The following is a 72,089-nucleotide window of genomic DNA, read 5'->3' as shown; positions in this document are numbered from 1 at the left end:
GAGCATGTTTTAGTACTTCATTACTTCATTTCCTTTTTTTACTTTATTTTTTTACTTTATTTTTTTAATTTATTTTTAATTTATTTTTATTGGTGCATTGTAATCATACATCACATTGGAATATAAGACTTGAGAGGATATACATGCACACATCATCCAATTAGCCCTCATCCAGTCCCCATCCCATTCCCTCCCCCTCCCTCGATCCCATGCTTGTTTGGTGATTAACTTTGATACATATGTTTATGTACCTTCTGCTTTTTAAAGAGGCTCCATCCTCCCCTATTCCATACCCTCTGATTGGTCACCTTAATTGCTTCACTATAGGGCCCTTTCTATAGCTCGACCACTTCCTGTTGCTTCTTTCCTCCTAGTTATTGCTGATTGGGGGAGCATCTGGTTTTAATTTTCTGCAATATTTCTCTGTGCATGCCGTGTTGCAAATACCGATCCCACTCTTGATGGCTCCAGTTGTGGCCTGGCTACCCGGTGGACTGATCCAGACCTCGCTGGCTCAAGCAGCAGCCTTGCCTCATGGGAGGGCCCGGTTCTGGCCTCACTGGCCCCAGCACTGGCCTAACCCCTCGGCAGGCTCCGATCCCGGCCTCGGAGGCCTCAATGACGGCCTTGCCTCATGGAAGGCTTCGATGCTGGCCGTTGGCCCCAGCACTGGCCTAACCCCTCGGCAGGCTCCAATTCCGGCCTTGGAGGCCCCAGCACCGGCCTTGCCTCACGGCAGGCTCCGATCACGGCCACGCTGGCCCCGGCACCGGCCTAACCCCTTGGCAGGCTCCGATCCCGGCCTCGGAGACCTCAATAACGGCCTTGCCTCAAGGAAGGCTCCGATTCTGGCCTCACTGGCCCCGGCACAGGCCTAACCCCTCAGCAGGCTCCAATCCCAGCCTTGAAGGCCTCAGAAGCAGCCTTGCCTCAAGGAAGGCTCCGATGCTGACCACTGGCCCCGGCACCGGCCTAACTCCTCTGCTGGCTCCGATCACGGCCTCGGAAGCCCCCTCTCCGGCCTTGCCTCACGGCAGGCTCCAATCCCGTCCTCACTGGCTCCGGCACCAGCCTAACCCCTCGGCAGGCTCCGATCCCGGCCTCGGAGGCCTCAATGACGGCCTTGCCTCACGGAAGGCTCCAATACTGGCCAGTGGCCCTGGCACCTGCCTAACCCCTCAGCAGGCTCCAATCCCGGCCTCGGAGGCCTCAATAGCAGCCTTACCTCATGGAAGGCTCCAATACTGGCCAGTGGCCCCGGCACCGGCCTAACCCCTCAGCAGGCTCTGATCCTGGCCTCGGAGGCCCCAACACCAGCCTTGCCTCGCGGCAGGCTCGGATCCCGGCCTCACTGGCCCCAGCACCAGCCTAACCCCTCGGCAGGCTCTGATCCCGGCCTTGAAGGCCTCAATGACGGCCTTGCCTCACGGAAGGCTCCGATGCTGGCTGTTGGCCCCAGCACCGGCCTAACCCCTTGGCAGGCTCCGATCCCAGCCTCAGAGGCCCCAACACCGGCCTTGCCTCACGGCAGGCTCCGATCCCAGATTTGCTGTGTCTGTCGCCAACCTCAACCCTTGGCAGGCTCTAATCCAAGCACCCTCTTCACCCAACAATTTGTCCCACGTTCTCGAGGGTGTGTGGTGGTGGTAGCATTCTGCCTCTGGGGTCATTACTTCAAAGGTTCCAGGTGTAATGCATCAGATTTCTGCCTCCCCTGAGTACTGGCCACTGCCATTGCCACTGCCTCCACCATTTCTAATCTTTCCCAAGTTCTTTTTCCACTCTGAATGTTGTCCAGTCTTCCTAAGCATGTGCGACGGTAGTGTTCAACCTTTGGTGTAATTTCTCCAAAAAAATTAATAATAAGGTTGGTAGGCTCCGATTTCTGCTCCTCCTGAATACAAGTCTCCACCATCAACATGGAGACCGCTTTCAGCACCGCCTTTCTCCTTGGTCTCTGCTAAAGTCTCTCTCCTTACAGGTGATGTCCAAGATTCTTAACAGTGTAGAGAAGAAACAGTCCTCCTTAGCGGGGAATTTTTCCAATAATTCCAGTTCATTTGGATAAGTTTTGTCTGTGTCTCCAGTATCCTGGCATCCACCACCTCCTTGACCCCTTTCCGATATTTTCCTTTTTTCTTTTTATTTTCCTTTTTTACAGGGTCCTTCCAAGTGGAAAGGGGGTTGCCTAGGGGTGCCCCGCCAGCGCCTGCCCACCCGCCCAGGGTCGGGGCCGGGGTCCTGGACCATGGGGTCCTTCCAGGTGGAGACGGGGGTCGCCTAGGGGGGCCCCGCCAGCGTCTGCCCACCCACCCAGGGTCGGGGCTGGGGCCGGACCACGAGGTCCTTCCGGGTGGAGAGGGGGGTCACCTAGGGGCGCCCCGCCAGCGCCTGCCCACCTGCCCAGGGTCGGGCCCGGGGACCCGGGCCTTCATTTCTTTTTATGATTGAAAAGTGTTCCATTACATGTATAGATCACATTTTGTTTACCCATTGATAAATTCATTGATGACATCTATTGGGTTATCATTTCCACCTCTTGGTTGTTGTGAATAATGAACATGCATAAATGTCATTTCAATCTTGAGTTCTTTTGAATATACACCCATAAATAGCATTCCTAAATCATATGGTAATTCTGTTCTATAATGCTTATGCTACTTCAAAATCTCTCATCAACAGTGCACAAATGTACCAATTTATCCACATCCTCACCAACAGTATACTTTTTTTGAGTAGTAGCCATCCTAATAGGTATGAAGTGATATGGTAGTTCTGATTTGCACTGTCCTGATAACTAGTGATCTTTAGCATCTTTTCACATGTTTATTGGCCATTTGTATATATTCTTTGAGGAAGAAAGCATTTAAGTTATTTGTCTATTTTATCATTTTTAAAATCTCTTAATTTAATATGCTTTTATTGGTGCATTGTAATTAGACACCATAATAATATTTAAAGTGACAGGGACATACATTCATACAGTACTTCGTGAGTTTTCCCCCAGAACCCAACCCACTCTCTTCCATTCATTCATGTTGTTGAGATTGGTATTGATAATTTTGTATGTGTACAAAGCATTATTTAAACTATTTCCATCATGAAGTCTCCTTCCCCCACCTGTTTCCCTCCTGTAGTCCCCTCCAACAATTTTCTCATTTATTTGAAGTCTCTTTTGTTTCTCAATTTCATTTGTTCATTTTTAACAGAATTGTTTGTTTTGCTGTTCAGTTGTAAAAGTTATTTCTATACTCTGGAGATATCAAATACATAGATTGCAAATATTTTCTCTTATTTTGTGGGTTACCTTTTCACTCTGGTGATTGTTTTCTATGGTGTGCTGAAGTTTTCACTTTCAATGCAGTCCTGTTTATCTGTCTGTTCTTTGCTTTCCTGTATTTTTGGAGTCACATCCAAGAAACCATTGCCACATCCAATGTCCAATGTCATGAATATTTTCCTTTATGTTTTATTCTAAGTACTTACATTTAGGTATTTGATCTTTTTTGAGTTAATTTTTATATATGGTATATGGTGAAATTCCAACTTCATTCTTTTGTATATGGATATCCAGCTGTTTCATCATTATTCATTGAAATATCTCAGTTCTTAAAAAGAAAGCTGGGCGTAGTGTTGCATGCTTTTAATCCTAGCACTTGAGAGGCTGAGACAGGAGAATCGCGGTTCGTGGACAGCCTCAGCTACTTAGTGAGACCCTTTGCAATTCAGTAAGACTCTGTTTCAAAAGAAAGAATAAAAATAGGGCTGGGGGTGTAGCTCAGAGGCAGAATGCCCCTGGGATCCACCCCCAATAACACCAAAAAAAAAAAAAAAGAAGAAGAAGAAGCGACAGCCGGACATGGTGATGCATGCTTGTAATCCCAGTACTTGTTAGGCTGAGACAGGAGGATAGGGATTCACGGCCAATCTCAGCTACTTAGTGAGGTCCTGCAACTTAGTAAGACCCTGTTTCAAAATAAAGAATAAAATCGGGCTGCGAATGTAGCTCAGTGGTAGAATGCCCCTGGGTTCCATTCCACAAAAAAAGGTGACAAGGAACAGGATGACAAGGCTTTTTTTTCCTCTTGCTGAGTTGCTCATTCACTTGAAGTCCTTGAGCTTAAATTCATCCATCCATGCATGATATAGTGTTCAAAGCCAGAATCTACAACTTCTATGCAATTTAGGGAGTTAATTCCACAGAATTAAGATGATGGAAGAATACATCTTCGTTTTTTACCAACCTCTAACAGAACTCTAGCATCATGGATAATGAATGCAAACAATCAACCACAGAAATTTAGCAGTGCTTATGACTTTGTCACCAAGAAAAATCCCCGATATTTTCATATCATATTAACTGTAGCAGCAACTCTCTTCAAATATTCTTTACACTTGTCACTACTTCCAAATTATAGTAATTATTAGACCTGTCATTCCATTTCATTATTTGATGCATCAATGAAGAGTCACATATATCTTATGTCATAAATGTGATTTTTAAAAAATATTTTGATAACTGTATTTCAATAAGAATGACTTTCCCTGAACTCTTACCTATTTTATTTGTATATTCAGAAACATTGCTTTGAGAATGTTCCCACAGGCTTTAAGAGACACACAATCAAGAGAAAGATTGAATGACTATGCTGAGTTCTGAGGTAACAGTAGGTGGTCATGATGTACAATCAGTCACCAGCCTTGGAAAGATGCCATCCTCCAGAGGTGGGAGGGCACAGATGTGTAGATACAACACAGTCTAGTGATTTCTATGCTGGGGCACCTGGCACTGTGGGGACCCAGCAGACTATACAACTCCTAATTGATCAGACAGTGCTTAAAGGTTTCTGTCCATTCTTCAGCCCTGAGGCATGGGCCTGCCCTTAGTGTCTAGTTTGCCCTTTTGTGAAGGGTATTGAGTTTCAGAGAAACTAGCTCTGCCCCTTGATAGCAGCAGATCATCTCCCTTCCCCCTCCACTGCTGACAGCAGATATATTCAGCTGTGGGAGCTGAGATGCTCAGTGTGCTCTTGGTAACTATGGAAATCCCAGGGTTTCCCTAGCAACAGCTCCAGATGGGTCTTGTTGCTAGGGAACGCTGGGATTTCCCAGGCTTCCAGATGAGCAAGAGTGCTCTAGCTCCAGGACAGAGACAGGAGCTCAGCTGTGGGTATGAGCCCCAGGGAATGGGTGGTTCTCCTCAGTCCTGACCCTTTTGGGGTACCAAGGGCCATAGCTAATTAAAATGGAGCACAAAAGGAGAAGGTATCTTGAGAGAGGGGTGAGGAAGGAGTGCTTTTTTTCAAACTAATTTGAAAAGTCCAAATGAACCCAATGGATGACGAGAAGTTGAAGACACTAGGCTTTGGAAAGCTCCTCAGTCTCTAAGCCCACTACTTGGCTGTTTTTCAGCCAAGCACTTTCCCAAAGAATACCACAAAACACCTACTCACTTTCAAGAGAAGTCCCAAGACCATAACCAAGGCTGGCCTCATGAGTATGTGTCCTTAGCAGTCACACAGGTCCCCACACTTGAACTCTGCTGCCACTGACATGACAAGCTTAATGATTTTTGAACGAGTAGCCCTGAATTTTGCCTTGGTACTGGGCTCCACAAATTATGTAACCAATTCTAGAGGAACCCCCTTTTTTCAAACAAGAAAGCTGAACTATAGGGAGCAGGTGTAACAAGGCCAAATTAATGTTTCAGAAAGCTTACTCCTGAGGCCACTGAGAATGTCCTTAGCTAATTTAGACCAGCAGCCAGAGGGTTTGATCCAAACAGACCTCCAGTGTGGGTAGGCTCCCATGGGGTCCTCATGGCAGAAAGGAACAGATGGCCCAGTTCCTGATCCCCTCACTTTTGCTAGCAGCTGAAGTCAGAATTAAATTAAACAAGGGTCAGAGTCTCATAGGAGAGATGGATAGCACTAAGAAATTACAATTAAAGCCGGGCATGGTGGTACACGCTTGTAATCCCAGCATTCGGAAGGCTGAGACAGGAGGATCATGGTTTGCAGCCAGCCTCAGCTACTTAGTGAAGCTCTTTGCAGCTCAGTGAGACCCTGTTTCAAAATAAAGGATAAAAAATAGGGTCGGGGGTAAAGTTCAGAGGTATAATGCCCCTGGGTTCCATCCCCAGTACCTCAAAAATTAATTAATTAATTAATTAATTAAATTTAAAAAGAGTAAAATGGGATTGGGGTGTAGCTTGGAAGTAGAATGCCTCTGGGTGTTTCATCCCCAGTTACACACACACACACACACACACACACACACACACACACACACACAAGAAATTACAATTAGCTGTGGATTGGCTCAGTAGTATAGCACTTGCCTAGCATTCACAAGGCCCTGGATTCCATCCACAGCATCACAAAAAGAAAAGACAATTGGAATAAGGGTTGAAGAAGTGGGAGCACTGAGGTCATGGCAGGTGGCAGCAGCATGGGTTTCTCCCATGACTGAACAGCCCTGTATGCTTCCTAGTGACTTAACTCCTTCAAAGTGGATACCTGCCATCTCTCTGTTCCCTAGTCTCTAATTCTATGGAAAAAGGGAAAGCCCCGTGCAACACTATACACACATTTAGTGAGGTCCTGTCCTGCATGTCAGACCCTAGGATGATACCTGTTGGAAACTAAATTGAATATCATTCAAATTCATATGTGGAAGCCCTAATCCTAAATACCTCAGAATGTATCTTATTTAGAGGCAGGGTCCTTTAAGATATAAATAAGGTAAACAGGTCTTTAGGCTGGGTGCTAATTAAATGTAACTGGTATCCTTATGAAAAGAGATTAGGATGCAGACACATACCGGTGTGAATATGTTCAGACACAGGAACAAGGAAGCCATCTCTGAGCCAAGGAGAGAGGTCTCAGAAGAAACCAACCCAGCCCACAACACAATCTCAGATTTTCAACCTCCAGAACTATGAGAAAATATATTTATCTGCTCGAAGTCACTCACTCTGCAGTGCTCTGTTATGGCAGCCAAAGCAGACTAACACAAGGAGAACTTCACTCTTCCCACTCCTAGGAAGGAAGGATGATGACTGTTTCAGCAGAGAAGGGACCTGAGATGTGTAGGGGTGAAGTTTAATGCTCAGTATTAGACAAGCTATTAGGCAGCTATGACAATACTTTAATACAGCCTGCCCTCCATCCCCAGTCTGTGTTTATAATTTGGTCACCCTGGCTGAGGTTGTATTGTATTTCACCCAGTTCAGAGCATCTGCAGCCCTTTCCTGGGACTTCCTGGCCCATCATTTGCACATGTCTCTCTCAGGTTGCACTTGTTCAAAACTTCCCTCTGTTTGGAACTTCTGCCCCAAGTTGAGATGAATAACCTGGCTGGATCTTTGACAGAAGGACTCTGGAGACATATTGACATTTACTGTTTTAAAGACCAAACAAAAGAGTAGCTATTAAAAGCTTTGCAAAAGTATTAGAAATCAAAATGACAGCTATGGAAGGCCCTAAATATTTCTAGGGAGCATCTACCCTTTGGTATTAGTGGCTGTGCCAGGATATCCCAGGTTAGATTGCCTTCTGGAGGAGGAACTGGTCAGCACTCTTTGGCTCTCTTTTCTTACTCAAGGCAGATAAATATCTTCCTAAGCAAAGACCTACTAACCCAGAGAAAACCATGCCAGTCACCTGAAAGACAAGAAGCAACCACAGGCAGTTAAGGAAATTTTTTTCTTTCTGCTTTTTTCTTTTTGGGTTGGGTTAGCTGGCTTTGGTGATAAACACCTGTAATCCTAGTACTTTAGAGGATAAGAAAAGAGAACTGAAGGTTCAAAGCCAGCCTCCAAAATTTAGCAAGACCTTGTTTTAAAACAAAATAAAAAGCCAGGCGTGGTGGTGCACATTTGTAATCCCAGTGCTCAAGAGGCTGAGACAGGATGATAGCACAGGTTCAAAGCCAGCCTCAGCTACTTAGTGAGGCTCTCAGCAACTTAGTGAGACCCTGTTTCCAAATAAAGTATAAAATAGGTCTGGAAGTATAGCCCAGAGGTAAAAAAAAAAAAAGGCCCTGGGTTCCACCCCCAGTACCACAAAAAATAAATAAATAAAAAGTGCTAGGGATGTAGCTCAGAAGTAGAATGTCCCTGAGTTCAAAAATAAAAATTAAGGCCGGGCGTGGTGGCGCACACTTGTAATCCCCATGCTTGGGAGGCTAAGACAGGAGGATCACACGGGTTCCAAGCCAGCCTCAGCTACTTAGCGAGGCTTTCAGCAACTTAACGAGACCCTGTTTCCAAATAAAATATAAAAAAGGTCTGGGAGTATAGCCTGGAGGTAGAAAGCCTCTCCCTAGTACCACCAAAAATAAAAATAAATAAATAAATAAATATTAAAATTAAAAATTAGCCAGGCATGGTGGCGCACACTTATAATCCCCACGCTTGGGAGGCAGAGACAGGAGGATCACACAGGTTCGAAGCCAGACGCGCTGGCATAAGAGACCCTGATTCCAAAATTTAAAAAGTATAAAATAGGTCTGGGAGTATAACCTGGAAGTAGAAGGGCTTCCAGGAACCCCAGCACCACCAAAAAAAAATTAAAAATTAGTTTAATAGTGCTTTACTGAGACATAATATGCATATGATATATTACAGAGATCTTAGGTATCCAGCTTGACGAGAAACCTAACAAATGTATACTCCCATATGATGATCCTCCTGTTCAAGATGGCAGTTGTGTTTTTAAATAGAACCCTTGCCTTCCTGCTACAAGGTATTCATGCAGAGTATGCCAACCCTGGCCATACCATGTATAGGACCTCCAGGATGCAGAGAAAGTGGAAACACAAGTTCAGTGCAGTAGATGACCCTTCTAACACAGCAGGGCATATCTATGGCAGAGAAGACAGGGGATTGGAAATCACAGAAAGGATCAGAAATCCAATCTGTAGGAATTGCAGAAGAGTTCCTTAGAGCACATGACTGCTCAGCTGTGTCTTCTAGAAATAAGAAGGCTTCTGCTGAGGGGCTAGGGAAAATGAGGCTGCACTGTAGACTTGAGGATATGCAAGGACTTAGGGATATCAAAGCCCTCAGGAGAAAGAGTTCAGAGTAAATATAGCAAAGGACAGCTCATGGGGTTCCATTTGGGACCACGAACAAGATATGATTATAGAGAAATAAAATCGAGCTTGTTTTGTGACTTGGAGGCTATTTTTGAGGCCAGAACAGTCAGTGCCTGTCTAATGTCCACATCAGGTTTTATTGTTGTGGTCAAAGGCTATTGCACAATACAAGGAGCAAAGAGAAGGGACTGTATGACTTTTTGGAATAAAATCCAGAATAAATATAGATTTCTGGCAGCAAAGTGACACCATAAAGCAAGCTGCATGACTGGAGGTATCTTTTTTTTATGGTACTGGGTATCCTGGAAACCCTTCTACCTCCGGGCTACACTCCCAGACCTATTTTATCGAACCTGTGCGATCCTCCTGTCTCTGCCTCCCAAGCGTGGGGATTACAAGCATGCATCACCACGCCCGGCTGGAGGTATCTATCTAATAAATCACAGCACTAATTGATCAGGGTATCTAGAATCAGCTCAGCTCTGATGTTTAAAGCAAACAGTATCAAAGAGAGATACATAAAGTTATAACACCTAATACACATTTCACCTCATCATCCCAGTATGTAATTCTCTCCCTCTTTAAGCATTTGTTTTATTCTGTCTCCTAGAACATATTTTTTTTGTATGTGTGTGGTACTAGGGATGGAACCCAAGGGCATTCTACCTCCAAGCTACACCCCGAGCCCTATTTGTTTTAATTCTTTATTTTGAAAGAGGGTTTCACTGAGTTGCAAAGGGCCTCACTAAGTAGTAAGCTGAGGCTGTGCACCAACCATGATCCTCCTGTCTCAGCCTCTCAAATGCAGGGAATTCAAGCATGCACCACAACACCCAGCTTAAACATATCTTTTTAAGTTGTTTTAAACTCTTTTTGAAAAAAGTAGAGTATGCACATACACAAAGATAATCCCCTACATAGATGCATGACTGTATACCTTGTAAACAGCCTACTAGATTGCAAACTAGCCACTATGGAGATCAGTGTGGAGCTTCCTCAGAAGAGTAGGAATGGAACTACCATATGACTCCCACTCCTGGAGATTTTTCCAAAGGAATTAAAGTAGAATAATGTAGTGAGACATGAATATCCATATTTATAGCAGAACAATTCAAAATTGAAAATTATGGAACCAGCCTGAGTGGATAGATTATGGAACTTTGGTATATATATATATATATATATATATATATATATATATATACACAAAATAGAATTTTACTCAGCCATAAAGAACAAAATTATGTCATTTGCAGGATAATGGAAGGATCTAGAGAATATTATGCTAACTGAGATCAGCCAGTCTCATAAATTCAAGGGTCACATATTTTTTTCTCATATTGTGGAAGCTAGAGAGAAAATAAGAAACAAACAAGACTTCAGATAAATTGAAATACCAGTAGAGTAGTGGAGGAGACAAGGAGGGAAGTGGAGAGGGGAAAAAGAAGACTTGATTAAGGAAATAGTTCAAATAATGCTATGTACATATGTCAAATTATCAATATCAGTCTCAATAATATGAAGATGGCGACCGAGAAAAGCGGGGCTTAAGAGCCCCGCTAACAACAAATCTCCATTACCACAAAATCAGCGCCTTTCAAAGCCAGAAAACAACATCACCAGAGAAACAAAAAAAAATCACCAGGCTCCAGAGAGAAAGCGGACTGAGAACAGAGCCACAGAGGAGATCCTCACGCCCGAGGACGCGGCTTCATGCCTGAGGACGCGGCAGCAGCGCCATACTGCCAGCAGCACCGGCGAATTCACAGGACGGCCACAGCAAGCCAAGGGGAGCCGCTGTGGAACAGCTAGGCGGGATTTCTCGGCGCAGAGGGCATCTAAAGCTCCCAGTGGCTGAGCTCAGCACACGCTGCAGGGATTCAGAGTGGAAATCAAAACCAAGAAAAAAACGCCAGCCCCATAGCCGAGGGCGTAGCAGCGAGGGCGTTGCCACCGGCGGCAGCAGCAGCGAATTCAGCGAGGCCAGTACAACTACATCTGCGTACTCAAGAACAGTGAGTCAAATTGCAGGCCACAGAGGAGAAATCCCAGTACTGTACTCCCTGGGACTTGACCCAGTGGGGGAGGGGCGGTGGCAGAGATATCACACCATAGGAGAACGTGCAACCTGGCACCCCCCACAGTCTAAAGCAGCCTCTATCGACTCTCTGGGTCGGAGACTCTGTGATACAACCCAGTAAAGGAGTAGTGGGGTCTGAGATACTACTGACTCGAGTTCCAGAGCACCTTAAGTGAAGTCATAGTGACCCAAGGGAAGAACCCAGGGGAGGCACAAACTTCCGAAATCATGCGAAAGAGGAATAATACTGGAGCAATGAATGCTCACAACCCCACAACATCAGAACCCGATAAAACTGAAAATCAGAGATTTCTAGAAGATCAAATCAGGAAAATAACTGTAGAAATAATAGAGGTGCTTCAAAAAGAACTCAGAGAGAGCCAAAAAGAGATAAAGGATGCAATTAATGAAGTAAAGGCCTCAATTCAAAGCACAAACAACCGATTAGAACACATGGAGAACAGAATCTCGCTCTTAGAAGATGATCATTCCAAAAATGAACGCATAGTTTCTAATCTAGAAAAAAATATCCGACAGCAGGAATCTGATATTGAAGAAATATGGGCCCATTTTAAGAGAGCTAATCTAAGAATAATTGGAATAGAGGAGGGAAAAGAAAGTGAAACCAAAGGGATCAATGATTTCTTCAAGGAAGTAATAGCAGAAAATTTTCCAGACATAGAGCAAGAAGTCGATACGCAGGTCCAGGAAACGTATAGAACTCCCTTTAGACATGATCGGAGAAGAGGATCCCCACGCCACATAATTGTCAAAATGACCAATGTGGAAGCCAAGCAGAGAATCTTAAAGGCAACAAAAACAAAGGGCCAAGTGACATTCAGAGGCAAACCAATTAGAATCACTCCAGACTTCCCAAACCAAGTTATGAGAGCCAGAAGGGCTTGGAGTAACATATTCCCAATTTTGAAAGAAAACAACTTCCAGCCAAAAATTTCCTACCCAGCAAAACTTTCTATCAAATTAGATGGAGAAATAAGAAGCTTCCATGACAAACAGAAACTGAAGGAATTTATGTCTTCAAAACCAGCACTAGAGAAAATACTCAAAGAGATTAACTACAAAGAAGAAATAGGTAACACACATCAGAACTAGAGAAACATGACTTTCCATCCAACAGACAACTAAGATTGGTTATTTGTGGAGATTCATTATTTATGTTAGTCTTTTACCTATCTCTAAAGGGTATTGTTTGCCTTTATTGTTGTTAATTTTTAGGATTTCTAGTTGGAATATTAATATACCTTCAGATATAGCATTTGGAAATATTTTATCCCATTCTATTAGTAACTGTTAACTCTGTTTACATTGTCTTTGGATATACAATATGTTTTTTATTTTTTAGGGAGTTTGTATACTCTTCTGTTGCCTGTGCCATTGAAATCATAACCAAGAAATCACTGCCAATTACAATGTTGTGAGGTTTTATGACCCAGATTTTCTCCTAAAAGTTTATAGTCTTAAGATTTATATTTAGGTCTTTTATCTATTTTGAGTTAATACTTGTATATGGGATTAGGTAAGGGTCCAATTTTATTCTTTTCCATGTAATTATTATTTTTCAACAATATTTAGTTAAAAGATTATTATTCCCACCACCAAATGTTTGTGTAAAACCTTGTCAAAAATAACTTGACAATATAGGGAAGAATTTAGCTCTAGGTTTTTATTTAACTCCAATGGTTTATATATCTGCCTTTAGAATAGTACTACACTGTTTCAATTATTGTAGCTTTATATGGTTTGAAATCAGAAAATATACATCTTCTAGCTTTGTTCTTTTTCAAGATCGTTGTGGGTACCTAGAGTCCATATTCCATATTAGGATAGATTTTTTTTCTGAAAAATAAATATATAAATATATGATAGTTTCACCTAAAAAATAGAAAAAAATATTCTCTGGTAAGAAAGAAAGCAAAAAGAAATATTGAAATGTTATCTTTAAGTCATCAAAAGCTTGGTATCAGACAAATGAAACTGTTATGTGAGATTATCATTTTTAATTTTTGATAAATTGCTATAATACTAGATGTCAACCACTAAGCCAAGCATGGGAGGGAGGGATAGGGAGAGAATGGGGTGGGGATCGGGTGGGGGCTGACTGGGCAATGTGTGCATGTATGTCTAAAAAAGTATGTATCCCACTATGATGTATGAATACAGTGCACCAATTAAAAATTAAAAAAAAAAATAATAATAATAATATGTACCAGGAGGAGGAGGGAGCAGGGTGGGATCTGGAGAGAAACACATCAAGTGCTGTATGTACATATGTTTCTATCACTCTGAATCTCGTTATGCTATATAAATTATAACACACCAATAAACATATATTTAAAAATATTCCCCCATTCCACACCAATTTTTAACATCACCTCTACAACAAGCCAAATTGCTACATACAGATGAGCCTGTTTCAAAACCAGTTTTTCTTGATCATGGTGTCTCTCCCCTACCAGGTTTGAGAGCCTAGTGTGGTGGCGCACACTTGTAATCCCAGCATTTGGGAAGCTGAGACAGGAGGATCACGGTTCACGGACAGCCTCAGCTACTTAGTGAGGCCCTTTGCAACTCAGTGAGACCCTGTTTCAAAATAAAGAATAAAAACTAGGGCTAGGAGAATAGCTTGAAGGTAGAATTCCCCTGGGTTTCATCTCCAGTACGGGAAAAAAAAAAAAAAAAAAAAAAAGCTTTTCTGTTTTCTGTTTATGTATTCCTGGGCCTATATTACAGTTTTTACAGTTTTTTTTAAGGTTCCTTCCCTGTAGTATTTCAACATTCTTGTTTTTCCCGTTCAAGAAAAAGTTCTCCACCCATGCCACCTCACATGGCCACTAGCTACTATCCTCTTTTCACCCTTTCACAGGTAAATTTCTAAAAGAAATCAACATATGTTCCTCTATTTCCTCACCCACATTCCAGCCCCACTGTGCCACAGAAATTACTCCTGCTAAGGTCACCAATGACTGTATGTTAATAAATCTGAAGATCAAATTCCATTTTAACTGATTTTAAACAGTCCGCCACTTCCTCTCTTTCAATACACTCTCCCCTTGTTTCTGGGCCCTTCTTGGGTCTCAGATGTCCTGTGGTCACTTTTCTTATTTTCTTATTTCTTGTGTCTGATTCTCTTCACCTCTCCTCCTCTCCCCCCCCCCCTTTTTGGTACTGGGAATTGAACCCAGGGATATTTTACATCCTAGCTCCACCCCCAGCACTTTCTGATTTTTATTTTGAAACAGAGTCTTGCTAGGTTGTTGTGTGCCTTGCTGAGTAGCTGAGGGGGGCCTCGAACCTGCAATCCTCCTGTCTCAAACTCCCAGGTACTGGGATTACAGGCATGTGCCACTATACCTGGCTTTGGTCCCATTTCTTAAACACTGAAGTTCCTGGTATTTTGGTCCCGAGATGCTTCTCACTTGCTACACAATTCCTCTAAGAGTTCTCCCTTACATCTGTGGTTTCCATCATTGCCTATAATGTAGACACTGCTTCACATTCACCAAACACCGTTTTCTCTTCCTCTTTTAATGCAGCTACAGCACATTTCCCAGATTCACTGTGTAGCCATGTGACTAAGTTCAGGATATGGGGAGAAGAGATTTATGACACTTGCAGGTTTAGTCACTCAAACTTTAGATGGCATCCTTCATATTCTCTATTTTCCAGTTTGAAAAAAAGATAATGGAGATATCTCAGTTTCTAGGCACCCCTGGAGCTACCAGAGAATAGGAAGATGGGTCTCTAATACTATGAATGGAGCATAGTCCAACCTCCACCCCACCCACTCCCAATAACTTTAAACTATAACATGAATGAAAAATAATCTTTTATTGAATCATCTCACTGAGATACAGAAATTTATGTAGCAATTAGCCTGGCCCAAATAATATACTGTCTCTGTGCTAATGACAACAAATGTTTGAATTCCAGGTTTGTGCTTCTAATTGTGCATCAAATAGTTGATATTGGTGCTCAAAATAATAGGATATAGAATTTATCTAAGTAGATTACTGAGAAATCACAGAATTTTACTTACTTACTCATTCATTCATCCAATGAATGTTAATCTAGTGCCACGGCTCACCTGACACTGTGCCAAATACTAAGGTTGCAATGATGAGCAAAGACAGATCCAGTCCTTAGGATCAAGTTTTACCATGAACTGGATGAGAGTATCCACATCTTACACATTCCAATGCAGTATTTGCTTCTCCTTTGTAGTTCCCAGAATCTATTCCTTTCCCTTCTGGGAAACAATACAACTGACTCTAATAGTATAACAGCCCATTCTCTTTAAGAACATGTGTGTGTGTGTGTGTGTGTGTGTGTGTGTGTGTGTGTGTGTGTGTGCGCGCGCTTGTGCACGTGCATGCGCACACGCTTACCAGCAATTGAACCCAGGGGCATTCTACCTCCAAGCTACACTCTCAGCCCTATTTTTATTCTTTATTTTGAAACAGAGATTAAGATAATAGTCTCCTTTTTATTTGTTTATTTGTTTTTGTTTTTAAGGAACTGGGAATTGAAACCCAGGATCATTCTACCTCCAATCTACACTCCCAGTCCTATTTTTTATTCTTCTTCATTGCTTCTTCATTTTTTATTCTTCTTCATAATTCCATTGTGTGTCTATTCTATAACTTTCTAGTCCATTCATCTGTGGATGGACACCTAGGTTGGTTTCATAACTTGTCTATTGTGAATTGTGCTTCTAAAACATGGTTATGCATGTATCACTTAGAATAGCTTTATTTGAGACCCTTTGGAAAGACATCTCAATCATATGGTTGATCCATTCCCAATTTTCTGAGATATTTCTACATTGATCTTCATATTGGCTGTACTCATTTACCATTCCACCAACAGTATAGAAGAATTATTATTTCCCTGCATCCTCACCTGCATTTATTGTTATTTGACTTCTTGATGATTGTAATTCTAATTGGGAGCCAGGTGTTGAGGCGCACGCTTGTAATCCCCGCACTTGGGAGGCAGAGACAGGAGGATCGTGCAGGTTCAAAGCCAGCCGCGCGTGCTGGCTTAGGAGACCCTGTTTCCAAATAAAAATGTAAAATTAGGTCTGGGAGTATAGCCCGGAGGTAGAAGGGCTTTTGTATATTTTATATATTACTCCTCTATCAGAGGGATAGCTGGCAAAGACTCTTAATAATTTCCTTTAGTTTAATGTCATTTCATTTATTAATTCTTGTTTAAATTTCCTGAACTTTGGGGGATTCTTGAAGAAGTTTCTACCTGTCTACACATATCCTTACATGTGTATGAATAAGATTATGCATAATGCATGCATGTCCATTCTATTAGTAATGTCAGTTTCCCTCCCTCTTTCTACCCATTCCACTACTTCTGTTCAGGAAATTCTACTTCTGAAACCTTGCGCTACAGTTTATCCCACTGGTTGTAATGTTATATTACATTTATAAGAAGAGTAAGCAGTGTTTGGGAATGTTATTACTAGCAGTGGAACTTTGGTGTCTGCCTCCTGCACAATTCTTTGCCTAGTTCACTTCAGGCCTGTTCTGGGCTGACCTTGGTCCATCACATATACTAACATCTCTTTATGTTCCTTTTTTTCTCAGAATTTACCTTCTTTTGTTTGAGCATAAAAAATAATTTGATTTTTCTCCCCTTTAAAGAAAAGAACTGTCCAAAGGTACTCACATAGAGAAGTCGGGCATGGTGGTGCATGCTTCTAATCCCAGCATTCGGGAGGCTGAGACCAGAGGATCGCAGTTCACAGACAGCCTTAACTACTTAGTGAGGCCCTCTGCAACTTAGTGAGATCCTGTTTCAAAATAAAAATACAAAATAGGTCAGGGGGCGTAGCTCAGAGGTCGAATGCCCCTGAGTTCCACCCCCAACCCCCCCCACACACACATACACACACACACACACACACACACACACACACACAAATAAATAAATAATAAAAAACAAAAACAAAGGTACCCACATGGAACAAGAAATGTTTGGTAAAGGTCGCCCTCTGCTGGCTGTATTAGTGAACACTCTCCAGAGACAATCAATAGAGATATGAAGACTAATATATAATATTTGTATATTACATATTATATAAATATAGAGATATATTTATTATAATTAATTGACTTACACAATTACAGAGGCTGGCAAATCTCTAACCCTGCAGGGTAAGCCAGGTTCATAGTACACACCTGTAATCCCTGTACTTGGGAGAATGAGGTAGTAGGATCATGGGTTCAAGGTCAGCTTCAGCAATTTAGTGAGACTCTCAGAAATTTAGTGAGACCCTGTTTCAAAATAAAAAAGGGTGCCTGGGGGTGTAGCTCAGTGTTAGAATTCCTCTGGCTTCAATCTCCAGTACCAAAAAGAAAAAAAAAATCCTTCAGAGCAAATCAGCAAGAAGAGCTTATGTGTAGTTCCAATCTAAATCTCAGCAAACTTAGGACTTCAGGTCTTTGCTTATATCTCATTCCATGGCCAGACCTTCACCAATCATCATGCCTCAAATAGAAACCTCTCCATCCTTTTCTACCTTTATACAGTCCTTTATTTTCTTAAGTTTGTTTTCTGTCTCCTTCACTAGAGACAAATCCCATTAAGTTCCTTTTTTCCGTTGCAGGGCCTGAATTAGAATAGGTACTAGGTATTTGCTGAGGGAATGAGTAAATTAATTAATGTGATAGAAGGAGAGAACAGATCTAATGTTATAAATAAAACACAATGGTGCATATCCTAGAGAATAATTAATTTCAGGAAGGCTAAATCCAAAAATGAATTGAGGCTTTCAAAAATGCTGAAGAAGATAAAGTAAAATACCTTCTAAGCAGTGTAAGGAAGGGAGAGATCAATTTCTTAGAAGAAAATAAATCCTCTTTTCTTGGCATTTTTCCTTCAAGAAGATTGATCTTCAAGGTAGAAAACAATGTTGGAGGAGAGGAAAATGGCTAGTGGGAAATCCAGGCCAGTGGTGAGGGTTGCCAGATCCCAGAGGCTCTGGGAAGCAAAAAATTGCAGGAAATATCCAGACAAGGACAGACACAGCATCATAGAGATCCCCAGGCCCCAGAGAAGTAAGGAAGCAGCAGTCTCTCTCTCTCTCAGGGCACGTCACAGAGGTGGTGCTGGAGCTTCCTCACTGGGAAAATCCAGGCAGGGCCAGAAAACTGGCAGAACTTGGGTGATGCATGTGTGGATATAAAAATCTCAACACCAGGTGTTCCCCCCAAACCACACACACTACTGTGGAACAATGCTCCAGGTATATGTATATGTCTCCATACCCCATTCTAGGGCAATAGTCTGAATATTTGGGGGGCCATAACACATACCCACAAAGTGTGCACGTTATTTCAGGAGATTTAAGAAGTTCCTCTGGGCAGTTCCTAGACTACTGAAGTCTCTGTGTTTCAGGTTAGGAATCTTGGTTCTAAAAGTACTCCCCTATATTGCAATGCTGAGATTAATGATATAACTCATGAACCTCATTGTTTAAGATTGCAATCAAGTTCAGAATTATTTATTGGACAAACACCAACCTCATGAAATGCCTCTAGAGCTAGAATTCTGGGCTCCACTGGTACTAGAGAGGGATTTTTGGCAAGTAACCTAAAGCCTTGGTAACTCATATGTTTCATCTCTTTAACAGGAAGGTATTAACATGATCTACCTTAAGGGCATTTGTGAAGATTAAATAAACATATATATCCAAAAAGCACTGAGCAGGGCCTGCCACATGGTAGTGATTCAATAAATATCCAGAGACATCTCACCATTACCCCATAATGCCTCTCATGAGGTTGGTGTCTGTTCTTTCAGATAACCAGGTTCATTCTGAAAGCAGTGCTCTTAAGCTACCTATAGAGGGTTAGAAACAATTCCACTACCAATGACATCCCGAGATTGTTATCCTGCCACCATTAATTGTGTGTGTATGTGTGTGTAGTGTTTTGCTAGGAATTGAACCCAGAGGCATTTTACCTCTGACCTACACCTCCAGCCCTTTTTATTTTTTAATTTGAAACAGGGTCTTGTTAAGTTGCTGAGGCTGGTCCCAAACCTGCAATCCTCCAGTTTGAGCTACCCAAGTACCGGAACTATAGCCATGCGCCTCTGGGCCCAACTACTCATTTATTTTTCCTGTTTTGCTGGCTCAGTTTTTAATCATTTTTTCCATGGAACAATGAGATCTACAGCATAGACTCCATATTCAAATTTGGTTTCCTCAACATTACCATGTGCATGTCTAGCCAGGACACTTAAGGTAACAGGAAGTTTTTTGGTAAGTTTTTCAGTAAATATATGAGTGCCCTAACAAAATACCACAGACTCACCCAGGCTGAGTGTGGTGGTTGGTATATGACTGTAATTCCAGTACTTAGGAGGCTGAGACAAGAGGAGTGCAGGTTTGAAGACAGCCTCAGCAAAGTAGCAAGATCCTCAGCAACTTAGAAAGAGACTATTGCAAAATAAAGAATATCACAGACTCAAGGACTTAAACAATAGAAATATATCATCCCCCAGTTCTGGAGGCTAGGAATCTAAGGTCAAGGTGTGAACAATGCTGGTGCCTTCTGAGATGATGAGCCAAGGACCTGATCCAGGTCTCTTTCCTTGACTTGCAAATGGCCATCTTTCCCGGTGTATCTTCACACAGTTATCCCTCCCTCTGTGCAGGTCTCTGTGTCCAAATGTCCCCTTTTTATAAGGACACCAGTCATGTTGGATTAGGACTTACCCTGGTAGCTTCACCTTACCTCAGTTACCTCTGCATTTTCAAATAAGGTCACATTCTGAAGTATTGGAGGTTAGGATATTCCAACATATGAATTTGTGGGGCCACAATTCAACCCATAACAAGGGATGCTGATGAGGGAGAGAAAAGAACTACAGAAGGCTAGAAAGTTTTAATTACTTAATAAGATTGTGCGATAGGATCAACAAACTGCACAAATGAGAAAGGCTGATAAGAGGATGTAGCATCATACCAGGCACAAAGCACCACCACAAAGAAATCAAAGGCACATCTGTGCCCTTCCCTTGAGAAGTATGCAGCAAAGTTGGAGAATCTCAGTGAGACCATGTAGCAGATAAACGATTTTGATTATGCATACTCAGAAACACAAACATGTCACCGTATTCTCTTTTAATTAGACTCAGTAGAGCATTCATACAGGGTTCCCAGTTCCACCAGCCTTCTCCCCATAGTGAATCTTTATCAGGCTGTTGTGGGGCCTCTCTGTCCTGGTACCCCATCTAGTGGCAAAAGACAAGACTACTATATTCCAGAATTTCATTTGGGAAATCTCTGGGCTCACCCATTTTCTGAAAGGAGGAAACTCTGAGAAAGAATTACACAGAGCAAAAGGATACAGATTTCAGAAAAAGATGAGTGAGGGGTAATATTTCAGTTTAAACAATAGCAAAGGCATAAACCCATATCCAGAAAGGAACTATCAAGGGTAATATACATATAGGCACGTATTAATGACAGAGTTTCCAAATTAGGGGAAAAAACAAAAAGGTTAATGGACAGTGATCATCAGAGGCCAAGAGGAGTGTATTGGCTCTGCTTAAGGCTGTAGATGGGACCATAACCCACTACACACCCACTGCACATAAAGCTCTATGAAAGGTACCTGACATTTGTCCACTCACTTTTGACTTCGCAGCACCCCTATACTCTAGATTAGCAAACTGAGGCGCAAGAGGGATAAGTCCTTTTCCCCCAAGGCCACTGTTGCTGAGTAGAAAAGTTGGGACTTAAATCAGGTGTGACTGAATCTAAATGCCACTCTCCAGCCAGCCATGGTGGTGCATGCTTGTCATCCCAGTACTTGCAAGGCTGAGACAGGAGGATCTTAGGTTTGAAGACAGCCTCAGCAACTTAGTGAGGCCCTCTGCAAAACAGGGCTGGAAGTGTAGCTCAGAGGTAGAATGCCCTTGGGTTCAACCCCCAGTACTACAAATAAATAAATAAATAAATAAATAAATAAATAAATAAATAAATTAGCCAAACTTCTTCCTGTAGCAAAATAATGGCATGAAAAAGATATATCTCAGATAGTCTTCAGAAAAGACAAGACAACACCAGGCATGGTGGCGCACTCTTGTAATCCCCGCACTTGGGAGGCGGAGAAAGGAGGATCACGCAGGTTCAAAGCCAGTCTCGCTGGCTTAAGAGACCCTGTTTCCAAATGAAAATATAAAATAGGTCTAGGAGTGTAACCCAGAGATAGAAGGGTTTCCAGAAACCCCAGTACCACAAAAAAAAAAAAAGACAGGACAGAGAAGTCAGCCAGAGGGACATTGAGGTGTTATCTTCAGAAATGAAAGAAAAGAGTCAGAAGAAAAGTCTGGGTGACATACCAGATGTTCCAGCAAAAAGGAAGATGGAAATCACTTCAAATTTCTAAAGCACAGTGATCAAAAGGATATAGGCAAAAGGTCAGTGGTTCCAAGAGGGCTTAGAAGATGAGAAAATTGGGAATCAATGGGAAAAGAGCAGAAAATAGGGAGATTTCAGTCCCTGCCACATCAATTGAAGGTGTAGTCTATTCTAGCAGCTTCTAGCACATAGGATGCTGAACTAAGCAGGTCATAACACACAAAGCGGAGGAGGCAACAACTTGCTGTAAGATACTTATCACAATAGGAATGGAGGGCTTCCACCTGAGCACCATCCAGGCAGCAAGCTGCCAGTCACACCAAAGAATGTCTAAGCATCCAGTGGGTTCACTATAGGCTCTCTTTTCAGGAGTGGTGACTAAGTTGCAATTGCCATTAAACGGTTGTGTTCCACGTATTGCTCATATTGACTGTGCTGCCAGAATTCTAGTATCTGAAATTGTGATGAAAAAATAAAAGATGGCTGAGCATCCCTGCCACAAAGCTGAGGTTAAAAGCAAGAGTTCCTTCAAGTAGAAGCCAGCTCAAGAGATAAGAAATAAGAAGACGTAAGGATTGAGTTTTGAGAGTGGCCAGAGGAGAGCCAGAGATCCTGGAGCTAGAGGTTGCCTTTGGAAGGTTAATACCCTCAGGAGCTACTTTACTATAGAGTTTTCCAAAGATACATAAACCAAGAAAAATGGTAATGCATGCATTTGCTCTTAGTATTCTAAGCACCATAGAGCTTTCAAACAGCCCAAAAGCAAGACTGTAAAACCTGATGGAAAGTGAAAGGGGACTTCTGGGAAGATGGCGACAGAGAAAAGCGGGGCTTAAGAGCCCTGCTAACAAAAAATCTCCATTACCACAAAATCAGCGCCTTTCATAGCCAGAAAACACCATCACTAGTGAAACAAAAAATCACCAGGCTCCAGAGAGAAAGCGGACTGAGAACAGAGCCACAGAGGAGATACACCGGCCTCGCGCCCGAGGAGGCGGCAGACGCGGCAGCAGTGCCATACTGCCGGAGGCACCGGCGAATTCGCGGGACGGCTACAGCAAGCCGAGGTGAGCCACTGCGGAACAGCTAGGCGGGATTTCTCCGCACAGAGAGCATCTAAAGCTCCCAGTGGCCGAGCTCAGCACACGCTGCAGGGATTCAGAGTAGAAATCAAAATCAAGAAGAAAAACGCCAGCCCCATAGCCGAGGGCGTAGCAGCGAGGGCGTTGCCACCGGCGGCAGCAGCAGCGAATTCAGCGAGGCCAGTACAGCTACATCTGCGTACTCAAGAACAGTGAGTCAAATTGCAGGCCACAGAGGAGAAATCCCAGTACTGTACTCCCTGGGACTTGACCCAGTGGGGGAGGGGCGGTGGCAGAGATATCACACCATAGGAGAACGTGCAACCTGGCACCCCCCACAGTCTAAAGCAGCCTCTATCGACTCTCTGGGTCGGAGACTCTGTGATAAAACCCAGTAAAGGAGTAGTGGGGTCCGAGATACTACTGACTCGAGATCCAGAGCACCTTAAGGGAAGTCATAGTGACCCAAGGGAAGAACCCAGAGAAGGCACAAACATCGGAAATCATGGGAAAGAGGAATAATACTGGAGCAATTAATGCCCACAACCCCACAACATCAGAACCCGATAAAACAGAAAATCAGAGATTTCTAGAAGATCAAATGAGGAAAATAACTGTAGAAATAATAGAAGTGCTTCGAAAAGAACTCAGAGAGAGCCAAAAAGAGATAAAGGATGCAATTAATGAAGTAAAGGCCTCAATTCAAAGCACAAACAACCGATTGGAACACATGGAGAACAGAATCTCGCTCTTAGAAGATGAGCAATCCAAAAATGAACTCATAGTTTCTAATCTAGAAAAAAAATCCGACAGCAGGAATCTGATATTGAAGAAATATGGGCCCATTTTAAGAGAGCTAACCTAAGAATAATTGGAATAGAGGAGGGAAAAGAAAGTGAAACCAAAGGGATCAACAATCTCTTCAAAGAAGTAATAGCAGAAAATTTTCCAAACATAGAGCAAGAGGTTGATACAAAGGTCCAGGAAACTTATAGAACTCCCTTTAGACAGGATCGGAGAAGAGGATCCCCACGCCACATAATTGTCAAAATGACCAATGTGGAAGCCAAGCAGAGAATCTTAAAGGCAACAAAAACAAAGGGCCAAGTGACATTCAGAGGCAAACCAATTAGAATCACTCCAGACTTCCCAAACCAAGTCATGAAAGCCAGAAGGGCTTGGAGTAACATATTCCCAATTTTGAAAGAAAACAACTTCCAGCCAAAAATTCCCTACCCAGCAAAACTTTCTATCAAATTAGATGGAGAAATAAGAAGCTTCCATGACAAACAGAAACTGAAGGAATTTATGTCTTCAAAACCAGCGCTAGAGAAAATACTCAAAGAGATTAACTACAAAGAAGAAATAGGTAACACACACCAGAACCAGAGAAACAAGAGTTTCCAACCAACAGACAATTAAGATTGGTTATCTGTGGAGATTCATTATTTATGTTAGTCTTTTACCTATCTCTAAATGGTATTGTTTGCCTTTATTGTTGTTAATTTTTAGGATTTCTAGTTGGAATATTAATATACCTTCAGATATAGCAACTGGAAATATTTTATCCCATTCTATTAGTAACTGTTAACTCTGTTTACATTGTCTTTGGATATACAATTTTTTTATTTTTTTATTTTTTAGGGAGTCTGTATACTCCTCTGTTGCCTGTGTCATTGAAATCATAACCAAGAAATCACTGCCAATTTCAATGTTGTGAGGTTTTATGACCCAGATTTTCTCCTAAAAGTTTATAGTCTTAAGATTTGTATTTAGGTCTATTATCTATTTTGAGTTAATATTTGTATATGGGATTAGGTAAGGGTCCAATTTTATTCTTTTCCATGTAATTATTATTTTTTAACAATATTTAGTTAAAATATTATCATTTCCACCACCAAATGTTCGTGGAAACCTTGTCAAAAATAACTTGACAATATAGGGAAGAATTTAGCTCTAGGCTTGTATTTAACTCCAATGGTTTATATATCTGCCTTTAGAATAGTACTACACTGTTTCAATTATTGTAGCTTTATATGGTTTGAAATCAGAAAATATATATCTTCTAGCTTTGTTCTTTTTCAAGATCGTTTTGGGTACCTAGACTCCATATTCCATATTAGGATAGATTTTTTTCTGAAAAATAAATATATAAATATATGATAGTTTCACCTAAAAAATAGAAAAAAATATTCTCTGGTAAGAAAGAAAGCAAAAAGAAATATTGAAATGTTATCTTTAAGTCATCAAAAGCTTGGTATCAGACAAATGAAACTGTTATGTGAGATTATCATTTTTAATTTTAGATAAATTGCTATAATACTAGATGTCAACTACTAAGCCAAGCATGGGAGGGAGGGATAGGGAGAGAATGGGGTGGGGATTGGGTGGGGGCTGACTGGGAAAAGTGTGCATGTATGTCTACAAAAGTATGTATCCTACTATGATGTATGAATACAGTGCACCAATAAAAATAAAACATAAAAAAAATAAAAGAAAGAAAGTGAAAGGGCCTCACAATGGACCCTAGGGAAGCCTGTCTGCATTTCAGCCCTTCATTGTCCTGCCAACATTCTGTGTCCAGAAGCTCTTCCACGTCTCACCAGGAAAAACTATTTCATTTCTTGTTTGGTCCTAGGAATTGAATGCAGGGACATTCTTCCTCTGAGCTACCAACCCATATCTTTTTTTTTTTTTTTTTTTTAGAACAGAATCTCACTAGGTTGCTGAGGCTAGCCTCAAACCTACAATCTTCCTCTCTCAGGTTCCCAAGACTGGTACTGAGGATTGAACCTAGGGCCTTGCACACTCTAGGCAAGCATTCTACCACTGAACTACACCCCAACCTAACCCCTTTCTGTTTTTTATTTTGAAACAGGGTCTTACCAAGTTGTTGAGTCTGGCCTGAAACCTGTGATCCAATCCCAATGACTGCTCCTTTCCCTCCATTCCCTACTCTCTACATCTCTCTGGTTCTGCCATACAGAAGCTGACCTCTACTGTCTCTCCCGTTCCATCTACTCTTCTTCTCTGTGGTCCAGGCCTAGCTCAGCTGACTCACACTCCCTCTGTCCCCATGTCTTCCACTTGAGCAACTGCAGGCAGACTATACAATGGCTGCCTAGCCAGATAGGGTATCTTATGCATGTGTGCATCCTTAGATATTACTTGCTGCCTTCCACCTTCCACCTCCCCCAAGAGATTCTAGAGAGACTTTATTTCATGCATGAGAACATTAAGAAGGAGGAGAGTAGAATGTTTTCACAGTAAGTAATTAGTTTGATTTCACCATTCCACAATGTATATATATTTCAAAACATTGTTTTGTATAAAGTAAATATACAAAATTTTTACTTGTCCACTAAAACATTCTTTTTTAAACAAGATTTTAAAAAAAGAATGTTTCTAGCAATGCGCAGTGGCTCATGCCTGTAATCCTAGTTCTTGGGAGGCTGAGACAGAAGGACTGCAGGTTTGAAACCAGCTTCAGCAACTTAGCAAGACTCTGTTTCAAAATTAAAAAGACCTTGGGGGTGTAGCTCAGTGGTAAAGTGCCCTGGGTTCAAATAATAAAAAAGAATGTTTCCAGGGCTACAGTTCACAGTAAAAATGGAAGGTAGATTTCAGTCTTCACTCCTTTTTAATACTGTATGCCTCTTTTTAGGGAAAAAATATGTAGAAAAGCAATATAACAAAGGTCAAATTCTCCCAGGAAATGTTGCTAACTGAATTTGGGGACAGTAAGCAGAAAAGTTTCATCACGTACAATTACCAACAAATCTTAAATGATAACCATAACAAAGGAAGGAGAGAATGATCATTTCTGAAATACTTCACTCTTGAACACCATAAAGCCAAGTCCTGTATGTAAGTTTTTATTTGACTTCCCACTCAGCACTTTTGAGTATAATTCTCTTCCACACTGCATAGACAAGGAATCCCCAAGGCAGTCAGAAAAGTAGTCTGCCCGAAGTTGCCCATCCAGTAGATAGTGGAACCCGTGTGAGAACCCAAATCTAAGGCTAGTCTTGGCTCTTCACCCTCCACTCTATCTTTCCCGACTGTGACACTCAGCTGGGGGACATGACAAAGTCCACATTCCTGTGTCTCCAAGTGCTCCAAGATTCCAGGGACCACAGATGAAAACCAGAACCACATCTCTTTCACATGTTCCCATGTAAATTTGCCAATTGAAATACAGGATGCCCAGGTAAATGTGAATTTCAGATCAACAATGAATGACAGAAAGTCTAAATGGGATATATAAAATAATTATTAATAAAATTATTATGAAAATGAATTGCTAATAATGTGTATATAATTCATTGTTGACCTGAAATTCAAATTTATCTAGCTGTTCTTTTTTTTTTTTTACAGTACTGGGGATGGAACCCAAGGGCATTTTACCTCCGAGCATACCCCCAGCCCTATTTTGAAACATGGTCTCATTAAGTTATGAAGGGCCTTGCTAAGTAGCTGAGGCTGGCCATGAACGTACGATCTTCCTGTCTCAAGCTACCAAATACTGGAATTACAAGCATGACCACCATGCCTGGCCAGCTGTTCTCTTTTTATCAGCTAAATCAGGCAATCCTATTCCCAGGGAAATTGGATGTTCCCAGAAGTTTGAAAATCCATTCTGTTGTCTCCCTTTCCATGCGTGCAAGAATGAATAGTCCATTGTTGTTGCTCATTTTCCATTCCTTCTCACCCCTATTTCCTCCTCACCTTTACCCTTGGGCAGACTTTAATGACAGCTACCAGAGCTTCTCTTGTAGGTAATCCTGTGCAGGTCCAGGAGAGAAGCTGGACAAAGTCCCCTTCCTTCCTAACCAAACTCCAAGAATCTATGAGATACTGAAAAAAAAAAAACTCACCCAAGAACGGTTGTATCTGACCTACTGTTGGAATAGCTTGGCTCTCCCCCTCTTGTCTAAATACAAATTACCCATAAGATTCTTGTTCTACTTTACATTTTGCCGAGACTATTTTTAGGGCATTATTTAGACTTGGGTGAAATGTAAATTCTACTTGTTTTATAAACTCACAGGTTCACAAAGCAAGAAACAATTAATTCCAGGAAAGCAGCATTATTATAGCAAAAGATTATTTTGTTTCATGTACCAGGCTGCCTTCAAGAAAATTGTGCAGATGAACTCACAAATCAAGGCTAAAGAACTCATCCTTAGAGAAGCAAAGCTCAAACTAAGAAAAGTTTTATTCTTCAGACAAAACAAGTTGCATTCACACACATAAAAATGCCAGAGCAAGAATTCACTGGGTTTTATAAAAGAGAAAACTGCACTCGTTGACTAAATATCAGAACCATTAAAGAATGACCACTGTTTGTGGTGAAACAGGTACATGTGCTTATCTCAGAAATCATTCTCTGTTTGTATCTGGGTGGAAACACATGACCCAAGGGAAACAATGCAAGGGGAAGTGGCAGGTGGTCAAATGTTAGGGCCCTTTCCTCCACTCTCATGTGCTCTCGTTCTGCTTTTGAGAATTAAAGTAATCCCTAGGTCATTTTACAAAGAACTTTAATATCAAAGAACACTTTCAAAAGTCTAAAATAGAGTCAAAGTCATTACTAAAGTTACTGAGGGAGGTGGGGGTATGTTCTCAAAAGCCAGATTTCACACAATGGCAGAAACTAAATCTAGTCACATGTGCTTGCAGTAAAAAAGAAGACACTGATCTTAATAGAGGCTGGTCTTTTTCATGATGCGCAGGAACTCTTGTTCATTGACCTCTCCATCTCCATCTCGATCAGCTTCATCAATCATTTCCTACATGACAGTGAGGATTAAAGTTATATTAATTCTTCAACTAAACTAAATGGTGATCAAGAAATAGGCTAATTATGCTGTGCAAAAGATGATTGCCTGATACAGATGTGCTACATTTTATGATAGTTTGGTTCCTGAAGTGATTTCCTGAGGTGTGACTAAGTCACACTTGTCATACACATCAATTGGGAGGAAGCCTGAATATCATTAACTAGAGGGATTCGTGGAAACTAAAATAGTGAGTTCAACTGCATATATGCACATTTTTCTGTTAGCTAGGTTCAAAAGTTTGTCAGACTCACAAAGGAGAATTAAGTTGTCAGAAGAGGACAAGAGAGGCTTTCCTCTAAAGATGTGCTCCCACCAGAGGAAATGGAACTGAGAAAAGCTAGAGCATTCAAAGATTGGGATTATGAGTTCCAGACCATGGCATTACATACCTGCAGTTCCTCATCAGTCAGGTTCTCACCCAACTCTTTGGCCACACGCTTAAGATTTTTGAATGATATCTTGCCAGTTTCATCATCATCGAAGAGTTTGAAAGCTTTCAGGATTTCTTCTTTGGTATCTTTCTCAGACTAAGAAGAACAGGAAATATATGAGTAGGGAAACCCCACTGTTATTCATGTCCCTACAGCTCCACCACTACCTGATCACCTTCTCTTTTTCAACAACATAATTCAAGTCTAGACTTGTAGTAAACGTTAGGAAGCCAGGCAAGCCAGGTTCTCTAATTCAAGGTGATATTTTTTCCTTGTCTACTTCCCAATCCCGTATTTAGTTCATAACTGGTTCAGAATTTGGTGGGAAGAGGTATCTGCTTTATGCATAAGCCAAGAAGACTTAGATAAATAGGCACAATGACTTGTTTGGGGGACCCAAAATGCAGAGTAGGAAGGGCGGGCCTCCTAGTGCAGCTGTTGCCCCAACTGCTATGTGGTCCCATAATGCCTTTAAATAAGTAGAGGCTGTGGACATCTACAGAAAACTGAGACTTAGCTTTTCAGTTTTACTTTAGCATCAAGTAAAATTAAGCATCTATACAAGCTGCCCCAAATTGTGTTCTCTTTCTCTTGTTCAGAACTTTCCCAGTTCTGGAGACAAAGAGAATTTTAGGGGAAACTATACTGTTGGACTCATTCTCTATCCCAACCACCCTGTCCCCACATCACCAAATGGTCTTAGAGATGGCCTTCATGACATAGGTTAAGGTCTTAAGTCATAGGAGATCAAATATCATCCAAAGTAGAAAAAGAATAAATTCAATAAAATTATTATAAACCCAGAGGCTAAAATGAAAATATAAAGGATTTTACCTAAATATTTTTCATACAAATCAAGGAGTTGTTGAACTCATTTTTTTTAAATAAAGAGTAGTAGGTTGAGTTATAGTTAGGGAAAATGTACTACTCAAGCTGGTAGAAGAGGGATTCTCTTGGTAGAGGGAGAAGGCAAGGAGAAAAAAAGGTTGTGTTGATTATTAGATTGCACAGTTACTGGGGTCCTGACTAACAAAATAAAAATATATAATCTCCAAAAGCTCAAAAGCCCCAATTTTTTTTGGTAATACTAGGGGTAGAACTCAGGGGCTTTTCTACCTCTGGGCTATACTCCCAGACCTATTTTATACTTTATTTGGAAACAGGGTCTCAATAAGTTGCTGAGAGTCTCGCTAAGTAGCTGAGGCTGGCTGCAAACCTGCACAATCCTCCTGCCTCAGCCTCCCAAACACTGGGACTATAAGCGTGTGCCACCACAACCCGCTAAGCCTAAATATTTCTGAAAGGACCTGCCTTCAATTAAAAATAGAGAAAGTCCTTAAAAAGAATAATATAGTAACCAATCTTGAATGTTGGAGAACTTTACTAGGTGGTTACAGAAAGTTGAGCATCCTGATCTCCTAAATCAGTCCACAAAGAAAAAAGTCAGGATAATTATATTTTTTCAAAAGCAACATCGTTAGAGAAATATACATGGCCTGTGCCCAGGGAAATACACCTGGGACACTGAGGGGCTTATCTTTCAAGGGGTAAATAGAAGAAAGATGAGCTACACTAAAATGGAGCTGGAAGCCAATAAAAGAGCAAGACCTTAAATGTTGGACCAGTGGGGGTGACAGCTTTTGTTCTCTAGGCCCCTTGGAGGCTTTCAAAGGGTGATACCCAGCCAGTCATCGTGGTGCATGCTTTTAATTCCAGTAATTGAGAGGCTGAGAAAAGTGGATCTCAGGCTCCGGGCCAGACTCGGCAACTTGTTAAAACAGCAACTTAGCAAAACCCTGTATCCATATAAAAATTTTAAAAAGACTGGGGGTGTAGCTCGGAGGTAGAATGTCCCTGGGTTCCATCCACAGTACCAAAATTTTTAAAAATCGGATGGCATCTGAAAGACTAAGGAATGGATTAATGCAACCTTAGAAATGCTGATAAAACATCTCCATTACAGTAAATAATATAAACACTGAAGAACTACCGCTCAGGCTGAGTTTCCCAGGATAAAAAAAAAAAAATTGTAGAGAAGGGTTTTGAACTTCAAATATATGGATCTTACATTGTCAAAATGAAAAGGAATAAAAATTGTTAATGTTCATAGGTTTCACTGTTTGTGGCTCTCATATTAAAGGATCAACTGGAAAAAGATAATAGCCCAAAAGTGAAAGCAGTAGTACTTTTACTAATTTACAGAGGGTAAAATGACTTCTATAACTTTGTGAGCTTGAAGAAACCCAAAGAAAACATAGGCATCCAAACTCTCAAATGAAAATATTCTTTTTCAGGTGAACTTCCCAGATTTTACTGACTTTTCTTCAATAAATTCATGATAAAAATCTAGATTTAAATGTTTCTATTATTATGGCTATAAGATATAATGTTTACTAACTTACCATTTTCTGAGTCATCACAGTCAAAAAATCACTAAAGTTCATTTTTCCTGTCCCTTCTTTATCAATTTCGCTTATCATTTTTTTTATTTCTTCTTTCTTTGGTTCGAAACCCAGGGCCCTCATTGCCACCTACGATGAAAACAGGATAATCTCAATAAGCATATGGAAAGCAAGCAGAAGCAAAAGCAACTGTTGAAGGTATCATCCTAATATCTGGTACAATAATGTTAAAATGACTGAGGCATACTATAACATCGATCTAATTGACATTTGCAATCACCTTTATTTTAAAACACTTGAGACAAGTAAAGACAGGAAACGAGCACATTACATTCTCCCTGTTACTCTTTGCAGAGAGAAGAGGGTGAACAGGATAGAGCAGAGACAGAAGAGAAGAGGCAGCGGAAAGGCAAGGCAGTACAGGAGGAATGCTTAGATCTTGCCTTTAGTTCCTTAACATCTATGGTCCCGGTTCCATCAGCATCGAAAAGATCAAAAGCTTCTCGGATTTCCTGTTTCTGCTCTTCAGTAAGTTCTGGCTTAGGACTCATCCTTTTTCGCTGGGCGCTTGATGCCATGTTTGCTTTCTTAAAATTGGAGGCCTTTAGATATTATACAAACATATGAGCACAATACAGTACATATTTTATGTAAGATAATTACAGACACCGTATCTTTTCTAAAATCATTTATACCAACCAATCCTGAAGTTCTGCTTAACAAGAGAGTTAAGAGGGTTTACTGGAGATAAAAACTAATCTTTGCATGGATTTCTATCCTTCCCTTTGCTATTGTTTTTCTTTTTTTCATTTTGGGTACTGGGGGTTGAACCTAGAGACATTCATTATACCTCTGACCTATTTCTTGGGCACTGGAAATTGAACACAAGGGCAGTCTCTACCTCGGAGCTATTTGCTTCCCTAGAACTCTTTTCCAATTACTTTCAATTTTGGCCAAATGTTATTGTTTTTGAGATATAGTCTGTTAGTATTAAGTAATAAAATCCAATCCATCCAGGACCTTCGTGACTTCTCCAAGAAGCTCGAAGCATCTCCTGAATGTCCCAATATTTACACTGTAAAATACACACTAACAATCAGAACAATAAACCTCCCAGCACGGTGCAAAAACTTTGGCCAAGATAAGCTGCCTGGAGGCCAAGGTCTGAGACGGGTCGGAGCCGGTGGGGAACCTCCGTCTTTTGTGCATATAAAGGGCCAGGGAGGGGTTGGGGGAAGATCGGAGGAGCCCAAGAGCCAAGTGGAGGCCGGCTGTAGGGGATGGATGTAGGAAGCAGCGGCTGAGCACAGGCCCAGCAGGGTGGCTGGCATTTCTAGTCCCTACCCAGTCCTTTTGGAATGCAGCTCAAAGGAAGGACTAGAGCGCCAAAGCCAAGAAAGGCGCAGGAGAAGCGGCGAGGCGGGCCTGGGGCCTGTGAAGAGACAAGCCTCCGGGCACAGGGCGCTACAGGAAGGCCAACACTCACCATCACCGGCGGACTCCCGCTGCCCGTTGTTACGGCAACGGCGTACACAGGGACTCGGCGCCGTTCCCACCGCCCCATGCGCGCTCGGCCCAGCTTCCCATTGGCGTCAGGCTGTTGTGGGTGGAGCTAACCCTGCAAACACCGGGGCCAAGGGCAGGGGGTGGTACTCTGGCGGCCGAGACATAGCCTCATTGGGTAAGATCACTCTGCGAGCGTCCATTGGCTGAACCTACGCTGAACCGGACCAATCCCCTCGGTGAAGGAAGCTCAGCCGATTCTCGGCTCACAGAGGTTGTGAGGAAAAGGTGCAGTCGTGGGCCGGGTCGCGGTAGATGCTAGCTGCGGACTAGCGGAGGCTGGCCGAGGTGTCCTTACAAAAGGGTAAGAGTCGTGGTCTTTCCCTTGGGTATCTCCCTGTGTGAGCAGCAATACAGGGCTGGAAGGTGAGTGGCTGGGTGGGGCGGCCCAGATCGGGTGCTTTCTGGGCTGATTTAAGACTGAATTAGGAACCCAGGGCATCCGTGTTGGAGCGGGGAGATGTGGAAAGTGGAAGGGCTGTGCTGAGCCTTGTCGCCGAGGATCAAACGGCGGGACTTAGAAACGGAATTCAGCCGAGGCTTTTTCTTTGTGCCCTTAAAGAAAGAATCAGTTTAGCTCTCACCTGGCTGAAAGCAGCCCAGGATGGTGAGCGGGCGAGGGGCTTGGGAACGGACTTTGAGAAGAGTGAAGGAAAAAGAGCAAGCGTGAGAGGCCAGAAGGTCTGCAAAATATACTGTTTGATACCCATGCTTTCAAGGCAGATAGCGGAGGGGGGGGCGTTCCTAGCTGAGACACCCTCATGAGCCAGATCACAAGAGTGTTGGTAGTGAGAGGTATGCTTGGAGAAATCGAAGGGAGCATGCTCAGTCACTTATTAACCCTCACCTGCCCCCCCCAGGAGTTGGGGCAGTAGTTTAAGGAAATTGAGGACAGACCTTGAGAACAGCAACTGAGCTTATTGACACTCCTTAAATGGAATTTCTGCACTTTGCCCTCTTCCTCTGTGATCAATGAACCAGGTTCCAGTCCCTTCTGTAATGTTTGACTTTCTTCTCTTGTCCCCACCCCCATATGCTGCCTCTAACTTCTGCCCCTAAATTGTCCTTTCTTTTCTCTTTTCACTTATGCTGTTCCTTGGACCTTCATCATCAGCCTCCCAACTAGTGCCAGCAGGACTTCTCACCATGGTCTACGAAGCTTGGCATGATGTGCCCCTCCCATCACTCCCACAGTGGCTCTCCTCTTCGACCCCAGCTCACTCCAGCCCCAGGACACTGATTTTCATTGTTGGGCCCCAAATGTCACACTCCTGCATTGGTTTTGTGCCACAGCTATCCCTTCTGTCTGCTGGGCCTACATCTTTTCCTCCTTCAGCTTTCAACTGGTTCTCACCTCAGTAAGGCCATGCTAAGCACCCTATTTTATGGCACAGCCCCCCCAAATATACTCAGGCCCCTCCCTCCCCTTGCTCTGCTTTTTTCTCATAGTACTTTTTTTGCGGGTCTGGGGATGGAACCCAGGGGCATTCGACCTCCGAGCTACAGCCCCTGCCCTGTTTTTTATTCTTTATTTTGAAACCGGGTCTCACTGAGTTGCAGAGGGCCTCACTAAGTAGCTGAGGCATCCGCGAACCGCGATCTTCTGGTCTCAGCCTCCCGAATGCTGGGATTACAAGCGTGCGCCACCACTCCCGGCAACCTTTCCTCTTTTTAAGTTGATTATCCTAAGTATTTTTATCGTCATGGAAATCTGACTAACACACCCTGTTTCCCAGTCAGTCTTCAGGGTGGCAGCTTCACAGAATAGGAAAGACAAGCACAACCAAGTTCCACCCAGTCTGTATGCCAACTATGTGACCTGGCCAAGTCCCTTTACCTCTCAGAACTCAGTTTCTCATCTGTTGAGTGAGACCATACTGTCTGCCTAACTGGATACTTTTTATATCTTAACAGGATAATGTACTCATTGTAAAGGGACCTAATATTTAGCAGGTCTTCAGGCAATATTAGTTCTTTTCTCTGATTTGCTCTTGTTATTTCCACTACCTGGCATGTCTGAGGCTTTTGGTTGGGCTTAAATGCCTTCACACTGTAGCCTGAGTGTCTGATTCTGACACTCGCCCCTGCCTACAACTTCCAGAGACACACAGTCCCTGCATGCCATCAACGTTGCTCCCAGTCTTACTTTATGCTCACTGTGATCCTGCTTGCCATGCTTACCTACCTCTGGCCATGAACTGTGTGTTTTAGGATGCCCACACCCTCTTTGACTCACTTCTCTGGGGCCTGAGCACTCTGCTTCTGGATCTCCTTACCTGGCCCAGCAGTCTACATTGATGATTTGGGTGGACCCTCCTGGTGGCTCAAGCATACTTGGGCAATTTCTTTTGGCTTCCTGTCTCCAATGTGGTGGGCTGTTTAAAGATGGGAGCTGTGTTTAATTTGTCTTCTGCCTGGCAATGATTGATATTTGGAGCCTTGTGAATGAGGTAATATGTGGATGAATGAGCTGACACCCAGATGATCATTTTACAAGTTAAGCTCCCCTTTAACTTTGGGATTTGCTTCAGTCCCATTGCAGCTCTGATGTTGGCAGGAAGGATGACTGTTTTTCAGATGAGGACTTTTTGCCAATAGTTATAGGGTAATTCAGTAGAGTCAGCTCAAATCCAGGATGAAAGCATAAACGGTATTGGGGAGCAGCCTACTATAGCAGTTGAGCTGGACCTTGAAGGGTGAGGGGGATGAGTTGGATAGGAAAGGTATCCTAGGAGGAGGAAGTAGCAGAAACTAAGCATGGACTTAATGAGAGGTTCTTGAATGGCCCACCACAGGTTCAAAACTAGGCACTTTCTGTGTTCTAAAATAGGAGCCAGACTTGGTGGTGCACACCTGTAATCCTAGTACTTGGGAGACTGAGATAGGAGGATTTCAGGCTTAAGGCCAGCCTCAGCAACTTAATGAGACCCTGTCTCAAAATGAAAAGGCTGGGAGTGTAGCTCAAAGATAGAGTGCCTCTGTATCCAGCCTCTAGTATCAAATAATAATAAATAGGTAGCAAGAGAAACCATTGACAGAAACATACAGACGCCTCAGCTCCTTGAAAGAACAATATTGAGCTCACATTATACCAGTGTGGTAATGGCTTACCTGAGACATCTAAAGACCTAACCATTGGCCTCATTGATCCTAATCTGAATCTTTTCACTCCTGTGTCACACCTTTGAATTTTGAAAGGGGAGGCCTTACTTTTATTTTTACAGAACACCTGCTTTGCAAAGAAAGATACCCAGAATGAGAGTACATGCCAGCATTTGGTGAATCCTTCTCTTTGGGTACAGTGCTCAGACCCAGTCTTGTTCAGGGTCCTGAGCATGAAGCAGGTGGTGATGGGATTTAGTAGAATCTTCTTTTAAAATCCCAGGCCCAGTTCCTTATACCAGGTTTATATACAGAGGTCTGAACAATCTTACTTAGCTTTCCATGGAGGGCCCAACTCTGCTGGCTGAATCATTTGGGGAAATGCACCTTCCTGGAGTCCTGTTCCCATTTCCTTGTGTAGATTGGTACTGTCTGCCCATGGACTAAGGGCAGACTAAGACCTTCCCACTCTGCACTCCTTTGGAAAGAGATTGTATTCTCACTTCTTAGAAAAAAAGGACACTCTTATCTCTCTCTCTGTCTGGTATGAAATAAGACTGTTTCTTCCTTTTATCCCCAGGTTTTAGAGGTCTGGAACTTTCCCTATTAGAAAGGAAGAAACTGGACTAGCTTGCTGTCTTCATCACATCCTACCAGGAAGCCCAAAAGTAGAGCAAGGTATTTGGATCTCACCAGTGTAAGATGGATCTCTTTTCCTAGATTCTTTAGCATAAGATTTTGTCCCAGTGTAGATGGTGGGTACATACCTTGCTTTTTAAAGGGTTCAAAGACCCACCTAAAGGAAATTCGAGTTAAGGCTTCTGATATGTAAGCCTTCACAGTTCACCAGCGCCTAAAACATTGCTATTTGAGGTCCTATTTTTCAATAGCTCAGAGTTATTCAGTTTGTCTGTGGGTATATGTGGTAAAACAGAAGATATACCATGTTAACTATTTTTAGATATATGCTTTGATGGTAATAAGTACATTCCCATAAGTGCAACCATCACCGCCATTCAACTCAGAACATTTTTATCCTGCAAACTGAAACTCTGTACCCACTAAGAATCATTTCACATTTCCCCTCCTCCCACCATCCTACTGCCAGTCTCTCTATAAGTTTGAAAATTCTAGGTACCTCATGTGAGTGGAATCAGACAGTATTTGTTGTTTTGTGCCTGGCTTATTTCACTTAGCATGATGTCTTCAAAGTTCATCCATGTGGTATGTATACTATATGTCAGAACTTTATTTCTTTGTATGGCTGAATAATATCCTACTGTATATTATAGACCACATTTTGTTTATTCACCCGTCAGTGGACACTTAGTTTGCTTTCACTCTTGGTCTATAGTGAATAATGTTGCTATGAGAAGAGACATATCCATTCGAAATCCCTGCTTTCCATTTTGGGGAAATTATACCCACAAGTGAAAATGCTGGTGCATATGATGATTCTATGTTTAATTTTTTGAGGAATCACCATACTGTTTGCCACAATGACTGCACCATTTTAATTTCCTATCAGCAGTTCACGAGGACTCCAGTTTTTCCATATCCTCACCAATACTTCTTATTTTCTGCTTTCTGGCTTTTGGTATTGGCCATCCTAGTAGGTATGAGGTGCTCTCTCATGGTGGTTTTAACTTGCATTTCCCTAGTGATTCGTGATGCTGAGTACCATTGCAAGTGCTTGTTAGCTAGCTTGCAAAGTGTATCTGCTTCAGAGAAATGTCTGTTCACTCAAAGTTATTCCTGATACTCATTTTAACCAGATTACATAATACATGGTGGATTTAGGTGGGCAGGAAGGGGGGAGGGGTTATTAGTAGAATTTGATTTGTTCTAGTAGGCTAGTCCTACACAGCCCAAACCTTAAAGACAGCTACACTGTTACCAAAAGCTCCAATTTGACTCATAGTATTTACAGACATTAAAATCTATAATTTGAAATGATGTAGGTTTTGTTTTGACAAAGTCTGGTTTTCTAAGAATTTTAGGATTATTATTTGAGCAATACAGCTGCACTGGATGGGCCATGTTTCTTTCACCTCCCACATCATCCTGTAGCTAACAAAAAGGGAAATAGGTGATGAGGTTTCTTGTTTTTGGTAGTAACAGAAGGGTACCTGTGGAATCTGCAGCTGTGCTGTTTGGATTTCAACACTGCAGAGGATATTTATACTCATTTCCTGTGTCTACTGTAACAACAGAACACAAGCTAGAGTACTTAAAATGACAGAAATTGAAGTCTGAAGCCAAGGTGCCAACAGAGGCACAGTCCCCACGCTGGGCGTGGTGGTGCACACTTGTAATCCCCGCGCTTGGGAGGCTGAGACGGGAGGATCGCACAGGTTTGAAGCCAGCCTCAGCTACTTAGTGAGGTTCTCAGCAACTTAGTGAGACCCTGTTTCCAAATAAAATATAGAATAGGTCTGGGAGTATAGCCCAGAAGGAGAAAGCCTCTGGGTTCCACCCCCAGTACCACCCAAACAATAAAAAAAGAACCACAGTCCCTTTAAAATCTTTAGTAGAGACTCCTTCCTGACCTCTCCCAGCTGCTGATGGCCTCAGTCATTCCTAGATTTGTGGCCACTTTACCCAGTCTGTGTCCATGTCTTCTCATGGCCTCTTGCTCTTCTTCCCGTGGCTCTCCTCTGTATCTCTCTTGTAAGAACAAACACTTGTCACTTGATTTAGGACCCACCAGCAGGACCTCCCCATTATTCTTGCATCTGCAAAGATTCTTTTGTCAAATAAGGACATATTCACAGGTTCTAGAGACTAGGATGTAGACACATCATTTGGGGGAGCATCACTTACCTCACTGTAATAGTCTATCACTGTCTTCCCAAGTCAAGGTAGAATTTGGCCCAATGCTTCTCTAGAGCCCTTGGCAAAGAGCATTGCTGGTCAGTCCCCTCTTCCGGGGGCCACCTCTACTAAAGGATCCACTCCCCAGAGATGCCTCTTCTCATCAGATTCTTTTGAAACAACTGGTCCAGTGCCAAGTGTTAACCTATAAACTTGCCCTGGCCACACACATCCCCAGTTGCCAAAAGCATTCCCATGCTGTTACTGTCACATAGATCTTTAATAGAAAAGCCGCTTCTGCTCTTCTCCATTTCCAAATGGCCACAGGTTGGATTTTCGTCATCTCTAAACACCCTAAGCAAGACTTCTATTGGTCCATTTCTTTCCTACTTCTCAAAGCTTAAGCTATGGAGATAATTAAATCTACTCTTGCACTTTAATTAAGAACTTAGAAAGCCAGGCACAGTGGTGCATGCTTGTAATCCCAATACTTGAGAGGCTGAGACAGATTTGAGATTAGCCTCAACCATATAATGAGACTCTTATCAACCTAGGTAGACTCTGTTTCTAAGCACTAAAAAGGTTAGGGGTACAACTTGAAGATGGAATAGTCCTAGGCTCAATCCTCAATTCCAAAATAAAAAAATAAGTGAAACACATTGAGTTAGTCAATATACTGTTCCTTGGATGCAGTGAAAGGGGCAATAGGTCCTTCTACCAGAGTTTGCTTGTAAGTCTCAATCTGCCTTGTTCTTTTTTTTAATACTAGAGATGGAATTAAGAGCCTTGAGCATATTGAGCACATACTCTACCACTGAGCTCTACCCCAGTCCTATCTTATTCCTTCTTCATGACCTTATACACATACTTTATATAAGAACTCCATGTTTACATGTTCATGACTAGCTCCTGGGAACCATTTATAGGGTAGGCATTTCCAGGGAAGGTGATACGGAGCTTACACCACATGGCTACAGATAAAGAGAAGAGGTATAAAGGAGTGGAGGGATTCAGAGACCATTAGGTAGATGGGGCAAGGGAGACAGCTGCAAAGAAAGTAGTGTTTACGATGGTAATAATAATAGCTGTCTTTAATGAGGTGTTAACAGATACTGTGTGGAGAGCTTTGTATACATTTTTCCATTTAATTTTATATAATCCTCATAATGATCCCATGAGACTATTCATTTTGTAAATGAGGAAGCAGGCACAGTTCTCTTAAATAACTCCTCAGAGGGCTTCCAGCTGGTAAGAGGTAAAGCAGGGATTTGAGCCCAGACAGCAGGCTCTGGATTTATTAATTTATGGCCAATTGCACTGAAGAGTGGAGTGAGTTTTGCTTCCCATGGGCAGTGGGGGAGTAAAGGCTTCTAGGAGCAGAGCTCATCAGAGGATAAGCTTACCCTGGTTTAACTCCATCATGGGAACATACAGGCTGGTGAGCAAGAAGAGACCATCAAGGCCCCAGAATACTCTCCTCAGACTGCCTGCTAGCAGAGGTTGATTAATGACCTTGGCAGAGTCAGAAGCCAGATGTGGGGTGATCTCCTGGCCCTAGAGTCTATCTCATTTGCTTGTGTTTCCCTGGAAATTGGGTGAGAAGCCATCAGTGGGTGTTCATGATTATCACGCTCTCAGAAAAAAAAAAAAAAGCCATTTGCGCAGTAAAGCTCCTAGATAGGAAGCTTACATGTGAGTTATGTACATGGTGGAGAGCAGCCAGGGCTCTCGGGCATGTACACAAACCATGAAGCCATGAGTCTGGCAGATACACAAGTGCCTGTGATCCAACACCAAGCAAGGCAACTCAGTGCTTTGCTTGCAGTATTTCAGAGCAAAAAGCCAAAATCCTTGCTCTCTAGTGACTTTAGTCTTGCTGCACATTAAGCCAAATGAGTGAAGTCTCAACCACATGTGTTTGGGGTGAGCAGATGAAAGGTAATTTGCTAGTGATCAACGGACTGTGGAATAAAGGGAGGGACTAGGCAGCCACAGAACTGCAGATTGACTTTGCTTATTTGTTAGATGCATTGTATTAAGGTCCAGAAAACGTAATGTTTTGAAATATGTTTTCCTGATAATTTCCAACAAACTCCTTCCCAAAAATGGCCTCATCAGACATCAAGGGCCCTAATATCCATTTCAAAGTCATTTCATCCTTCAGTGTATCCTCAAAACAATATATTCACAAAATCAGCTCCTATGGGGACACATGATGTCCATTGGTTGGGCAGAGAGCATAAAACTCCAGGCATAAGATAGGATTGGAGTGAGCACATTGTCTGAGACCAGTGCTGGCTACCTGCCTGCAACTTCCTCACACAATAGAGCTGTCTGAATCCAAACTGTCACGGACAGGGTCTCTTCTTAGTGGGTTTTGCCATCTTCAGATGTTAGGAGATCCGTCACTAAGTAATTTGGCCACTACCAAGAAAACAAATATGATATAAATAGCTTCATTGTTCTTGTAATTCAGTATTGTGAGCATAAGAAGAGGAAAGTACACCCAAAGGGCCATCACTGAGGCCTTGCTCCTCTGGTAACATTATTGGACTTTGTCACTACTGTCTCCCAGTTTGGGTCTGCTTCTTCTCTACCATGCTGTGACCACTTCCTGAGGAATTCTGATGGCCTCAGACACTGAGTTATTTCACACATGGTCAGCTTTGGGGTTGCTTTAACTTAGCTTTTTTAGAATTGTATTGGTTCATTGTAATCATACAACATATTGAGTTTCAAAGTCAAACAAACATAATTTCACACATCACTTAATGTATTTCCCCCACATCTTACCCTTCTTCCTCTTCCTTCCCTGTACATGTGAGATTGGTAGTGAAACCTTCATACATGGGCATAGCATAATTAAACTGTCTCTTTCATTAGTCCTTCCCTTTCCCCTCCCTACCTCCCTCCTGCAGTCTCCTTCCGCTTCCATGATTCTGCTGGTGTCTCTCCTCATTTATCTAAACTCTTTTTTGCTTTCTGTTTTCTCCTTAGCTTCCACATATGAGAAGAAAACATATGGCTCTTGCCTTTTTGAGACTGGCCAATCTTACTTAGCATAACATTCTCTAGGCCAACCCATTTCAGTGCAAATTATATAATTTTCTTTTCTTTTTTTTTTTTTTTTTTTTTGGTGTACTGGGTTTCCTGGAAACCATTCTACCTCCAGGCTACACTCCCAGACCTATTTCTATATATTTTTTATTTGGAAACAGGGTCTCCTAAGCCAGCGAGGCTGGCTACAAACCTGCACAATCCTCCTGTCTCCGCCTCCCAAGCAGGGGGATTAAAAGTGTGCACCATCACACCCAGCTTATAATTTTCTTTTTTATGGCTGAGTTCTGTCTCTTAATTCCACTCTGCCCGCCACCTATCCCAGTATCCTATACCCTGACATGACAGGGATAAACACTCAAGTTTATTTCATTGATGGGCAGATTGAGCTGCAGCAATGAAAAATAACTGGAGCAAATTTGGGCAGTTGATGACAAGGCCAGAACCAGAAATCAGGGCTCCCTAGGCTTGTACAGTGCTACCACTAAGCAAGTACCCTAGGAGAAAGGGAAAATCACTGAAACACATGAAAGCTATAGAAAAGCTGCAACACAAAAGTGTTCTAGTTGTCATAACTGGTGAATGAGGTCATTTTGCTGGCTTCCCATTCTGCCTCTGTTCCAATTATATGGTGGTGTGGGCCCAGCCATGCCCTCAAAGTGCAGCTTCCATCACAGGAATACAAGCTCAGTGATTCAGCCAACAACTATGGTTATGGTTCAACTATTTGTGCTAACTCAACAGTGAGAGAGCGAATGGCATCTACCCCAAATGCTAACAACTAAAGATGCTTTGGTTTATGTAATATTAGTGTCTGTCTCTAAATATGTCTTTAGGAAGAAGAAAAGTTGATTATAAACAAGACCATATTTCAAGCTGTAATGGATCAAGCAGTTAATAAGCCAGTGAGTAACCAGGTTACACAGACACATTTGGCAGAGGACACACCTAAGGTGAGTACAGACATAAAATCGGGTTGAGGGACGGGCGTGATGGTGCACGTTTGTAATCCCCTCACTTGGGAGGCGGAGACAGGAGGATCACGATGGTTCGAAGCCAGCCATGCTGGCTTAAGAGACCCTGTTTCCAAATAAAAAAAAGTATAAAATAGGTCTGGGAGTGTAACCTGGAGGTAGAAAGGTTTCCAGGAACCCCAGTACCACCAAAAATAAATAAACAAATAAATAAATAAAAAGGGCTGGGGATGTAGCTCAGAGGTAGAGCAACTCTAGGTTCAATTCCCAGTACCACACACACAAACACACACACACACACACACACACACACAGACACACACACACACACACACACATACACAGTAAAGTGGAAGAAGACCTATCAGTTACTTATTGCTGTGTAACAAACATCAGAATGAAGTGACTTAAAAGAACAACAATTTTTTTCTCACGACTCCATGGTCTGGACCAAGCCCACCTAGCGGATTGTTGGCTGGCCTTCCCTGGGCTCACGTATGCAGCTGTAGCCACATGGGGAGCCCTGAGGTATATGTTCCCAGGGTCCCTCATTTAAATAATTGCCAGCAACTGTTGGCTATGTCTAGGTCCCTTGATTTGCCTTTGCATGGCCTGACATAGGCTAGACTGGGCTCCCTGGCGGAATGGCAGAAACTTCCCCAGGGGGTGGCAACAGGAATTGCTAAACCTCCTAAGATCTAGCATTACAAGTCTCAGAAGGAACATGAAGGAATGTGGAGCCCTTTCATTATCTGGCCTCCTGGAGTTTCTTCACAATATCTGCAAGGGTTTGGTTCAATTCATTCTTTATTGTGGTGCTGGGAATTGAACACTGGGGCAATTTACCTCTGAGCTACACCCCCAGCCCTATTTTATTTTTTATTTTGAAACAGGATCTTACTAAATCTCTCAGGCTGCAATCCACCTGTCTCGGCCTCCCAAGTCTGCAATTACATTTTTTTTTCTGGTACTAAGGATGGAACCCAGGGGCATTCTACCTCTGAGTGACACCCCAGTCCTATTTTTTTATTCTTTATTTTTGAAACAGGATCTTACTGAGTTGCAAAGGGCCTCAATAAATAGCTGAAGCTGGCCGTGAACCCCAGTCCTTCTGTCTCAGCCTCCCAAATGCTGGGATTACAAGCGTGTGCCAGCATATCTGGCTGTGATTATGTTTTTGAAGCATAAAGTTTATTAAGAATGAATCAGTCCATAACTTAGAAACTTTTTCAAAATAAAATAGTACTAGAGGTATAACTCAGGTAGAACATCCCTGAGTTTAATTCACAGTACAAGACACACACAAAAAGAAAAAAAACATAATCACAGCAAGTTAAAATGGGATTTATAACAAATATTAATGAATTTTAAACTACTAAAAAGTTATTTTACATGCCTCCTGCATCAGACCTGTTTGGAAAAAAAAGTACTTCTGCTAAAAATAAAACAAAAGCAAAAAATCACTGTTTTAGGGGAGAAACAGTGGCCTAGACCATTATCTTGTCTCAAGATTATAATGCAATTATATTGGTTTATGTAAATGGCTTCCTTTCCTAGTGTGTTGGGGGGGTGCTGAGACTCAAACCCAGAACCTCTCATGCACGCTTTATCCCTATCCCATTCCTTTCCTATTCTTAACACTATCTCCAAGATGCAGATTTTATAATTCCCCTCTTTAAGACATTCCTGAATCTCACTACCTGTTTCTAATCTGGAGTTTTATTCTTCTTCATACTTATTCTTTCTGGCCTGCTGTGGCTATGAAAAGTAAACTGTTATGTCACATGAACTCTTCTAACACATAGCCTTAGAGATGTAATTGCAGACAATGTACCATTACATATTTGACTTCCCTGGGGTGAAGGCGAGCTTGATTCCCATCACTACAAACCTCTCTACAGAATAGCCTGCTCATTCCAAGCAATAGTGGTACAACATGTCAATGTAGTGAAAAATATCCACATCACCCTGTTGAAGTGTAGAATATTGATCATTCACACATAAAATTATAAAATTATATTGCACTGGATGGACATATTAGTAAAGTTTTTTTTAAAAAATTAGACTATCTGTTATACAAATTATCAGCAAGGAACTCTGAGATCCTTCAGGATGCTATCAAAATATGTTGAGTTTTGGCCCTTTTTGGACTCAGCCAAACTTTTAGTAAACCAAGAAAAATCAAGTTAGGAGACAAGGAGACCCAGAGGCATTCTAAATGATTGTGTTTCATCTGTATAGCTGACATAGGAGGAAGGGGGAAGAAGGGGATTGATCGAGTGTTGTATTTAATTTGGCTATGACTGAAGGAAATATTCTAAATTTCATCCAGGATGCAAATTATTTATCATATCTAATTATACACACATACACACACAGTGTGTGTGAATGATTAGATCAAAGCATAAAACGAAATCAGTAGAAAGGTTAGTTTTCAAGGAAGAATAGTGAGCTAAATTATTTCAATAGATGATGCATAATAAATGATGATAAATTTACAGTACTATCTCCATTAATAGTAATTAGAACAGGAATTCTTTAAGATCTTTCGTTTCCATACACTTGGCTTTGATTTACTATAAAGAAGCTAAGGAAAATGGGGATTTACCATCTTAAGGAAGCCCAGGTATAGTTTTGGAAGGATTCTAGGGAGGGGGGATTTTACAAGTCTCTTTATAGACACTTATAGCCAGATTATTCAGTAGGCAGCAGCCAAAATTCTGCATCTACAGCCCGGAGTCCAAACATCTAAGCGCCTGTATGTGGTACTCTATCTTTCCATCATCTCCAATTTTCAGATTTGCAATTTAGCCAAGAAATTAGGCATACTAGGGAGGCTGAAGTATAAACACTGCAGTTCATCCTCAGTTCTTGAATTGATTCCTCAAAGGTTAGAGAAGGAAAATCAAAGCCTTGGGCCTAAGTAATAAGCAGCTCCTTGAATCTGTCCACATCCTAGCCCAGAGGTCCCATCAGAGCAGTCTTAGAGACACAGACTAAGGCAGGAAGAGGTTAGATGACAAGTTCAAAGCCACATAGTCCAACCTCATTGTGGTCAGGGAGGCAAAGTAACCAACTTGGGGTCCTGTAAGTATGAAGACTGTTCCTTTCTGATGCTTTACACATAAATTCTGAAATTGCTGGCTCTTTTTTTTTATTTGCCTTAGAGAAATGCCCAGCAATCTACTATCAGGAGCAAGAAGATATCACCTTTGGTTTCCTTTTTTTCTCTTTCTTTTTAAATTGTCCAGGTTTGGGGCTGGGGATATAGCTCAGTAGTAACTTCTTGCCTAACAAGAGCAAAGCCCTGGGTTCCATCCCTGCTAATAGACTGTCCAGGTTTGATCATAGGTACTTGAGTTTCCTTTTATTATATCCAGAATCACTAAATATAAAGCGTGGATCTTATCATCAAATCCCCCAAGGTCTATCTTAGTGTCATTTGTATCTTTTTCCTCCTTGCTGATCCAAGAAGAGGAGGTGGCATTCATGGTAGAAGACCAGATTTATATAAATCTTCCACCTGGGTTCAGGCAGAGTCTCAAAAAAAAACAAATATACATACCTACTGTTGCATTGGCTCATGGCATATAAGCCTGGGCTCTTTATAGCTTCCACTTATCACCATGCCAGTCCTCCTGCCATGCCTTTCTTTCCACAGGCTAAGAAGTGCACAGTGATTGGAGGTTCTGGATTCCTGGGGCAGCACATGGTGGAGCAGTTGCTGTCCAGAGGCTACACCGTGAATGTGTTCGACATCCAGCAAGGGTTTGATAATCCTCAGGTGCAGTTCTTCCTGGGTGACCTCTGCAGCCAAAAGGTAGTGGACCCTGTGCCCCTGCTGCTCTCCATAGGTCCCCAAAGGGAAACCATAGCACTTCCCATGTTCACAGGCCAGCCAAATTGTTGGGAAGAAATTATTTTATTTTGAAAAAATGTTAAAGTTATAGGGAAGAATATAAATATGCCACAGCATTGCTACTCTAAATGAGTGACTATTATGTGTGTCACAAAGACTAAATACTGTCACTGCAGTGTAGATGCAGCAGTGGTCCCTGCATAAACAAACAGATGTGGCTCTGTGCCACTGAAACTTTACCAAAAATACCAAGGGCTATAGTATGCTGACTGCTGCCCAGGAGTATATGCACAGAAGTACACATGCTGACCCATGTGGTATTCAGTGCTTTTAATTGAAATTTGATTCATATACCATAAATTTCACATTTTTGTGGTACCAGGGATTGAACCCAGGGGTGCTCTATCTCCAAGATATACCCCCCAAGCTGGGCTTGAAATCCCAGCATTTGGGAGGCTGAGACAGGAGGATCGTGGTTTGCAGACAGCCTCAGCTACTTAGTGAGGCCCTTTGCAACTCAGTGAGTCCCTATTTCAAATTAAAGAATAAAAAGATAGGGCTGGGGGTATAGCATGGAGGTAGAATGCCCCTGGGTCCCATCCTCATTACCACAAAAAATATATACTCCCAACCCTTTTCACTTATGATTTTTCTTTTGAAACAGGATATTGCTATGTTACTGCAAGCTGGCCTCAAACCTGCAATTCTCCTGTTTCAGCCTCCCAAGTACTAACTGGGATTATGGATGTGTGCCACCACATCCGACTGAAATGTTACTATTTTTTGTTTGCGGGTCTGGGGATGGAACCCAGGGTCATTCGACCTCCGAGCTACGCCCCCAGCCCTATTTTTTATTCTTTATTTTGAAACAGGGTCTCACTGAGTTGCAGAGGGCCTCACTAATTAGCTGAGGCTGTCCGCAAACTGCGATCCTCCAGTCTCATCCTCCCAAATTCTGGGATTACAAACATGCACCACCACTCCCGGCTGAAATGTTACATTTTGAAGTGTGCAGTTCACTTTGTTTTAGTACATCCACAATGCTGTGCAACCATTCCCCAGTGTCTAATTTCAGAATATGTTTATCACCCCAAAGGAACTCCTTTACCCATTCACTTTCCATACCCTTTGTCCACTCCTTGACACCCACTCAGCTTTACAGTCACCAGATCTCTGTTCTGGAAGTTTCATAGAAATGGAATCATAGGATAGGTGGCCTTTTGTGGTTGGCTTTTTCTTTCCCTTAACATAATGTTTTCAAACTTCATCCATATTGTAAGAATATGAATATTTCACTTTTTTGTGGTACTGGGGATTGATTTTGAAACAAGGTCTCACTAAGTTGCGGAGGGCCTTACTAAGTAGCTTAGGCTGGCCACAGACCTGCGATCCTCCTGTCTCAGCCTCTCAAGTACTGGGATTACAATCATGCGCCACCACGCCCAGCTCTATATTTCACATTTTATTATATGTTGCCAAATTGCTTGATGAAGTTACTCTGTCAGCTTGACATTTATATTAGCAATGGGTGAAAATCTCTATGCTTCCTTTCGACTTTCAGGTGTGACATTCCATGTCTTTCCTGGTCAGGAAATTGTTTCTCCTACAAAGTCATGGCTATTTCCTTTCCCACATCCCTCATACCTCAGGGCCTAGAAAAGGGGTAGAAGTCCTCCTCAGCCATTATTGCCACTTTCAGACCTTTCTCCCTACTCTGCCCTGAGCCCCCTGCACCTTTGAAGACAGTACTATTAGACAAAACATTACCCCAATATTCCTCTTTGCAGCAGCCATCCACAGCCACCCACCCACCTTCCCAGGTGACCGCTTTTCATTCTGTATTGAGTTTAGCTCCTGGCTGATGGCAGTTTCATCAACAACAGCTCTAGTATGATTGTGAGTGAATTCTGTGTTCATGAAGGTGGCCCTACTCTTGCCTTTCATTTCCTTGGCCTCCTCTCACCCAATGAATTATACTGTCCTCTCTTCCCATTGTCATTCCCAGCCCTGGACCTTGTCACCCCTATAAAATGTACCTTCTCCTTCATCTTGGCTGTAGGCCTTGCACTGTGATCACCACTTCTTCCCTCTAGTACCCCAGCTGGACCAACTCTGACCCCACCCAGACACACAGCCCTTTCTACTGTTTCCTCTGGCCTTGCTGCCTTGGCCTTCATTGTCCCCTTGTTCTCCTGTCTGACCTTGACCTACCTTGCCCATTTCTTTTCTCATATCTGTCAGTCAGTGTTTTCCTGAGAAACAGCCACTAGGGGGTATGTGTGTAGAGGGAGAAGAACAGGGAGGGAGAGAGATTGAAATTTAAGGAACTGGTTTGTGTGATTATAGGGGAAACTGAGGCAGGAGTTGATGTGGCAGCCTGAGTTTAGATTTCTTCTTGCTGGAACTTGTTTTGCCCTTATGGCCTTTACTGGGTTGGGTGCAGCCCACCTAGATTATCAAGGATAGTGTCCCTTAGTTAAAGTCAGCTAATTGTGGGTACTAATCATGACAACATCTAGACAAGTTTCCGTCATATTACACTTCACATATTAACCCCAACCCTGGTGAAATCAGTGTCTTACTTGTGTTTCTGTAGGCAGCTGATCTGGGCTGGAGAGAGATGTACTAGGTGGCTGCTTCTTGCTTTATCTGTGGCTTTTCTTGGCTCCCAGGTAGTCACAGGTGCCTCCCAGCCTTGCACCCACAGGCCCTCCTGCATGGACATCTGCAACCCTGCCTCCCCTGCCTGCCAACTGGAGCCCATGTCCTCTTTTCTACACAGTGAGTCTTCTAGGAACTCCCCCACCTCTCCTCTGCATCAGCAACTTATCTTTCTGTACCAGATCAGAGCTGCCAGCACACAGTGCCATTTGCACTCACTGCCTCTTCCCTCCCATTGTCTCAAGTAGGCCTTCACCCAACAGTCCTTGTCATAGCCACTAGGGACCTTGAGGTGGCTGCAGCTGGTGGTTGAGTCTTAGTCTTCACTGGACATGGCCCTGCAGCAACATTTGGTGCTTTCTTTGCTTGCCTTTTGAGATGCCACATTCACATTTCTTCTCTTCCCTCAATAATTGCCCCTTCTCAGTCTCCTTGTATCTACCATTTCTAAACTTTTCAGGTCCCAAGACTATCTTCAGATCTCTTTTCTTCTCCATATACAGTCCAAGGATTAAATACTCTCTAGAAAATGATGATCTTGATCTCTCTCCCAGCCTTGCATTTATCCAGCTACCTCCTGGACATCACAGTTTGGATACCTAACAGACATTCATGTTTATTACAGCCAGATTTGAGTCCTCAGTTCCTACCACAGCACATATATTCCTGCTAAAGTCTTCTCTATCTCCAAAAAAATTGGCTCACTCCTTTCTCTTGCATTGGCCATAAACCCTTAGATTCATCTTTTTTTTTTTTTTTTTTGTACTGGGGATGAAACCCAGAGGCATTCTCCCTCCGAGCTACACCTCCAGCCCTATTTTTTAGTCTTTTTATTTTTTGAAACGGTCTCACTGAGTTGTGAAGGGTTTTGTTAAGTAGCTGAGGCTGTCCACTAAGTAGCCGAGGCTGTCCGAGAACCGTGATCTTCCAGTCTCCACCTCCTGAATGCTGAGATTACAAGCATGCGCAACCAAACCTGGCTCAAGATTCATCCTTGATTCCTTTGCCTCATCCTGTCCAAAGGTAAACTTTATTGACTTCACTCTCAATCCAATAATACTCACCCCTTTCATTGTTCCTGCCTGATCCAAGCCATTGTCTCTCACCTAAATGGTAGAGAGACCCTCTTAATGAAGAAATTATATTTCTTCACTCCTCTGTACTGAAACCTCCGGTGATTCCCAGTCCCATTTACAGCAAGCACCAAAGGTACATATAATCACCACTGAGACCTACACTGTATGCCCCCACTACCTCTCTCATCTCACCCACATACATACACACACATGTTCCCCCTCATGGCTGTGCTCTACCACATCGGTCCCCTTACTGCTCCTCCAACTCACCAACCAAGTTCCTGCCGAGGACCTTTGCACTTGCTGCCTTTTCTATGAGGAAATTTCTTCCTGAACCACAGAGTTTGCTCCTTAATTGCCTGTAAGTCTCTGAGCATATGCTGAGTGGCACATCCCTCCCCATCTCCCTTATTTGGCTTATGTTTCTGCATACCACTTGGCAGGAGCTGATAAATTCTGTGTCTACTTGTTTATGTCCTTATTTGTCCCTTCCACCATAGCATATCCAGTCCATAAAGGAAGGGGCTTTTTCACTTTTGATCACTGCCACATCCCTGCAAAGGAGATAAGAATCCTTAGCAAACAAACTTCTTTCCAAAATGCTCCTCCAACTTGCCCTGCTGTGCTGGTTACTATATTATTTCCAGCTTTCCCTAGATTCATTTTTTGAATAAAGGAGAGAGGCATGAGGCAAAGTTTTAATGATAGATTCTGAAATCTAAGCTAAGGAGGGTGACATGGGTGAAGGAAAGACTTTAAAAATGTGTTTTCATAGTCAGTAGTTGAAGATACACACACACACACACACACACACACACACACACACACACAGAATTGTATATACAACCTTATACAGTTGCCTCCCCCATCTTGTGGCATCTTATGTGCCTGACAAGAAGTCTCTTCTCAGTCAGATCACTATTCCATTTCTTTCTTTGTAGGTCACCTGGCTTTTTCTTTCGTGGAATTAGAATATTCTTTTTTTATCCTTTATATTACATAGTGAATAAATCTAGCCTTTAGTTTTTATTTAAGTCCTTCTCAATACCTACTAGACTTTTGCAATCTGAGAACGTAATGTCTTTCCTCATTTCTGGAAAATTCTTCAGAAGATGATTATACTACCATTCTGTCTTTCAGGAAGCCATTTTGGACAGACAGTGGAGTCTTTCATTATATTTTCCACATCTCTTAGCCTCTCCGTTATGTATTTCTTCTCATTCTTTGTACTATTTTATAGAGTTCCTCTGTTATGCATTTATTCATTGCCAATCTTATATCATCTCTACCCTCCCTCACAGATTATTTTGAAGCCAATCCTAGACATATCATTTTATCTAGGACTTTTTCAGTATTTGTCAATAAAAGATAAGAATTCTTTTTAGAGGGTTATTTTGGTGGTACTAAGAATTAAACTCAGAAACATTCTACCTCTGAGCTACACCCTCAGCCATATTTTTTTTGTTTTTAATTTTGAAACAGGGTCTCACTAAGTTTTGGAAGGCCTCACAAGGTTGCTGAGGCTGGCTGAGAACCTTTGATCCTCCTGTCTCAGCCTCCCAAGTACTGAGATTAAAAGCATGCTCCACCACACCCAGCAAGAGATAAGAATTCTTTTTAAAAATCCATAATCACATCTAAAAGACATCAATAATAGTTCCTTAGTATCAGATACTATTGAAATATCCCTGAATGTCTCGTAACTTTTTTGTAACATCATTTTGTCAAAAAAGAAACCAACTAAAGTCAAGAGTGCATTTTGTTGAAATGTTCAAGTCTCTAATAATTTATAAGATTTCCTTCATCTTTTTAAATCTTAGTATAATTGTTGGATGACTGGTGTTTGGTAGAAACCATGTTCGTTGACTTGTAGCATTTAGTATGATCTGTATCTTGCTGATTTCATCCCCTGACATTATCTAACATGCCCCTCTGCCATGTGATGTTTCCTATAAGCTAGGAGATCTGAACTGCACTGGCCAATAAGGCGGCCACTAGCCTCATGTGGCTATCAAGTGCATCTCAAATGGGGCAAGTCTGAATTTAAAGCAGCTCTAAGTCTAAAATCCACATCAGATTTCAAAGAGTGTGTACAGAAAAAGGGAATGTAAATATCTCATTAATAATTTATATATTGAGATTACACTTCTGTAATCCCAGTACTTAAGATGCAAATTAGCGAGACCCTGTTTCTAAATAAAAATAAATAAATGAAAAGGACTGGGAGTATAGCTCAGAGGTAGAATACTCCTAGGTTCAGACCCCAGTACCAAAATAATAACATATTTATGTTTATCACATGTTGAAATGATATTTTAAATGTTATATACAATAAAATTAATTCCATCTATGTCTTTGAGTCACATCTGTAACTCATATTTCTGTTGAACTAAAGACTGAATCTGGTTCTGTTTTCTCCTCTGGTGCATCATGGGCTGATACCCCTGTGATACATATTTTTCTTTTTTTCATGACAGTTTCTGATTCATAACTCCTTCCCCAAGGCAGACCATAAAAAATAAAATTTGTCTTTCTAAAGGCAGGTCATCCACTCTAATCACCCCTCCCACTCTGAAGGGGGTTCTGCCCCATACCTGCAAGAAAGGAATGCTGCACAGAAAGTCCAAGGAGAATTTGCAGACAGGCCTCGCTAGGTTTTCTCACTCAATATGGAGCAGTAGATCAAACCCTTTTCATTCAATCACATTTCTCTACACTTGCATATGCTTCAGTCATGCTTATGTAAAGAAACTTTTCTAAAAGCCTAAGAGGACGGAACAGATAGCTGAACACATGGAGGTTCCTGAAGGGTGGTAGATTCTTCCCTCATACCTCATTCTGTGCATCTCTTCAACTTCATCCTCTGTAGTAGCCTTTATAGTAAACCAGTAAATATATTTCCCTGAGTTCTATGAGCCACTGAAGCAAATAACCTCAAGAGGTAAGATTGGAGGTACAGCTCAGTGGTACAGTGTTTGCCTAGCATATGTGAGGCCCTGGGTTCCATCCCCAGCACCACAAAAAAGAATTTTTTTACAGTACTGAGGATGGAACCCAGGGGCATTCGACCTCCGAGCTACACCCCCAGCCCTATTTTTTATTTTTTATTTTGAAACAGGGTCCTACTGAGTTGCAAAGTGACTCACTAAGTAGCTGAGGCTGTCTGCAAACCATGATCCTCCTGTCTCAGCCTCCCAAATGCTGGGATTACAAGAGTATAGCACCTCACCTGGCTAAAAAAATAAAGGAGTGGGTTGTAAGAAACACAGATGAACCCATCAAGGGTTTGCATCTGTAGTGGGGAGGAGGCCTTGGGGATTGAGCCTTCACCTGTGGGATTTGACATTATCTCCAGGTAGCTAGTGTCACAACTGCATTGGATGAGAGGACATCTGACTGGTTTCTGTACCACAGCACTGCCTGCTGCGTGCTTGCTTGCTTGCTTGATCTGTGGGAGTACCCCACATGGCTGTCAGAAGTGCTCTGTGCTATGGGAGTAGGAGACACCAAGATGGAATCACGTTTTCCCTAACATCATACAAACCCCAATAGCAATAAGCATCCTTAGTGTTTTTCTTAGGACCAAATTAAAGAGGCATGTCAGAATGACAAAGGAGCCAACCTGAAGGGCCTCCACTGGCCAAGTTTGAGACATTTTGTAACAAAAAAGAGGATAGTGGTGGATTATAATATATTGACTTGAAAAAGAATCCCTGTGGTGGCTGGGCATGGTGGTACACGTTTATAATCCCAGCATTTGGGAGGCAGAAACCAGGGAATCATGGTTCACAGACAGCCCAAGCTATTTAATGAGACTCTTCACAACTCAGTGAGACGCTGTTTCAAAAAATAAAAAGACTAAAAAATATGACTGGGGGTGTAACTCAAAGGTGCAGTGCACCTGGGTTCCATCCCCAGTACCACAAAAAAAAAATTAGAAAGAGTCCATGTGACCATAGAAATACTGAAAAGAAAAATGAGGACAGGGAAAGAGAGGCTCTGCTTTACAGAGGAATTTCAACTAATGAATGTAAAAGAATACTAAAATGAGAATGTCACCATTATGCAACCAATACATTGATAATTGTTCCAGATAAAAAGAAAGAAGAGCAGGGCATGGTAGTACTCATATGTATGTAAGCCCAGTACTTAGAAGGCTGAGACAGAATTTGAGGACCAGCCTCAGCAAAGTAGCTAGATTCTCTGTGACCTAGTGAGACCCTGTTTCAATAACAAATTTTTTAAAGGGCTGAGAGTATAGCTTGGAAGTAGAATTCTCATGGGTTCAATCTACCACAAAGAAAGAGAGGGAGGGAGGGAGAGGAAGAGCTTGCCTTGAGTCATTATTTTGTGGTTATTCAGGAGAACATCTTTCTTCTTAGGAGATGCTTAGTAAAGAGCTCAGAGGCAAATGCGCCTTACCCTTGAAATGTTTCCAAACAAAAACTGAAAAACTGTGTGTGTGTGTGTGTGTGTGTGTGTGTGTGTGTGTGTGTGTAAAGAGAAGAAATTATGCCAAAATATCAGTAGGTGAATCTAGGCACAAAATTCATGGTTGCCCTTCGTTCTTTGGGTGATAATCATGGATCTTACCCATATCCTATTATTTCATTAAGGTTTGGCTAAAGAGTGACATGCTATCATTCTCTCTTCATCTAGTCACTTGGATTCTTGTACCTGGCACAAATTAAATGATTGGTTTTCTTTATGTGCCAATCTCGCAAAGAATTCTTATTCTTACTAGTGATCAAACAGTTTCTTCTTTGGCTAGTGGATGCTACTTTATTTTGGCACTGATGCTATTTTATTTTATTTTTGGTACTGGGGATTGAACCCAGGGACATCCTACCTCTGAGCTGCACCCTAGACCTTTTTTGAAACAGGGTCTCACTAAATTGCTGAAGTTAGCCTTGAACCTGTGATCCTTTTGTCTCAGCTTCCCAAGTGTTGGGTTTACAGATATGTGCCACCATGTCTGGAAATATAACATTTAACATGTCCCCAGTAGTCTTTGCGAATTTCCATACGTTCTGATAATGAAAAGATGTTCCTGGATCATCTTGCCCTGGCTTTTCCTGCCCAAGATTTGTGATCAGCCTTTTCTCTCAGGAGGTTCCTTTAAGCAGTAAATTAAATGTATCTATTTTTAAGCTTAAGCAAATTTTATTATTACAATGATAGAAAGAAGAAACAGAGAATTATAAAGCACTACATTAGCAGGATGTAATGGAGTGCCTTGAAAATAAGACACTCAAATTTTAAAGTCTGCTTTATGTTTGGTTTCACAGGAAGTAATACATCTGTATCTTTAATGGTATGGGACTTTTTCATATTATTTATAGTTTCTGTGTATGAACTTACCTTCTCCAGGTTAGTGTCACCTCTCTCAGGCACCAGAAACATGTAGAGGGCTACTGCCTCTTTATAGATCCCACAGACTTCTCATGATCCAAACACTCTTTTACTGGGGTCTGGTTAATAGGGAGAGGACTATTAAAAGGACAACTTGGTTTCTATGTACTTCTGTATTCTTTTGGTGTTTGACAAGAATGTGTTTCTGTTTTGATTGTAGAATTATAAAAAGGCAAGGACCTACTGGCCATAGATTGGAGAGTGAGAATATGAGAAGACTGTTGATCTGCCCAGAAAGGAATGATCCTTTTGTGTTTGTTTGCTTTTCCAGGACCTGTATCCAGCTCTGAAAGGTGTGAACACAGTTTTCCACTGTGCATCACCCCCACCATCCAGTAACAACAAGGAACTCTTTTATAGAGTGAATTTCACTGGCACCAAGAACGTCATTGAAACTTGCAAAAAGGCTGGGGTTCAGGTAAGGGGAAAGCCACAGCGGGAACTTCCAGGAGCATGTGGTCCTTTCTAAAGGTGGAGGGATGTGGGTCTCCTTACTCTCTTCCTGGGCTTAGCCAGAATTGCTTCTTAAATTTCATAAAGATTTCAGTATGGTTGTACAAATATTTATTCCAGTCCCTGCTTTCAATTTGTGTAGGTTTATACCCAGAAATGGGATTGGTGGGCTGTACAGTAATTCTCTTAAACTTTTGAAGGGCCACTGCATTGTCTTCCAGGCCTTGCTTGTATTTTAAAAGGAAAAAAATACTCTCCTTGCTTGTAGCCAATAGAAACCTATTATGACACAGTCCTGAGAGGATCAGAATTTTCACCACGTGGTAGCTTGCCACACTACTATAAATCCTGATGATCATGATGGCATTTACCAGTCTAGCCGGTCAGTGCAGCAGGTCCCTCTCGGTGACACAAGGCACAGGTGTTGTCTAGTTAGGAGAAAAGTGTGCAGTGAGCAGGGAATTTTCTTCTAACCTTCCTGGGTACTGTCAACCAACCCCGGCATCAGCAGCTGGCCATGCAAAGATAGGCAGTGAAGGAACTTGCCAAGCTCCCACAGTGTCAGTAACAGTGACCAGTATCTTCTGCACTTGACGAGATACTGCCCTGGTATGGTTATCCTATTTTTCTCCTCATTCAGTAGCCAGCATCTAAGTAAATCTGCTAGTAATGAAAGTGGTAGCATTTCAAGCAGATCCTCTAATGCAAAATTCTAGGTTTTCCACTCAAGCCTGTGTAACTAAAGCTCTGTGAAGTCTGCTGCTGCTATGGGCTAAATGGAAGATGGCAGGCCCACAGAAAAAGAGTTCGGAATAACACGGCACCCATACATTCATCATAACATTAAGAACAATATTGCTGGAGAGTTGAACCCCTGTGTGTACTATTCCCTGGTGCCATTACTCCCCTTCTTTACCCATGTATAACAACTCTTCTGATTTTGGATTTATCATTTCTATTTGCTCTACATATAGTTAGTATAAGGTATTGATTGCATGTTACAAAACCTAATAAAATTCTGTCACCTTGAACATATCCTCCTGAGACTTGCTTTTCTTCTCCAGCATTATGTTCTTGAACTTTATCCATCTTAGTATCTATAGTTCTCATAGGTTCCCAAAGTGGATGATCCCCCACAGGGGCATGGAGTGCTAGAATACAGGAACCAGATGGGGTGGCTAATGCCTGCCAGCCCAGTACTTGGAATGCTGAGATAGGAGAATCACAGGTCTAAGACGAGCCTCAGAAATTTAGCAAGGTCTTCAGCAATTTAGTGAGACCGTTTCAAAATAAAAATAAAATAGAGCTGGAGTGTATCTCAGAGGTAGAATGTCCCTGTGTTCGACCTCTACTACCATACACACACCAAAAAAAGCATGCATTTGTCACTACAAGTTTTTATTTATTTGCTTAAAGAAGGCAGATTCCAGGGGCTGCTGAAGAATTTTTTCTGAAAAGGGGGTGGTAAGCAAAATACTTTGGGGAATTTCTGCAAGTGGCAGAATAACTTACTGCGTTTAGGTGCAGGAAATGCTTTTCTATGTTGTATTTAAGAAACATTTTCCAACAATAAGATCAAAAGATTGTTTAATATATCTTATCCCAAAGATTTTTTTTTTGGTGGTACTGGAGTTCCTGGAAGCCCTTCTACCTCCGGGCTATACTCCCAGACCTATTTTTACATTTTTATTTGGAAACAGGGTCTCCTAAGCCAGTGCATGAGGCTGGCTTCGAACCTGCGTGATCCTCCTGTCTCTGCCTCCCAAGTGCAGGGATTAAAAGCATGTGGCACCACGCCCGGCCATCCCAAAGATTTAAAGTGTTATTTCCCATACTTAAGGCTATAATCTACCAGGAATCTGTTCGTTTATGTTCAGGCAACAATCTGCTGCACTGACTCCAGTCTGTGCCACTTAGTCAACCCCAACTAACTCCAAAATTCACTTAGCTCTTCTGAGCCCTTTGTTCTACCACATATATTTTAGAATCAGCTTATCTAGTCCCATAATAAGCCCTGATAGAAGTGTTACTGAAATTACATTGAACTGCTAAAGTAATTTGGAATATCTTTACAATACTGTCTTCCTGTCTACAAATACAAGCTCTCTCTAGCTATTTGATGCCTTTCGGTGACATTTTGTAATGTACCTCATAAAGGCTTCACAAATATTTTGTTGAATTTATTCACGTATCTCATTTTCTGTCATTTCTAACATACTACATTTTCAGTTATTGCTAATATGTAGTTTAGTTTCTCCTTTTCAAATAATTGTAAATCTTTTCTTGTTATACCACCATAGCTAGACATTCTTTTATAACATGGAAAAAAAGTGGTAAAGATATGATGTGAGCTAATGGAGTCCATTGTCAGAGGAGCTCCTATTAACCAGAATGCTGGAAACTAAGAATCCTCATAATTGCATCTTTCTTTGGAATAGCTCTTCAGTTGGGTGTGGTGGCACACACCTGTAATCCCAGTACTTGGGAGGCTTAGACACAGGTTTAAGGCCAGCCTCAGCAACTTAGCAAGACACTCAGCAACTTAGCAAAGACCCAGTTCCAAAATTTTAAAAGGGCGGGGGTATAGTTCGAAGGTAGAATGCCCCTGGATTCAATTCCCAGTACAAAAAAGAAGTACAAAAGGTTCTTCCTCTTCTTCTTCCTTCTTTTTCTCCTCTTTTTCTTCTCTTGTATCATCCCTCTAGTATTATTATGAAATAGAAAAAAAGAGACTTCCGGGAAGATGGCGAAGGAGGAAAGCGGCACTTACAAGTCCCGCTAACAATCAAACTCTATTACCACAAAACCAGTGCCTTTCAGAGCCAGAAAACACCACCAGCAAAGAAATAAAAACTGTAAATACAAGGGACAGAGAAAAAGGGCTGGAAAAACAAGACACCAGAAAGAAACAAGCCCGAAGTGCCGCGCCCACCGCGGCGCAGAGCAGCCGGAGCTGCGGCATGAAGCGGCCGAAGTGGCCAGAGCCACGGCGAGGAGCGGCGCAGCCTACATCGTCCCTAGCAGCACCAGGCTCCAGAGAGGAGGGACTCGGAACGGAGCTCAAATCCAGAGAGGAGGTACGCCGGCCTCGCGGCCTAGGATGCAGCAACAGCGCCTTACTGCTGGCGGCAGCAGCGAGTTCACCGGACGGCCCTAGACCAACGCATTCAACCAGGCGCCAGAGAGGAGGCGTGGACAGTGAGCCGAGGTGAACTGCTGCTGAACAGCCGGGCAGCAGTCAGCAGTTTCTTCAGCACAAGGGGCGTCTAAACCTCTGGGACACTTTGAAGGCAGTATTAAGAGGAAAATTTATAGCACTGAGTGCTCACATAAGAAAAACAGAAAATCTTCAAATAAATAGCCTTACGACACACCTCAAAGCCCTTGAAAGGCAGGAACAATTGAACCCTAAAGCCAGCAGAAGACGGGAAATTATTAAAATTAGAGCAGAAATTAACGAAGTAGAGAATAAAAAAACAATACAGAAAATCAACAAAACCAAAAGCTGGTTTCTTGAAAAAATTAACAAGATTGATAAACCACTAGCCATCCTAACTAAAAAAAAGAGAGAATCAACCCAAATTATGAAGATAAGAGATGAAATAGGAGACATTACTACTGACAGCGTAGAAATCCAGAGGATTATCAGAAACTACTTTGAAAAACTATATTCCAACAAAATGGAATATCTGGAGGAAATCGACAACTTCCTAGATAAATACAACCTTCCTAAACTGAGTCAAGAAGATATAGAACACTTAAACCAACCAATAACAATCAAAGAGATTGAAACAGCAATAAAGAGCTTGCCATCAAAGAAAAGCCCAGGACCAGATGGTTTCCCAAATGAATTCCATAAAACCTTTATAGAAGAGCTAATGCCAATACTACTCAAACTACTTCGGGAAATAGAAAAAACCGGGACTCTCCCAAATACATTCTATGAAGCCAGCATCACACTAATACCCAAACCGAATAAAGACAGTTCAAGGAAGGAAAACTACAGGCCTATATCTATGATGAACTTGGATGCAAAACTATTAAACAAAATACTAGCAACATGCATTCAAAACCACATCAAGAAAATCATTCATTCACCATGACCAGGTAGGGTTCATCCCAGGGATGCAAGGCTGGTTCAATATACAAAAATCAATCCATGTAATTCATCATATAAACAGAATCAAAGACAAAAACCACATGATCATCTCAATAGACGCTGAAAAAGCATTTGATAAAATTCAACATCCATTTATGATAAAAACACTGCAGAGAATTGGAATAGAAGGAACATATCTCAACATTATTAAGGCAATCTACAATAAGCCCACTCCCAATATCATATTAAATGGGGAAAAACTTCAAGAATTCTCCCTAAAAACTGGAACGAGACAAGGATGTCCACTATCACCACTTCTCTTCAATATAGTACTAGAGACTCTGGCCAGAGCAATAAGGCAAAAAAAGGAAATCAAAGGAGTACAAATAAGAAAAGATGAACTTAAGCTTTCACTATTTGCAGATGAAATGATACTATATTTAGAAAACCCAACAAACTTAACCAAAAGGCTTATAGAACTGATCAACAAATTCAGCAAAGTATCTGGATACAAAATCAATCTTAAAAAATCAGAAGCTTTCCTGTACATCAACCATAAATCCACTGAAAAAGAAATTCAGAAAATGCTTTCACTCAGGATCTCCCACAAGAAAATAAAATATCTAGGAATAAACTTGACCAAGGAGGTAAAAGATCTCTACAAAGAAAATTATAAAACACTGAAAAAAGAAATCGAAGAAGATCTTAGAAGATGGAAAGATCTTCCATGTTCATGGATTGGCAGAATAAATATCATTAAAATGGCCATCCTCCCAAAAGTGATCTACAGATTTAACGCAATGCCCATTAAACTACCGAGATCATTTCTTACAGACATAGTAAAATCAGTCCTTAAATTTTCTGGTATAACAAAAAGCCCAGAATAGCCAAGGTTGTTCTCAGCAACAAAAACCACGCAGGAGGAATCACAGTACCTGACTTTAAACTATACTACAAAGCCATTTTAATAAAAAGAGCATGGTACTGGCAAAAGAACAGATATATAGACCAATGGAGCAGAATAGAAGACCCAGAAAAAAGTCCACACACTTTCAGCCAATTGATTTTTGACAAAGAGGCCAAAAACATACCCTGGAAAAAAGATAGCCTCTTCAACAAATGGTGTTGGCAAAACTGGTTAACCATATGCAGAAAATTGGAAATTAATCCCACTTTTTCACCCTGTACAAAAGTCAACTCACGATGGATCAAAGACTTGGAAATTAAATCAGAGACTTTGAAGCTCCTTGAAGAGGGCATAGGTCCAACACTACAACACATAGGCACAGACAAATATTTCCTCAACAAGACCCCAAAGGCACAACAAATTAATAGGAGAATCAATACATGGGATTGCATGAAACTGAAGAGCTTCTGTTCAGCAAAGGAAACTATCAAGAACCTCAATTGAGAGCCAACAGAATGGGAGAAGATTTTTGCCACCTATACCACCAATAGAGGACTAATATCTAGAATATACAGAGAACTCAAGAAACTCAACACTAAGAAAACAAAGCATCCAATAACAAAATGGGCAAATGAACTAAATAGACACTTCACAAAAGAAGAAATTAAAATAGCCAATAAATGCATGAAAAAATGCTCAACATCACTGGCAACCAGAGAGATGCAAATCAAAACTACCCTGAGATTTCACCTAACTCCAACTAGATTGGCAGTCATTCAAAACACAAACAACAACAGATGCTGGCGAGGATGTGGAGAAGTGGGAACTCTAAGACATTGTTGGTGGGATTGCAAATTAGTGCAACCACTTTGGAAAACAGTATGGAGAATCCTCAGAAGAATGGGAACAAACCTACCATTTGATCCAGCAATACCACTGTTGGGTATCTACCCAAAAGAAAAGAAACCAAACTACCAAACTAATCCATGTGTATCTATGTTCATAGCTACACAATTCGCCATAGCCAAACTATGGAACCAGCCAAGATGTCCATCAACAGATGAATGGATTACAAAACTGTGGGATATGTACACAATGGAATTTTACTCAGCCATCAAAAAACTCAATTACATCATTTTCTGGGAAATGGATGGAACTGGAGGACATTATGCTAAGTGAGATTAGTCAGTCACAAAAAATAAGAAATCAGATGCTTTCCCTAATATGTGAGAGTTAGGGAGAAATGGGTCATAGGAGGAACTCTTGAAAGAGGAAATCCTATAGAGGAGCAAACAAGACAACCTAAAGGAGGAGAAAGGAGGGGGGAAGAGGAAAATCTCTAAAACATACAATGTACTTAAACATATCGAAGTTAATCACTAAGCCAAGCAAGGGAGGGAGGGACGGGGAGGGAATGGGGTGGGAATTGGGTAGGGGTTAAATCAGCGATGAGTACATGTTTGTACACACAAGTTTTTTTTTTACCCCAATAAGTTGTATGAATATAATGCACCAATAAAAAATAAATAAATAAATAAATAATAGAAAATAAAATAGAAAAAAAATGAGATCCATGGTTTTAGCTTGTAATACCACAGTGATGTCTGGGATTCACATAGCTGCAGAAGGTGGTGTTCTTTAGATTATCTTAAAGAGTAATGAAGGTGTGAAAATCAAAGGTATTGCAGCAAATAATTTGTGTAATGCTTTGTGCGGGGCTGGGGATAAGGTACTGTTTCATTCTCTTTCATGCATGACCCTCAAACTATTGGGACAGCAATAATTCCTGACATATTTTTCTTTAAATTTTCCTCTGTCAGAAACTCATTTTAACCAGCAGTGCCAGTGTCATCTTTGAAGGCAATGACATAAAAAATGGAACCGAAGACCTCCCTTATGCCATGAATCCCATAGACTACTACACGGAGACTAAGATCTTACAGGAACAAGTACGTACCTCAGAACTAGTTGAGTGTGTGTCCCTCTGAAAGGTGGATTTTCCTAAGGAAAATGCATGAACATAGTAAGTTAATATTGACCTTGGGTACCAAACTTAAGCAAACTTTGCAAATGAAATTAAATTTTAAATAAGAAAAGCATAGCTCAACGTGGCCAGACACTGTTATGAGCATTTTGCAGGAACTTCCTCCTTTAAATTCACAGGAATACCATAGTTGGCTGCTGTTACCTTACCAAATTACAGATAAGGACATTGATACAGAGAGGGATCCAGAACCTTGATCAAGGGCCACCTTTTTTGGTGTGAGTTGAGTAATAGCCACTGAACCCCAGACCACTCACCTTAGCTAGCATTTGGACTGCCTCTTACCCACTGAGGTTTCCTCACAAAGCCTGCAATTACTGAACTGGATCATAGCATCACACTGGCATGAGTTCCCCTGTGCTCCTGACAACAAGCTGACTCCCAGCTGTTTGCTCGTACTTCAACTCATAAAGTCCCAGCAGAACTGGTCTCTGGGAGACATGAGGACCTCTCTAAATCAGGGGGTACAGCCTTGGCCTCTGGCAAGCTCAAATTCCTGTGTCTAGGCTATGCCATCCTCTCTGTGGAGTACCCACCTCCTCAGACTAGGCTCAAGGAACACTAAAATCTCTGCTGGGCCTTAACAAGAGACCATGTGTATGCTCATCTAAGGTATTCCGCCTCCTGCCCACAGCTGAGCCCATCTAGGCTCAGGAGTTTTGCCTGAGTTCAGACCATCTTTGACTCGTGTGCATGGACTTTTATCCCACTTTTGTGTAGAGTTAGGTGCTCAACTGAAAATCAGCAAAGCCCATAGGTGAATCCAACAGCAAACTCACCTAAAGCCTCATTTCTTGCCAGATTAACACCTGCTATAAGCTTTAAACGTTCTTAATTATAATAAACCAAATGTGATGTCAGTCTGGGACCCCTTCAACTCTTTTCCTTTTAGTAATATAGATGAGCCTGGATAGACATCATCTGAAGCCTTAGTTGGTCATTTCCTCCATCATTATGAGAACCTGAGACTTAGAGACAGGAGGCCGAATAATTTTGGGAATCCATTGAAGGAGAAAGCTCTCATTGTTAAAAACTCAAATCAAGCTGGGCGTGGTGGTGCAAGCTTGTAATCCTCGCACTTGGGAGGCAGAAACAGGAGGATCCCACAGGTTCAAAGCCAGCCTTGCTGGCTTAAGAGAGCCTGATTCTAAAATAAAAGATATAAATATATAAAATAGGTCTGGGAGTGTAACCCGGAGGTAGAAGTGTTTCCAGGAACCCCAGTACCACCAAAAAAAAAAAAAAAAAAAAAAACCTCAAATCAATAAATAGCTTAAAATGGCTGAGGCCAAAATATGTGCAGGGATTTTGCCAACATGCAATAGAAATCTTGGATGACATGATAACAGTATTTATACTTCCCAATCATACCTACACAAAACAATTGGCCTGGGTCATCTCCTTTAATGTTCTCACAGCCATTTCTTCATAGGTACCTTTATGATCTATGTTTTTACCAATATTATAACATCCTTCAGAAACATTTGTTTCTTATGAGGCAAAACCTGTTATCTGTATAGACTTGGGTCTAACGGTGGGGGCACATTCTGAAGAATGTGTTGGGTGATTTTGTCATTTGGGGGAACACCATAGAAATTACTTAGGCCACTCAAATGGCTCTGCCATCACTAGACAATATAATCTTATGGGGCAACGATTATTTCTGTGGTCTATTGTTAACCAAAGCATCAAGTGGCTGTTCTTGAAGCCTTGGCATTCCACTGTGTTGACATAGCCCCGCAGAAGACATGTCTCTTTTCCTGCAGTGGGGACAGGAAGAATGGCTGTTTTTATGGAGTACTTGCCCCTTATGTTGTTCACTACCCTACTGCTGCCCTATTCCTTATACCCTTCACATTCTCAGACTCTTCTTCTGGACCCACATGTGTTTGTCTGAGTCCTTTCCTATGATGTGGTACACTCAGCATTGACCCAGCCTGGTTCTGGGAGAAATGTACAGCTGGCACATGTTCCTTAAGTCAGGAGCCCTTCTGATGGCAGCAGCCTCACAGGGGACTCACAGCTGACTGTGACTGTAACCTTTAGATCTTATCCCCAAACTGCTGCCAAAGTACATCTCTCCTATCTGTGTCTGTGTACCTTGACCTTTGAACCTAAACCCAGGCCTTTTGATTTTGTCTCACCAGTTTTTACCCAGCTGTACTCTCCATGGTCAGATTTTGAAGGGTGGATGGCATAGAGAGCTAGCCTAAAATTGTACCAGTGACTGATGAAGTTTGGCATACCGAACAAACCACCGCCTAGTCACTTGCAAACCAATAGAACACATCATCTCTGTCCCTATGGGAAATCCTATAAACCCAGTGAGGCACCACCTTGTCTCTGGCTCAGAGTTTACAGTGGACTCACTTCCTTTTCTCTCTTTCAGGCAGTGCTGGATGCCAATGATCCTGAGAAGAATTTCTTCACTGTAGCCATTCGCCCTCATGGTATTTTTGGCCCAAGGGACCCTCAGTTGGTCCCTATCCTCATTGAGGCAGCCAAGAAGGGCAAGATGAAGTTCATGATTGGGTGAGTTGGCCCCCATTGCTCTTTTCCACCCTCCCCAAATCAGTATCATCCACATGCAGAAAACTCCGTGGGTAGCCAAGCAGCTCCATGTGGCTGTCTTAGTTTGTTCAGGCTGCTGTAAAAATATAACTTAAACTGGATAACTTCACACACAACAGAAACATATTGCTGCCAATTTCAGAGTCTGAGAAGTCTAAGATCAAGGCATCAGTAAATCTGGTGTCTGATAAGGGCTCATTCCTCCTGGATGGCACCTGATATGTGTCCTCACATGAATCAAGGGGCAGATAGGCTCCCTCAATCCTCTTGTAGAAGGTCACTATTGCCATTCATGAGAATGGAACTTTCATGGCTTAACACCATCACATTGGGGATTAAGTTCCAAGCCATAAATTGTGGGGGAGCACAAACATTCAGGCCATAGCAGTGATCTTCTCTTCTGTGCTTAGTATTAATTCCTGGGGCTGCCATAACTACTACAAACTTAGTACTTAAAACAATAGAAATTGATTCTCCTGCATGGCATGATGGCACAACCCATAATTCCAGTAGGATTGGTAGTATATCTCAGAGATAGAATACCCCTGGGTTCAATCCCCAGTACCAAAAATAAAACAAAGAAAAGAAATTAATTCTCCTACATTTATGGAATCCAGGAGTCCCAAATGCAGATGTTGTCAGGGTTGGTTCCTTCTGGTGGTAGGGAGGGAACATCTGTTCCAGAGCTTTCTGAGTTTCTCATGGTATTTTTTCCTTATTTGTTAATACGCCACTCCTATCTCTGTCTCCATTTTCCCATGGTTTCTGTGTTCAAATTTTCTTCTTCTTATAAGGACATTGGTCATTGAATTTCATGTTCTCCCTACTCCAGTATGATCTCAGCTAATTATATCTGTAAAAGGCCCCATTTCCATATAAGGTCATATTCACAAGTTCCAGAGGGATATAAGTTTGGGAAGGACAATATTCAACCCAGTAAACCCTCTCAGGTAGGCTGAGAAAATATTTCTTTCCCTGTTTAAGAAACTTGAGGTTCTGTGTAGAAGCAGTTGGCCCAGAATCAAGGAACACAACCTCAATTCTTTGATCTAGAAGATAGCCAGAGGCATTACATTCCTCCCAAGGAAAGCAAAAGAGGAAAGGCCCCTTCAAGTGGCAAATATGGCTCTCTCGCTCTCAAATACACTTTCTCTACCTTCCTTTCTTCCTTTTATCCCCATGGCTTGCCTTCCTTCTTCTTACTAAGCCTCATTGCCATCCTGTCTTACCACTTCAAGGGATAACAAAAAGACTGGTAGGAAACTATAATATCAAAGCCAGGCATTGGCCAGTGTGTCCTGGGTAGTGTTTGAAGATCTGCTGCCAGAATTGCAGCCTGAACAGGCAGCACCTGGGCTGACTATACTGCAGTGGGATGAGATAGCAGGGCACTGAGCTTTCAAATTCATTAGTTGGCCCACAAATATTCCACTGACCTGGGACTCCTGGCTCTCTGCACTTCTTTATCTGTGACAGACATCCAGGTATGGTGAGAGTGGGCACTGCCAAGAAAGGCAGTAGTTTCAATGCAGGTAGTGACCTCTCAAATGCCATGTATAGCTGAGCACTCCAATCATGATTAAACCATTCCTTGTACACCTGCAGAAATGGAGAGAACTTGGTAGACTTCACCTTTGTGGAGAATGTGGTCCACGGACACATCTTGGCTGGAGAGCAACTCTCCCAAAATGCAGCCCTGGGTGGAAAGGTAAAACACCTGCTTCTCCCTGCTTCTCTCCCCACATCCTGCCTCTGCATGTCTGCCTTTCTTTAGATTTTTTTCTCACTGCTATAATGGGTTTGCTGACAACATTCCCCTGTGAGCCTATATCATGACAGAGCCTATATCATGACAGATCCTCTATAGGACTCCCTTGGGCCAAAGTTGAAGCCATCTAATAAGGAGCTCCATATTACTGAGCATATCATTTGGGGGACCAAAGGATGGGCTGGGATTTAACACTTTCAGAACACTATTCTTTGTGTTAGTTAGCTTTCTATTGTGGTGACAAAGTACCTGAGAAAAATAACTTAAAAGAAGAAAGATTTATCTTGACTCAGTTTTAGAGGTTTGTGTCTATTGTTTCTGCACCTGTGTTGAGGTAGAACATCATGATAGGAGGACGTGGCAGTGCAAAGCTGCTCACTTCTTGGTTGCTAGGAAGCAGAGAGAGAAAGGAAGGCGGCAAGGACAAGACAGGACCTTCAACGATACATCCCCAGTGACCTACTTACCTCCAGTAGGCCTCACCTCCTGAAGGTTCCACTACCTCACAGTAGCACCACTCTATATTAGAAACCTTCAACACAGATGCCTTTGGAGGACAGTCCCAATCCCAACTATAATGTTCCCGTTCCCTAAAGGCTTATGCCCATCTCATGATGCAAAATACATTCAGACATATCCAAGAGTTCCCATAACTGTAATGGTAGCATCTATACTAAAATTGGTACCAAGACCTGGGATTGTTGTACCTGACCAGCTCATTCAGAAACCATTGGAACTAGTTTGCAGGAGGAGTTTGGAAAAGTTTGGAGATGTAGGCTGGAGGAACCTTAAAAATGTTGTAAGCAGAGAGAAAGAAGAAAGCAAGAGGCCGAGGATAAGATATTCCCTCAAAGGCACACCCCCAGTGTCCTACTTCCTCCACCTAGACACCACCTCCTAAAATTTCCACCACCTCCCAATAGTACCACCCACTGAGGTCCAAGCCTGTAACATCCATGGAATGTGGCCCAGCTATGTGTCCATTGGTATGGCTACCCCAGGCTGAATCCCATGTACATTGAGCAGGGTGCTTGCTTCTCACCCTTTCTCCCACTAATTCCTCAGGTCTCCTTTTTCACCCATGGCCCACACATGCTCACACCACTCAAGTCTCTCACTTCTCCTATGGAGATGTGTGAGTTTTCTAGCATTTGTCACCCAGCAGGAAGCCCAGGGCTGGCATGTGGCAGGGAGTCTCTGTAAGGAACATGTGGCAGGGAACAAATGCTCTTATGCTCAGTCCCTCTCACCCTTGCCTCCCACTCCTAGGGCCTCCTGTCTTTGTGGTTTCATGCTCCTAGCTTTGGAATCCTTCTCACTTCTTAGTTTACTTTGATTCTCCTGAATCTCTGGCATTTTTGCACTCATAACTTTGGGGATGGTTGGGAGGAGGGTGGGTTTGGCTTTTGGTTAAGAACAAATGTAACATTTTTGAGAAATATATCACCAATTCATTGCATCCAAAGATGAGAAGATGAATTTTACCATGATTCTCAGTTCTTAAATTAACAAATGTGCCTTCCTGAGGCACCCTAAATTTCACATAAAGTCCTGGCCCATAGGTAAGGCTCACATCACCTTCCTTCTCCCCAAATGCTGCCTGCTTTCAGAGTCAAAGACAGACTGTATAAATTGCTGGAACAGCCAGGCACATCTCACTGTTTAGCTGCCCTGCACAAAAGCAAAGAAGACAGGCAGGAAGTTGCATCGGGTTTTCCACAGGAAGGTGCAGACTGAGTTCCTGGGGCCCCTGCAATTAAGGAGGGCTTTCTAACTCTTGTTCCCTTGCCAGGCATTTCACATCACCAACGACGAACCCATCCCTTTCTGGACGTTCCTGTCCCGCATCCTGACAGGCCTCAATTATGATGCTCCCAAGTACCACATTCCCTACTGGGTGGCCTACTATTTGGCCCTCCTGCTGTCACTGCTGGTGATGTTGGTCCGTCCCATCATCCATCTCCAGCCCACTTTCACACCAATGCGGGTTGCACTGGCTGGTACTTTCCACTACTACAGCTGCGAGAAAGCCAAAAAGGCCATGGGCTACCAGCCGCTGGTCACCATGGATGACGCCATAGAGAAGACTGTACAGAGCTTTCACCATGTGCGCAAGGTAAAATGAGATGTCCTGGATGCTAGACCAACTCACCCAGGGACCTGGCCAATGACTTTCTCTCCTGCACACTGATGAATGAATATCCTTCTAATGCATTTCTTCTGAACTTCTGACTCTTCTTACTAGTTGGATAAGAGCATATCCTATCCCCGCCATGACCACAGGAGTAAAATGGACAGCAGTCATTTCTTCCCTCACAGCATTGGATTTGGATTTCTTGAAGCAAGAAGCTTCTAATTCTACCCTTTTATTCTCCTTCCATCTATGTCTGTTTTTTTTCTAGGTTCCTTACCACAAAAGACCATTTTATGCATTTCATTATGGTATCCTTGTACATAATCTAGGGAGCTGTAGTGAAGGAATGACCCATTTGCTGATTGTGGATGGGAAACCAGAATATCCCCACACAAACCAGTGCTAGACATTGTTCAAGGTTTGCATCTTGACAATATTCTACAAGCATTTCCCTTTATCGACAGTATCCTATTTTTTTTAGTGGCAAGGTGGAGGTCCAGCACAGTGACATGCTGTGTTAGCCACTTAGCTCCTCTCTGACAAGGGACATTGGGCTCGTTGACAGCCAAAAAGAAGAAAGCCTTCTTAATCTCCTCAGGTTTGGACAGAAACTCCATGAGATGATACAGAAAGATCTTTATCCCTGCAGCTCAAGCTCATAGAATCCATCAGGCCAAACCTGGCCCTCGTCGCATATGCCTTTAATCCCAGTACCTGGGAGACAGACAGGAGGATCGCAGGCTCAAGGCCAGCTTCAGCTACTTAGTGAAACCCTTTTTCAAAATAAAAAATAAAATAAGATTGGGGAGATAGCCCCTGGGTTCAATATCCATTAACACACATATGCACACACACACAACACACACACGTGTGTGTGCACACATGAATCCCTCAGGGTAACTTCCAAAGAGCATAGGACATATAATAATCCATCTTTTTCTTTTTTTAATGATATTCTTTTTACATAACCTGGTTTCTTATCAAACTAATTGAAATATGATCTTAATTCTTTTTATCTTCTCTGCCTTTGTACAAGAGTAGGGAGGTACACTGAGGAGACGGGAATAAAGTGAAATTGTATAAGCCATGCAGTTTGTGTTATTGGGGTATTGATTCTGAGGAGAGACTGTGTTGGGCTGATGGGGCAGCAGGGTGAATGTAAATATGACATCATCTTTGCCCCTGAAGCATTTTGAATAGTCAAATTAAGAAAATTTTACAAGCCCCTGTAGCACCAAGCATAAAATGATATACACACTTAAGATGAAGTGGTATAAGTTCAGAGGGAGGCCACATGGCTTCCACATAGTAGAAGAGGCATTAAGGTGGATCTGGAAGGATAAATAAACCTCATTAGAAACAGACTTCTAGTTGGTGCTTCAGGCCAAAAAAGTCAAGTCTCGTGGTCAACAGCTTGTCCCAGTTTAATTACCATGTTCTTTCTTAGTGACACATAAAATAGCAGTGTGTCTTAGATTCAGTGAAGGACAAAAAAGAGCATGCTGGTTTGGGTTGGGTTTCAGGGAGTAGTAAGAGTTTGGTCAGGCTGAAAAGAGAAGCAGGAAAATGAGCTTTATCTTATAGACATGGGAAACCTGTTATGGTTTACACAATAGAAAGCAAGAATCAAAATCCACCTGGCCACCCTAGGTGGAGCTTGGGAGACCAGAGAGGAAGTAACGAAGGCACCGAGTAAGGTGTAGTGGTGGCATATAAATGAAGCCATTTAAACAAAAACACCTATAAAGAGTCAGAGAAAGGGAAGAGGGAGCTTAAGCTAGAGTGGAGCCACTGGAAGACAGCAAAGCAGACCTTGCTGCTGAACACCAAAGACAAACTGCCCTTGGCTCTATCCTTATGGCTTCCTTAGAAAAATGCTGTTACCTATGAGGACTAAAGATGTCTCCTATCAAACTGTAGATTGTCCAATCCATTTTCAGTCTTCTGTGTCAGCTTGCTGTCACTGTGACAAAATACCTGAGATAAGCAACTTATAAGGAAGAAAGGTTTGTTTGGGCTCACACTTTCAGAGGTCTCAGTAGATGTTTGGTTCCATTGCTTTGGGGCCTGCAACAAGGCAGAACATCATTACAACAGTGTGTGGTGGATCAAAGAGAGAAGGGACTGGGGTTCCAGTATCCCCTTTAAGCACACACCCCAATGGCCTCACTTCCTTCCACTCAGCCCCATTTCCTGAAGCTTTCACCAACTCCCAATAGCACCACTCTGATGACCAAGCCCCCATCATGAGAC

General features: G+C 42.1%; 2 protein-coding genes across 2 annotated transcripts; one reads left to right on the top strand and one right to left on the bottom strand.

Moving 5' to 3' along the window:
- Window positions 1–28,368: 28,368 nt before the first annotated feature.
- On the bottom strand, window positions 28,369–32,929 carry CETN2 (centrin 2; the record flags this gene model as incomplete). The annotated part of the gene is given in 6 exon segments (XM_080718913.1): window positions 28,369–28,458; window positions 28,899–29,036; window positions 31,343–31,471; window positions 31,786–31,944; window positions 32,829–32,903; window positions 32,906–32,929. Coding segments are annotated over 6 exon segments (615 nt in total).
- Window positions 32,930–42,759: 9,830 nt separating this feature from the next.
- NSDHL (NAD(P) dependent 3-beta-hydroxysteroid dehydrogenase NSDHL) lies at window positions 42,760–69,827 on the top strand (the record flags this gene model as incomplete). Its single annotated transcript, XM_080719390.1, has 7 exons — window positions 42,760–42,831; window positions 46,514–46,672; window positions 56,132–56,278; window positions 63,140–63,268; window positions 65,753–65,895; window positions 67,540–67,642; window positions 69,495–69,827. The coding sequence occupies 7 exons, from the start codon at window positions 42,760–42,762 to the stop codon at window positions 69,825–69,827; spliced, it is 1,086 nt and encodes a 361-aa protein (XP_080575516.1).
- Window positions 69,828–72,089: the final 2,262 nt, after the last annotated feature.

The sequence above is a fragment of the Muscardinus avellanarius genome (genome assembly GCF_963383645.1).
Source record: "Muscardinus avellanarius genome assembly, chromosome: X".
In the NCBI taxonomy this organism is placed as follows: Eukaryota; Metazoa; Chordata; class Mammalia; order Rodentia; family Gliridae; genus Muscardinus; species Muscardinus avellanarius.
The sequence above is the reverse complement of the archived record's forward strand: the minus strand, read 5'-3'. Positions and strand labels throughout refer to the sequence as shown.